Here is a 72,089-nt window from a genome sequence, read left to right as displayed (position 1 = left end):
GAGCGGTGGTGCCCACCTACTACCAGAAGATTAAGTTTCCGGTAGACGACAAGGTGGGAGAAGTCAAAGGTGACCAATTGGGCGCTCGGCGATGTTACATCGAGATGGTAAGATCAGAAGCAAGGACCGCTTGGAAAAACCCGCTCTTGGAGATTAACACCATCTTTGAGAAGCCCTCGGCAATGGTTTATGAAGAAAAGAAAGAAGTCTAGATTCGTCCAAATCGATCGGATGAGACCACCTTCATTGTCGTCGATCTGGAGAGCGAGAAAAAGGTGGAGTTGTCCTCCTGCCTCAGGCAGAATCATGACGTGTTCGCCTGGTCGACCCACGAGCTCCCCGGAATCTCGCCGAGCGTTGCCCAACACGAGCTTCATATCCGACCGGATGCCTGGCCTGTAAAGTAGAGGAAAAGGGACTTCAACGCAGAGCAGAACCGGATCATCCGGGTAGAAATGGAGAAATTACTATAGGTCGGCCACATCTGAGAAGTCTAGTTCCCAAGTTGCCTCGCTAATATCGTACTGGTCTCGAAGTCGGGCAACAAATGACAAGTATGTATTGACTTCCACGACTTAAATAAGACGTACCCAAAAGACTTCTATCTGCTGCCCCGGATAGACTAGATGGTGGACTCTACGGTGGGCTGCGAGTTGATTTACATGCTTGATGCATATCAACGTTACCACCAAGTGCCGCTCGCTAAAGAAGATCAAGAGGAGGTTAGCTTTATCATGGCCGATGAAACATTCTGCTACAACATCATGTCGTTCGGACTGAAGAATGTCGGCGCCACCTACTAGAGACTTGTGAACAAGGTGTTTCGAAAATAGATCGACCGCAACTTGGAGGTATACATCAACAACATATTAATAAAGTCAGTCCGAGTTGTTGATCTGTGTGCAGATATCGAAGAACTATGCCGAACTTTGAGGACATACGGGATGAAGCTGAACCCGAGCAAGTATTTGTTCGGTGCTAAGAGTGGACGCTTCCTCGGATATATCATCACCGAATGAGGTATCGAGACGAATCCGAGCAAGGTAAAGACATTACAAGACATGCCCCCCCCGCCCGCCCCGTAGCTTGAAGGAGACCTAATGAATGACCGGACGGATCACAACATTGTCCAGATTTATATCCAAGTCATCTAATCGGAGTCTACCGTTCTTCAAGGTGTTGCGTCAAGTGACAAGATTCTAGTGGGATACGGAGTGCGATCGGACGTTAGAAGAACTCAAGGAGTATCTTAACTCCTTACCCGTGTTAGCTAAGTCGAGCGCCGGGAACCACTTTGGATCTATTTATCGTCTACCGACTATGCGGTCGGCTCAGCATTAGTCAAGCAGAATGACCATGAACAACAACCCATGTACTTTTTAAGTCATATATTGAAAGACGCCGAATCCTGCTACACTGGTCTCAAAAAATTAGCCTACGCTTTGATACTTGCCGCTCGGAGACTCTGTTAGAGTAGGTGCCCTGCAAAGTCAACTATTGGCTAGGGCTTTATAAACTCTTGTAAATAAACAACCTTTATTTTAATATAATTCAATTCAATTTTGCATTACTTTATCTTTATACCCATGCTATATGCATAGATAAAGTCCTTGAATATACTATAGTGAGATGTGGTGGTACATATGATGGTCATCATGAAATACATCAATATTCACTATATATTCTAAATTTGTTCCTAGTCAATTGGGCCGCCTAATGAACAGGGATAAAAGGCTACTTGAGCTAGAGACTAGTATCTGTGATGTAGTGTATTGTGTTTCATTGGTAAGGACATAGAGAAGTTCAAACATACAGATGGGTGATCATATGATGAGTTCATCGAACATCCCTCACACAGACTTTCCAAGTGGTTATCATTTATCGATTGGATAAGTCTTTGATTGTGGTTGTACACTAGTAGTCCTTATGACCCGAGACAACACTGAGACTCTATATGCTAGGGCTGCACTTTGACTCATTTACCAACTCTATTAGGGTCATCAGGTTATGAGATTGGGTGTAGTAATGAAACATATAGGAGTCAGTGTATTGTAGTCGGGGATTCATGCACACCTACAGGTGTGGATATCCTATATAATATATTGTTTTATAGTGAATGAAGTCTCTGATCAGAGCTGTAAGATGTACTTTAGGAAAGGAGTTTCCTAATTACACATGCGATATCACTATAAGATATATCATATGGTTGTCGAATCAATATACAATCCTCGATGTACCAATGATTGTAGATTCGACCGGGATATATGAGATGAATGGACTAGACTGTAAGTTAACCATAATCGACTGGTTCTTGTAAGCACTATTCAGTGATACCTAAGGAATCATGGGGTGGTGTTGCTAGATGCTCTTAACAGGTAGTTCTGACGTCTTATAATTAAGGAGTTAATCATAGGATGGGGCTATTAAGGGTATGCCCGAATAAAGGATAAGTATAGTCCTGAATCACAAAGAGTTGTGAACTCACGACTAACTGTATCCTTGAACCATTGAGGGTCACACAAGTATTAATTTTCCTATTTCCCGTTGAGAAAGTCAAATTCAAGGGGTTGAATTTGGCGAATAAAGTTTAATGTGATCAAACAGTGTATTGACAAATAAAATTTGATATGATCAAATGTTACATTGATTTCCAATTAATAAAAAATAAGGAGAGTGGAAGAGTTCCACATAAACTCTATAAATTAGATTTATATTATTGTAATAGCGAGCAAATACGTTTACCGTGTCAACGATATTGAATCGTTGATATAATTACAATGAACTCGCATTATTGGGTTCTAAAAAAGTTTTAAAATTCAATAGACCAAAATGAAAGAGATGTTAGACTTTGAAATTTTAAATCCAAGAAGAAATGCAATTATAATTAAATTGCATTATGAAAAATATAAAAAAAAAATGAAAATAGGGATTTCATTTCAACGTGTAAGGAAAATGAAAAAGAGAACATTTTTATTTTTATTTTTCCTTCACCTCTCCACGTTCTTCAATTTTTCCCTTTTCCTCCACTTTCCCACTCACCCATTACCTCCACTAATACACTCAGTACTCCATGCACGTTTTTGTTTGGCTTGCTATTTAAGATATTAAGGAAAAGAGAGTTAAGATTCTTCTTCTTGATGAAAAATTCGATAGCAACAATTTGGAGTGAAGTGAGAATAGGTTTTCTTCCATGGAGGTGCTGTAAGTGAAGCTTATGATTTGGTTCGTTCTTGATAGGGATGGCAATGGGTCGGGTTCGGGTCAGATTCTATATCCTCCGTACCCATACCCATCGGGTATAGGATATCCAATGGGTATACCCATACCCATTAAAGGACCGGATATATTCTATACGTGTAATTTTTCTTCTTTCTATCGAGCTATTATCATTAAACAAAAACATATTAAAATTAACATCCTATTAAAATATATATATATAATTAAAAAAATAGATTAAACATCTATATAGGCCTACTAATATCAACAAAAAATAGTAAGTTGATTTTAGAAAAAGAAAATTTTCTTTAATATATGTATATATATTATTTAATCGGGTATTCGGGTCGGGTATCGGGTATTGATAGTCCCTCCATACCCTCCTCCATTCGGGTCGGATGTCGGATCCTCCATCGGGTTCGGGTGGAATTGCCATCCCTAGTTCTTGAAGAAAAGAACTACGACTTCATTTTTGGAGAAAGAAATTTTGGCAGCCACATTTATAGCCACTTTCAAAAGAAGAAGATAGAGATCTTTTTCACTCTCTTCCATCGAAAAGTTTGATCTCCTTGTTTGTTACTTCTCTTCGAGAAGCATTGCCGGTGCCCACCTTCTTGCAGAATTTCGGAAGGCATAGCTCCTTGTTGAGAGCTATTAGACAACCCCTTGTGAAAAGGTAATTGGACAACCCCTTTTTCATCATTGAGGAAGTCATTTTGATCGTCTCGACGAAAAAAGACACTTGATCTCTAGTGTGATCAAGTGTTGGAAAGAGGACTCCGATTGTGGACCTGATTAGACGAAGGAAGTACGAGCTCGTGACAACAACGATGAACTATTTTGCTACAATTGGAATAGTTGGAGTCATACCCAAACACAGGTTGTTTGGAAGATATGTTTATGCTTGTACTATAATTCATATGTATGTTAATGCATGTTAATAGTTTTATTTATGTTAGGCTTAAATGATCTTATATGTTTATTTTAGATAGTTTAGCATGTATAAATAAAATGATTAAATTAGCATTATATGAATCAATTATATGATAGTGTGTCTTTGTTATGTTTTTAGGATCTTACTTATAAGGTTAGATTGTAATGCATGCTTAGATAAAGATCATGCTTATGTTTGTTTTAAAATCATACGAACACTCCTTTGATTTAATTGTTAAATCACAAATAAAATTTTAAATTTCCGTTGTACATAGGAGTGTAGAAACACGATCATCGAATTTTGAATTCGGTTCCAACAGACTTCGCTCGTACTTCCTCACTCATCTGATCATCGTCATGACCAACAATATCTTGGGAAGAGTCCTCCTCAACTTAAAGGCGTCTGAGTGACTAATCAAATAGACAACCAAACTAAGCGAGTTTGATATTCAGTATCAACCTCGAATGATGATCAAAGCTCAGACCTTGGCTGATTTCGTCATAGAGGTCCAGAACGTCGAGCCAGCAGCAACTTGGAAATATATGTCGATGGTCCGTCCACTCAACAAAGCAGCGAGATCGGCATTCTGCTCATTTCACCATGGAAAGATCGGATGCAACTTTCTGTTCAGCTGGATTATTGGGCCACCAACAACAAAGCCGAGTATGAAGCCTTGATAGTCAGCTTACAAGCAGCGCGACATGTCAGAGCAACAAAAGTCCTCATTAACTTGAACTCTCAGCTAACCCCCCAACAACTATCAGGGAAGTTCGAGATTAGTAGCTCCCGACTCAAGTTATATCCAGAAGTTTTCGAGAAACTGAAGGCAAATTTTTAAGAGGTCACTATACAGAAGATCCTCCGATCGGACAATCAAGCAGCAGATGAACTGGCTAAATTAGCTAGTTCATTATCACCAGTTGTGATTAGCCAGCTGATCGAACATGTCTCATTGGTGGCGCACATCGACCGGATGGAGGGAGTGGTCTTTTTGATCGACTAGAGAACACCGTTGATTGAGTTCCTCCGATCAGGTAGCGCGCCGACCGACCAGGATGTAGCGCGACTATTAAGAAAGAGGATCGGACGGTTCACATTGGTCTGAGATCAGCTGTATAAGAGAGCTTTCTCTAGACCCCTGCTCAAGTGCGTTGTATCAGAGGATTCAGAGTACATCCTGCAAGAAATACACCAAGGCTCCTGTGGAAACCATCTGGGCGGTCGTTCGCTGACTCGAAAGATTCTCTTGGCCGACTACTTTTGGCCAACTTCCAAAAGGATGTCACTCGGACAGTAGCCACCTGCCTGTCCTGTCAAAGGTATCACAACATCCCGTATCAACCAACTGAGAAGATGAAGACATCCACACTATTTTGCCTGTTCTGACCAATTGGGCATGGACATTGTAGGACCGTTTCCCATGGTGACCGGTCAGCGAAGGTTCCTGCTCGTCGCGGTGGACTACTTCTCAAAGTGGGTGGAGGCTGAGTCGCTATCAAGGATAAGTGAGCAAATGGTCATCAAATTCATCTGGCAAAACATCTTGTGTCAGTTCGGCATCTCCCACCGGCTCATCTCGGATAACGGGAGGCAAATCGCTGGTCGGAGGCTCAGGAAGTGGTACAAAGGCTATGACATCCAGCAGACCTTCACCTCAGTAGTCTACCCCTAGAGCAACGGCCAAACAGAAGTCACAAACCAGGAGATCCTAAGAGGCTTATGAGCTCGGCTCGACCACGCAAGAGGCTGCTGGGTCGACGAGCTCCCAAATGTCTTATGGGAACTTCGCACGACTCCAAAAGAAGCGACTGACGTAACACCATTCCAGCTGGTGTATAGAGGGGAAGCAATGGTCTCCATGGAAGTTGGAGTAGAATCCGACCGGGTGCAACTATAAGACGAGGGAAATACCGAGCGGAGGTTAATGGAACTCAACTTAGTGGATGAATCGCAGGATAAAGCCACTGTCTGGCTAATAGCATACCGACAATGGATGAGGTAGAACTATAATCGAAGGGTGATCCCGAGGTCTTTCCAGGTCAGAGATCTGGTGTGGAAGAAAATCAAGCTGGTCGGTGGCATCACCAAACTCGAGGCACTATGGCAAGGACCTTACAAGGTCGTACAAAAACTATGCTCAGGGGCCTACTACCTGGAGGGCGAAGACGGAAGGTGGCCCGAGCGGCCATGGAGGACGAATCATCTCCAACCCTGTAGGGGTCAAATGAGAGGTGCGTAAGTAAATATGGATGTATTTGTGCATACACCTTTTGGATACAGGACAGTCATGAATAAAAAATAATTTTTCCAAACTTTTGAGCTGATTGACCAAGTTAAAAGTCGAGCGGCAACTATAAACCCTTATCTCTATCAACGGTCGAACGACGATCTTAAACCCTTATCTCCATCAACGGTCGAGCGTCGACCTTAAATCCTAGTCTCCGTCAACGGTCGAGCAGCGACCTTAAACCCTTGTCTCCGTCAACGGTCGAACGACGACCTTAAACCTCAGTCTCCGTCAACGGTCGAGCCACGACCTTAAACCCTTGTCTTCGTCAACGGTCGAGCGGCGACCTTAAACCCCAATCTCTGTCAATAGTCAATGGCGACCTTAAACCCCAGTCTTAAGCCCCAGCCTCCATCAACAGTCGGTGTTAATGGCGACCTTAAACCCCAACCTCCATCAACAAAAATATCGAGCGGAGGTTAATCGAGCGGCGACCTTAAACCCTTGTCTCTGTCAACGGTCGAGTGACGACCTTAACCTTTGTCTCCATCAACGGTCGAGCGGCGACCTTAAGCCCCAGCCTCCATCAACAGTTGAGCAACAACCTTAAACCTTTGTCTCCATCAACAGTCGAGCGGTGACCATAAACTCCAGTCTCCGTCAACGGTCGGGCGGCGACTTTAAACCCTTGTCTCCGTCAACGGTTGAGCGACAACCTTAAACCTTTGTCTCCATTAACGATCGACCGACGACCTTAAACCCTAGTCTCCATCAATGGTCGAGCGACGACCTTAAGCCCTAGCCTTCGTCAATGGTCGAACGGCGACCTTAAACTCTTGTCTCCATCAACGGTCGAGCGGCGACCTTAAGCCCTTGTCTCCGTCAATGGTCGAGCAGCGACCTTAATCCATGTCTACGTCATTAAACGGTCGAGCAACGACCTTAAACCCGGAAAACAAATATCTCATTGTCGATCAGAAGAGCACGAGGCCACACTTTGGGGAATAAGCAACTCAGTTTTGATCGAGTATGTGTGACAACGTGTGAACTAAATGCAAGTCGAAAATAAAAAATATCGAGCGGCGAGAAGGGATATAAGGGTTCGTCGGACGAACAACATTCATTGATACTTCAAAAAATTACAGAAGCAAAAAACTCGCACGAACAGGCTCACTTCAAATAATCCAAAACATCGTCAGACAACGACTCAATTAGCTTGTCCTGACTAATGACCTTGCTTGTCAGAGTGGAGGGGAGGTAGCCACCTTCCTTCAATTGAGCGAGTGTCCCGTCGATAGCAAGGTCGAACAGACGGAGTGCCCGATCGGTGACTTTGTCGTTAAAAGCATCTGAGCGGATGTAGGCCTACTTCATGAGATCGAACCTGCTCGACTCAGCTCCCTGATAAGTCTCTAAGGCCGCTCGAGAGACCTTCAGCTCTTCCTTCAACTTGGCCAGCTCTTCATCTTTGGCATCGAGCTGGGTCTTCACTGCGGTCTACTCAGCCGATCGTCCATCCCACTCGGCCTTCAATGTGGCCTCAACCTCCTTTAGGTTTTGGGACAACACTCGGGACTTCTTATTTTTGATCTCCAAGTCCTCGATAGCCCGGAGCTTCCTAGTGTTGGCCAAATTGAGCTTGGACTCAAAGGAGCTCACCTGTTTATCAAGCCAAGCCAATTGAACAGTCTGCTCGGTGCCTTTGCTCTTCTTGGCCTCCAGCTGCTCAGAGCTCTTACTCAAATCAACCCTTAATTGAGCCATCTCAATGCTCATATGCTCTAGCTGCGCCTAAGAAGTCGTTGCCTGGCCGCTCGGGGCGTGCAACTGTTTGACTTCTTGCTCCAAAAAGGAAAGCCTTTGGCACATAGCCAAACTTTCTACCCAATATTGTGAGGAAGTAAAAAAAATTTAGGCCCTAGCGGTGACAAATAGTAACATGTAAAATACTTACCCCAGTGGACATCTGGGTATGACTATCGGCGAGCGCCCCTGGAGGCATGACCGCTGCACGGGCTCGGGCGTTAGTTCATATCTGAGCGAGCGGCCCTTGGATAATTATCTAGTGCTCTGGGGCTCGGGATTCAACACTGACATTATCGGGCCACTCGTCCGTAGGCAGATGGATGATCGCCGTTATATGGAGCTGGCCACTCAGAGCAGACGGGGCTGAGGTTGCTATGCCAGTCAATTGAGATGTTGATGTCGACCAGATGCGAGATTTCTGAGTCTTCGGTGGTGGAGGCGGTATTAAAGTGACCGACGACGTACAGATGGTTCCTTGGGGCAGGCCAGACAAAGATGACATCCGATCGGATGAAAGCAAAGCATGTTGGACGATCGTTGATCGCTTGGACGCAGGTGTAGAGGTTTCGCCCTGCTCGGATGGAAGACATGGGTTGGTCCTAGTTGGAGTCTGTGTAACGGTGGTGGTGGATCGGGTGGCGATCTCCGCACGACGCCTCTTTTGGCTTATCAATGGCTCCTCGAAAGAAGCCAACTCTGAGGCCTCGTCAATCAGAATCATCAGAAGTCGTTCAAGCGGAGGATTCGTTGAGCCAACTGCTTCACCACCAACTGTATGACTAGCTACTTCTTCGCTCCCTTGAGCTAGGGCTCCTATGCTCTATCCGAACGGATCCTCATGAGAGCCGACCGATTGCAAGCCGCAGCTCTCCAACTCAGTCGCGACCGCAGCATTGATTTCTATGTCCGCAAGTTTGGACTTACCGGCCAGACGTGCACACAACATGACTCGAGCTGCAACAAGATACCTAGGCTGGACGGAAGCCTTATGTGGATCAGGCTCAGGTCGAACACGTAGAGGACATCCTCCAGTAACAACTTGTGTATATGGTATTTCTGACTAAACAAGCTAAAAGCTATATGAAGGTAGTCCGAACGGCTCTTGTATTTCTTGAGCTCGGGAGGGTTCAACACCTCTAATTGTCACTTGGTCAGGAAGTCCGACCGTTCGGGAAAGTGAACAAAGAAATAGTAGTCCTTCCAATGCTTGTTGGAGGACGACATCTTGTCAAAGAAGACTAGGCCCACTTGGGTTTGGAAGAGAAAAGTCCCCGGGTCGAACAATTTGGGATAATATAAATAGTGGAAGAGCCAAGGAGTAAGGGGAATGTCGTGCAGGCAGAACAAAACGACGACCCCGCATAGTAGCCGAAAGGAGTTTGACACTAGTTGATGGAGAGAAATATAAAAATATTTACAAACGGCGGAGAAGAAAGGGTGGATCGAGAATCGTAGACTGACGGTAAATTGGTCCCTAAAGAAGCATACAAAGCCCGGAGGCAACTCGTTCAAGCGGTCAAAAGTCGAAGGAAGATCAATTTGATAATCGGAGGGGATTTCAAAGGCAACTCTCAAACTCTTAGCATCACCTCCATCGAACCTAGATTTGATGGACGTGTACCAGAGCCTAGGGACGGAGATAGGAGGTTGAGAGGAGTTTACCATTGAAAATAAACGTCGACAAGAAATAACAAAGAAGTTCGATTGAAAGGACGCTAAGAACAACGAACAGAGTCGGTTGAAGGGTACATAAAGCTTATTAGAGAGATCGCTACGACCGCTGGAAAAGAAGAAGAACACAGTGTCACCGGAAAGTTCAAAGATGAAGACACAGATTGAGGGAGACGAAAACACAGAGTGAGGAAGATGACGACACATGTGAGGTTTATAAACCTCGTGGCCGATCGACCACAGTCGTTCGATCTAAAGCCATGGAAACCTAGAAGCAGATCCTATCGTTGATTTTGAAAAGGTGCACACCTCGTTACAAGAGAATATCTGCCTGTCACGTCGAGCGTGCAACGACAATGAAGGACATGTGTCCTTCGGTCACCAGGTAGCATTTAATGAGCTTAATTAAAAAAGGTATGGCCACATGCTCGACCATAATTATCAAGATTGCACGGTCTTCAAGAAATTTAGATGACGTCAATCACGATCGAGCTCGCCGAGGACGCGTAGGGAAAATGAAAAACATGTTCCACGTGTTGTTGCGCACGTCTCGATCAGCGCAAAGAACGAGTCACATGGCTGAACCTGGCAACAGTAGAATGAAAGCTAAAGTGGCGTTGGCTTGTAGGCCGATCAGTGATTAAAGACCAAGCACAGGGCGATCGATATATGGGCCGAAAGGACCTTAAAATCGCTGAAGACACATCTTCTTGTCCAGTCAGTCGGACTTACAGCCTCCTTCGACTAGACTTGAAGGGAAGACTTGTGATGCGACGATAAGGAGGAGCCTACCTGGCACGAGTCAATTGCGACGGTATAGGTCAAAGTCAAGGCGGTCAACGTCAGGGCTTAAGTAAGGTTCGGCTGCACCCGAGCGAGAAGCGATTCATCGGTCGATCGAAGGGATCATTATCCGGTTGGTCATCTGAGTAAACTAGTGACTGGTTAACCCGGTTGACAGGAGAGCAAACTGAGCGGGCCAAGAGCCCAAGCCAAGCGGGCCACCCATCCAGCTTAAAGTATGACGTTGGCATTGTACACATAATGAACTGATAAAATAATAAAAGAGAAAAAAATAGATAATTAATAAGAGAAAGAGAAAATAATATAGAATACTCCGTCTATCATTAAATGAGAAGAAGTCAAGATACAGATACCTTCCGTTGGTAATTAATATCATCATTAAACATGAGAAGATGGAGGGTCACTGAAAAAAGTATAAAAGAGTATGTCAGGTATGAAGAAAGGTAAGATGAATCTCGGCCCCTAGTACTTTCACTCTCTTCTTTTTCTATTTCTAACTTGAGCGTCGGAGGGCCAACGCCAGAGACCCCTTCCCTGGTTTTGGTTTTGTTTTGCAGAGAGGAACGAGATCTTCATCCAGTTAGTGAAACTGTCATCTCCTCGGCTTTCCAACTTCACGCCTTCGGATAGAAACAGTCACTTCACTTACTTTTTTTTTATGGTTAGTATTATACTAACTAATTTTAGAATGATCAATTTGCCCATAAAATATTTTAAAAGTTTTTACTTCTTGAACTTAGTTTCATTGTGTCTAAGAAAACCCTTTTAACTTTGTTATTAATAAATATACATTGTATATATTTGATTTTCACTGGACTTGTGATTAGCTATAGTTAGTGCTTGTATGTCATTGTACTACCTCATTTGTCCAAATTTCAATTGGCAAAAATGTCACAGCAACTACATCATACATAGTAGATGATACAATATAAAATACAATTATTCTAATTTAATCAAAATTATTATCAATGGGAATTATTATATTAAAATATGTTTCATCAACTTAATCAAAATTACGTGAACATTTATTTTAACTTCGTAAAAAATTATTTCAAAACTATTGTAGTGACTATGCCATAATAATTTTAAAGTAACTTTAATTAGGTTTAAATAATTTTAATTAAATTAATAAAGAATATTTTAATATAAAAGTATCAATCGTATAGTATTTTTGTTCAGATTGAAGTAAAAAATTAAGACAATTTATTTTAACACATTATAAAGTTACATTGTAATGGTAAGTACATAAGTGGTTGAGTCATAGTTTTGATAGTTTTAATGTGAGTTGAACATAGATTAAGTTAAAATTTTGTGGATTTAACTTATGTGTTTAAGTGTACGGAGATTTAAAAAAACATACAAGCATTTGAGATGGTAGAAAACACAAGCGGTCATGAAGAATTGCACGAGAAGGAGGTGACGAACTTAATGCATCCGAGAAACGAGAAACTGCTAAAAAAATACTCCGATGGAGCGAGAATGACATACAATGCATTCGAGAGACGATGAGTCAGAAGAAAAACTAATCGAGGAGAATGACAGAATTGAGTTATGTTAGAGTTAAGAAGATGAAAGGGCACCCCTTCCCTTTCATCTTCTAGCTCATTCAATTCCTCCATTAATAAGAGGAAGAGTCATCTTCCTTTAATATATATGTGTCCAAGCCAAAGAAGACAAGGGGGCTTGTTACGTGCAAGGTTTATGTAAAGTCAAAGAGAACGGATTCGTCCCATATATAAAAGGTCTCTGTGCAAGGTTTGTCTGTGTGAACAAGATTGTAAGAGGGGTAAAGAACATTTAAAATTGGTTTGTCCATTCGCAGAAGAGGGATTTGGTTTGTGAACCATGAAGAGCTTTCCGATTCGTTCGTGATCGTTCTTTCGATGACAAGTGAATATCAAGATCTACTACGGGAGATCACTGTGAATTTTACAGATTTCGTATTTCTATATTTTTCATACTTTAGAACTATCAACAAATTGGGATGAGCTCAATTCTGGGATGCAGTCACTTAGACAATTGGAGAAGAAAATGATCAACTCCACAAGTTGACCTTTCTAAGCACCTAGACTCCAGATGTCGTGGCTACATCAGCAGAGTCATTGCCGAAACAGATTAGGACGACATCCACGTTAGTAGACTCTAGGCACTCGGAATGTCCGAAGTCTTCCAAAACCGTTAGCGGACCGTTGCCAGATTGGAACAAGTTCGACGAGTCTAGGCACCCGAGAGGTGCCATATCAATAAATAATCAGATCGAAGACGAAGGTTATAAAAAAAAGGACTAGGGCTTAAAGTTAAAGTAATACACACCTGAATTCACTATTTAAGTTCTTTATTTTTTTTGTTATGATCTGTGCTTGTGCTTACTTACTATAAAAGGCTTCTCTGCATCTGACTTTGTGTTAAAAAAAAATATATTCTAGTAGAGCTTTTCATAATTTTGGATGAACAATATGAGGATTGTAACTAAATAAACTTCGTGTGCTCTTCCCATTTTATATGATTACTTTTTCAATTATTATGTGTGTCCTTACTAGTTAGATAAATAAATTAACTTTAATCGTAAGTACGGTATTCATCTATCCTCTTTAATGATCCAAATTGCTCCTGCTATACCACTATAATAGTGTTAAATAAGGATATTTTTAGAATGAGAAATATATTGAAGCATTGTTTAAGTTTTTTTAATGTCCTTTATATGAAAACGATAATAAAATGTAATTTTAAATTTTTGCCTAATTTAGTTGTCTAATGAAGAAAATCAAGTACAAGTATATTCGTGTTATAGATTGCATACAAGAATCAAAGAAAAATTAACAGTCTTCAAGGGAATTGAAAGAATATCTTTGAGATCAACTTTTAAGTGTGCATAAATTATACTCTAAATTTATCTGATAAGTGAATCAGAAAAAAAAAAAATTTCTAAGATTAGTTGAGCAAAACCCTGATACCTAGATTATAAAAGGAAAAAAAATAGTCACCATGTCACCATTAAAAGCACAAAAGCAAAGTTCTTAACTCAGGGAATTGAAAGAACATTCTTCCAAACCTTTCTCCATTAATCTATAAATCTTTTCACCCCACTAATTGACCATTTACTCTCCTTTTCCTATGGCTTTGTGACAGAGCCCTTAAAATCAGGGAAGGCAATTGAATATACTGCCATGCTTCAACTTTGCATGGTGGTGGAGACAAAGCAACCTTAATTATGTTGTATAATATTTTACTACTGGAAAAGAAAGGATTAAAGATGAACATGAGTGCCTAATTAGATTCATAGACAGTGCTGAACAATGTTGCTAACTTTAAGCAAAGTTCACAGGAAAGAACAGACAGTGGCAGTGTGCCTAGAAGAAGGCCTGGGCCAAAAAGTTGATAGATCAATATTCATTTGGTCTCAAGCTTGAAAATTAAATTAGGACACTTCATTTTAAAAATACATCAAAAAGATAAAAATTGTGAAGGGGTAGAAATGAGGATATTAAAATAGATATACAAATATAAGAGGATGGATAGAATAAGAATGAAAATATTAGAGAGAAAGTCGAGGTTGTATTTAGGAAAAAGTTTGATAGACACATTTAAGATAGTATAAACATATATTTACACGACTAATAAATATTTGAATTAGACGATGTTAAATTATGATAAATATTCAAATCAAATAGAAAAGCGTAAGAACAAAAAAGATTTAGTTAACAATAATAAAATAAAATAAAATTTATTTAAGTATAGATGATGATATAAAGGGGCTATAACTCAATAACATAGAAAGATCCATGTAATCAACCCCATCTAATTAAATAAAATTTGATTATTATAGTAATTTTGATTAAAATTAAACAATTCTAATTCTAACAATTTTTTATTTAAAATTATTTCAATAATATTTAGATAGTTTTTAATTAAATTTCACTAAAAAATATGAATTTAGTGATGAAAACAATCATCGCAAATTCGTAACAAAACTAGCTATAAAAAAGAAAAAGAAAAAAAAAAGAAAGAAATCGTCACTAATTAATAATGAAATTAAAAAAAATGTATTAAAAAATTAGCAAAAAATCACATAATTCATTGTAAATTAGTGATGAATAAAAACATTTAGTGGTAAAATTTACAACGAAATAAATATTCATGGAAAATTTGCCATGCATTTGGAAATTCGTCATAAAAGTTACAACGAATTTAAAATTTATCGCAAAATTTCCTACAAAACTTAAATTCATCGTAAAATTTACAATGAAATAAACTTTCATGGTAATTTTTTCCATGAATTTAGAAATTTATTGTAAAATTTACAATGAATTCAAAATTTATCATTTTCAAAAAAACCCCAGTGGCGAACAAGCCCAATGTCAGCAAGCACCTCCCCTCCAAGGATGGTGATCCTGTCCGATAGTCGAGGCAACGGAAGTTGGGGGTATAGCACTCCGGCTGATCGTGTATTGACTCCGCATGGCCCTTCAATCACGACTACGTCAGTGCCGAGCCAGGGAAGGGGTCCCCGACGTTGGCCCTCCAACACTCAAGTTAGTCAACGTCGATATGTGGAAGCAAAGCAAAGTAACGAACAGTAGCAACAACAGTGGATTCTCGCATACCTCCACTGAAGCTTGGACCTCCCTTTTATATAGGGCTCCTGTAGCGCGCGTGCACGCTTCCCAACGCGTGCACGCTCCTTCACGATTTCCATGAAAAGATGTGTCAGAAAACTGTCTCTGACACGATACCTTAACGAGCCAAGCATATCTCTGACATGACGATAGAAGCGTCCGCTGTACGATCTTCTGTTTGATCATGCCGCCCGTCAGTGGCACTAACTCTCAAAAGGATATCGAAGGATATCCTACCGTACCTGTGGCTTGGCCGAGCGGAATGGCCGTTTGACTGCGAGTCCTTTGTAGCGTCGCCCATTGCTGGGTCGAGCGAGATAGCCGCTCGACTAGAGCGTCGTCCGGATGATGAATCCATTACTTGGCCGAGTGGGATAGTTGCTCATCTGTAGTGCCGTTGTATGGCTACTCGGCCATATCTCTACTCCGTTGTTCTGATATTGATGTGAGGCTGAGCGGGGTAGTCGCTCGGCCTGCTTCTGCAGACACTTGGCGTTCATTCCTATGTTGAGTGTCGGGTGCTAGTAACTAAGCCAGTGATGCCGTCAGGTCAGGCCTCTTCGTATCTCGGTCGTTGGAACCACTTGCCCGATCGGCGAGCTATAGTGGAGAGTTGATCGCCTTGATTCTGACCTTCATTGACCTCTACTGTGGCAGTATGGTGGGATTCCTCTTTATCACCGCATCAGATGATGTTGCCACCGGAGATGAGAAAAGGAATGCCAAGAAGAAGGGCTCAGGGACCTACAAGATATGGATACTCAAGGTACTCAAGCAGGCACACCAGGATATCGGCATCTTCAGCAAGGCCATGTCGATGATAAACTCCTTCATCAACGCCATAATCGAGAAACTTGTACAGGAGGCCTCCTACCTTGCTTGCTACAACAAGAAGTCCACCATCACATCACACGAGATCCAGACCTCTATTCGCCTCGTTCTCCCCAAGGAGCTCGCCAAGCATGGGGTCTTGGAGGCCACCAAAGCCATGATCAAATTTACCAGCTGCTAAACCAAAGCCTTTCGATGCATGGATCCTTGATGGAGCTCAAATTTTAGGATTTTTGTTGGGCAAAGGATGTTTACATATCTTCATAATGATATGATATTATCCTACCTTAATAATTCTCTCTTTAAACGAAAGATCATAATTACTCTCATGGTCTGGGTCTCCCGACAGCATCTAGTCATCCTGACTTTCTCTGGGCCGGGCCTCTCCGTAAGCATCCGCATCCAGTCACATTGACCTACTCCGGGTCTCCTTGCGAGCATCCGGTCATCCTGACCTACTCGCCTCCCAGTAAATATTCGATCACCCTGACCAGTTTCAGGTCTCTCCGTGAGTATCTGGTTACCCAGACCTGTTTCTGGCTTTCCCACGAGCATTTGGTCACTTATGACCTGTTTCAGGCTTCTCCGTGAGCATCCGGTCACCTTGACCTGTTCTAGGTCTCCCCTGTGAATATTTGATTACTTTGACCTATTTCAGATCTCCCCATGAGCATTTGCTCACTCTGACTTACTCCGAGCTCTCCACAAGCGTCTGATCAGCTTGATCTGTTTCGAGCTTACCCTCAACTTCATTCAAGGTCACCACACATGGCCAATACTATTTATTGTGCAAAAGGATGTTTATATATCTCCATAATAATATGATATTGTCCACTTTTGACCTACATCCTCATGACTTTACTTTTAAACTCTCTCTAAAAAATTTCATGTCAATAAATATCCTACGTTCTTTTAAACTTATGATCTTATTAAATCTTTCTAATATGAAATTTTAATCGAACCAACAGTTTTTAGTTTTTAGTGATGTTGCACTTATTATTTGTTTTCCCTTTTTTGATGGTAGATTAATGCGTATGTAACATACTACCTCGACATCAGTAACCATGGTTGACTGTCCTTTCGATTTGCTGTTTTGGTAGATTAATATATCATCAACTGATGTAAAGGATGCAACTGATTTTGAATCAACTGTATTAGGTTTTTCAAAAACGTGTTGTTGATATCCATATTTTAGATAGGAATTTTTGATATCATATAAAATTATCATTAATCAATATTTGTGACTATTTTGAATCCATTTGATAGATGATCATATTGTTGAATGTGAGCAACAGAGTTTTTAATAACACTGAGGTCACATTTGGTAGGGTGTAATCTACCTTGTAATATAATTAGGATTACATTACAAGGATGATTATTTTATTTGTTTTAACTTTAAATCTGTAATGTAATGTAATCTCGATTATAAAAGGTAGTGAAGTTTTGTAATCTGAATTACAAAGTAAATACTATGTAATCCGATTACATTACGAGGTCACTGTTTAACCACAATTTGAATGCTGAATATACCCATAGTAAGTCGACCGCTCGTCGGCCGCCGCCCGCCGCCGCCGGTCACCGGTCGTCGGTCGTCGCCGTTGCCACCGGTCATCGGTCGCCGGCCGTCGCCGCCGTCGTCGATCACCGGTCGCCGACCGCCGTCGCTGTTGTCGGTCGTCGGTCGCTGCCGCATTCGATCGCTGGCCGCCACCGCAGCCGGCCGCCGGCCGCCGTCGCCGCCAGTCGTCGGTCGATGCCGTCGCCACCGCCAATCGCCGGCCATCGCCGACCGCCGTTGTCGTCGCCGACCGCCGTTGTCGTCGTCGGTCATCGGTCGTCGATCGTCGGTCATCGCCGGCCGACCGTCATCGGTCACCGGACACAAACTCTGACAGAGGTGCGGCGACCCATCGGTAGAAGTCGCAGGATATTTTTGTCATTTTATAATAGTATGAATTACATTCCTTATAAAAAATAGTGGATACCAAACAAAAGAATGTAATCACCTTTGTAATCAAAGATTACATACATTATATTACCAAACGTAGTAATGTAATCAAGATTACATTACATTACATTACAAATTTGATTACATTACAAGCTCGATTACATTACACCCAACCAAACGTAGCCTAATACTCAGCTCTTCTAAGCTTGCAACAATATGATACATTGTGGCAGAAGGCGAATACGTTTGTCCCCAGCGTCCCCGTCAATCTGTCCCAAGGTCAACACAGAGGAGGTAAATCACGGACGGCTACTAGCCTTTGGAATAGTGACTAGCACAAAAGGGAGGTATTTACCTCGGCTTTACTGAGATTGAAATACCAGACCTCATTATGACAACACCTCATGCATAGACAACAATATGATACATGATCATATTGTTGAATGTGAGCGACAAATTTTTCTAAAATATTTGTCAAAAATTTCATGGTAAATGAGGACTTTTTTTTAGTGCTTAAATAGTTTTAATTAATATTAAAATTATTTTAGCTATAATTATTTAGTAATTTGAAAGAATATGTTTAGTAAAAGCTACTGTAATAATAAAAATATTTTTAAAATAAAGATATTTTGAAAGAATAGGTTTAGCAAAAGTAACTGTAATAATAAAGCTACTGCAAAATTTGAGTAATAAAGATATTTTTAAAATAAAAATGTAGACCTTTTTAATATAGTTTTTAAAATGGGATTATCTTCTTAATTATAATGAAAATAATGGATGATTTTTTAAACTTTATTTTACTATATTTTGAGTGCTAATAAAAACAAGTATATAACATCATAATTAAAGGGAAGAGTAGATGGATGAGCAAGTGGCTCCAAATGCAAGGATATAGACGGCTCAAAGTGACATAAAATTGATTGGTGTCATCATTTGTGGATCTTGACCTATGGTAACATGAAAATTGTACAAGCGCCCGGACTAGAATGCGATGGTAGGATACGAGACAGACATTTTAGGCCACAAAAGTTTAATTCTCACATAGAGCATGTTATACTTAGTGAGTTCAAAATTTGTGATAATTGTTGTTAATCTATACTTTTCAATTTACATTGATGGTTGATAAGAAATTTCCATCAGATTGGGTCAATTATCTCCTGAATTAATTATTGAATATGTGTGAATGATGAAGAGATAGAAGATGATAGAACTTTCATTGTGAATGAAATTTTAGTTTCACATTAGGAGTTTCATGGTATATTGATTGGTTTATATTGATTCATATGCATTAAGGATATAAACAAATGCATGGAGAGAAGCTCTCTCTTATTGATCGACCATTAACATTGTTGTTGATCTGAGCTCCTATTATAAGGAGACTGCGATCACAAGCCTTCATTCCCTTCTCCTCTGTCATGCAACTCCTGCTCGGGAGAATGTCTGTGATAGCAATCGGGTGTCACTCAGTTCGCTATCACCAGTGCTTGGTGGGAATTGGGAAACAGACGACCCTAGTGAGCCTCGAAGCACAGCCGGAGGTGGGCGAATCTGTTTCAAGGAAACTGCGATTCTCGCAAGCCTCGGTCCTTTTTCTCGCTCGGGAGGTTGTTCGCTCGCTCGGGCTCCTCTGCTCCTTTAGTCGCTCGGCTTGTCTACTTCTCCTGATCGGTCCCTTGCCTGGTCAGCCTCTTCATTCGCCCACTCGACAACTTTGCCCGGCCGACTCAGCTTGACCGACCGTCACTTCTCGCTCGGATTGCATTTCTACTTCGCCCGATCGACCTCTTTGACTGCTCGGCCTGTCTACTCAGCCTGTTTTCTTGCCCAACCAACCTCTCGCTCGACCTGTCTGCTTCACCCTACCGACCTCTTGTTCGGCCTGTTTGCTCGGCCTGTCTTCTTGCCAGACCGACCTCTGCTCTCTCTCTCTGTCTGACCGAACTTGCTCGACCTTACTGCCTGGTTGGCCAATCTACTGCTTGCCCACCCGACCATTAAGTCCGCTCGGACTTTGCCGCTCGGACTCGAAGCTCGGTCTACACTCAGCAATTAGTAGAAATCAGCCCCTGCTGGCAGCCTGAGATTATCCGCTCAGATCATTTCGACTGTAAGTTGAATTTAATTCAGTGTAGTTTAAATTCAGCTAATACCCCATAAATCTTCGACAGCAGATTGTTTCTTCCAACATTAATTGGATAATAATATCTGGATACCTGGATTATTAAAAAAATATATTCAAATCATTGAGCGGGTAAATGGGATGAATTAGGGTAATAATAAGTTAATACCTCTTTCATTTGAATCTATGTTCGTTTAAATAAATCAATACTTATTTAGGGTACGAGAAACTCATAACTATCTAGTTTCAGGCCTAAAAAAATACCGTTTAGGCCCTTTTCTGAGTCCATGAATATATTCTTTATTATTTTTAGTAATTTTCATGATATTTTTAGTATTTATAGGTTAGGAAATGTTTATATAAGCATCTTGTTTTGATAATTTATTTCTGTTATAATTTTTTTTTCTAATAGGATTTTTTTCCTTTTTTATCAATAGCAATTGAGGTATATATTATTGGTGTGGTTAACACTAACGGTCTAATTCAGGTTTTGATGAATGACAAAGTAGATTAAGTTACTTTCATTGTGATCTAACACTTTAACTAAGTATGCAGGAGAAGCCTAGACTGGTCGACGGACTGACCGGATGTCTGGCACGAAGTCCAGCTAGGTCAACGAGTTGACCTGATAGTTGGCATGAAGCCCAAACTGGTCGACGGGCTGACCGGATGTTTAGCACGAAGTCCAGCTAGGTCGACGGGCTGACCTGATAGCTGGCACGAAGTCCAGACGGGTAGACATGCTGACCGGACGTCTGGCAGGTAAGTTAAGGTAAGTCACTCGAGGGGAGTGACTTGGTGAGGATACGTTCCCGGTTAGGGAACTTAGGCACTGATCCAACTTAGAACTATTTCGAAACTCTAAGTTGAGATCTTGATTAGATTCTGGTCTCGGTGAGACGAAATCTAATTACTATTCTTCTATTATATTATGCTAATTTCTGTTTTGCAGGGTAATTTAACTATTATTTTACCTCAGGCTAACTCTTTCTTGCAAAAGAAGGACTTTCTGGAGAAAGGTAGTCAGGGCGCTCGGAAGGGATCCGGGTGCCCGGAGTTGGTCCGGGCGTCCATAACTGGTTCGGACGCCTGGAAGGTAAATTCTATCCCCGACAACTTGAAGCGCGCTGATTGGTCCAACGACGTCACAGTCCAAGTGCCCGGAAGGAATCCGGGCGCCCGGAGCCTCCTATATAAGGAGGGTGAGTCCTGAAGAAAAGAACAACAATGACATCTGCTTTACTGCGGTGTGCTCCTGCAATGCTGCGAAGCTTCTCCGACAACGTGTTGATTTTTCTTTCCTTTATTGTTGTCGGTATTTTCTTTTTAAAAGTTATTGTACTTTCATTTGTAATATTTTTGTGAATTATTAGTGATTGTCTAACGAAAGCACTCGACGAGTGTGAGCCTTGGAGTAGGAGTCGACCAAGGCTCCGAACCAAGTAAATTGATTCTTGTTAGCATTGTTTTCTTTCTTTTCCGCTACGTACTCGCTACAAAATTTTCAATTGATATTCACCCCGCCCCCCTTTCTATCAACTTTCACGATCCAACGTATATATTAGATTTCTTTCAGTTTTAAGCCTTAGGGTTTAGAGCATATATAAGCACATGTTTAACTATTTGAGGATTAATATGCGATTATTAACATTTTTTTTTTTTACAAACAATAGTTCTCTTTGTTTTCTTAAGTCTTATTCTTGTGTTGTCCTCAATTCCTCTTTCTCATTAGTCTGCAGGATAATTACTATCCTATCCGATATTAAATAATTTTTTTAACTCAACTAATATATTAAATCTATTATATTATTACAAAAGATCATTTTCAGACTCGAATCATGATCATAAAGTTATAAGACAACAATTTGACCATTGTACAATAGCTCCTCTTCTTCTAAAGATCTAAAATTAATTTAAGGAGAGAATAAGCTACTAAAAATTTAAGGAATAAAGCTTTTCAATTACTTCAATGAATTTAGACGGTCATTGATGATGAGAAATCAATCTTCCACCATAAGCCTCTTCTAAAAGCTTATAGACAAAGCTTCCAACAAACACTTTAAAATGATCTTCAATCTATCAAAAAAATTCATTAGAATGTTAAAAATAGTCACTGAAATTCAATAGTTCTTGAGTTGCCGAGTCGATTACTAGAAGATCAATCGATTGTCAGGTTGGTCATGATTCAATGTTCGACAGATAGCTAAGGCTAAATAAATCTCATGATTTACTCCTTCCAAAGAATAAGGAATTGTCTTGAAACAACTGCTAAGGTAACAACTTCACTTTTTAACACCAAAGACTAAACCCTAACTAGAAATTTAGAATTCTATGAAAATCGTTATTTTCCCATCTTTGAGTTCTACAAGCATAATTTTATTTCAAATCTTGCTTCAATTACTTTATCACAAAGTGCATGTCACATGAAGAGCTAAGCATGTGCTCTTCCTCATAATTTAATCATCCAAGATCTACTTTGCCCTGAGAGAATTCAGAAAGTAGAATAAATTTTCAAGAAGAGGAGGTTCTAAGCTCCTAAGTAGTAGAAAGTGTTCCTGGGATCAAATAGGTTAGCCCCGCGCCTCCGATTCAAGGTTTATTGGCTGAATTAGCCCGAGTTGTCCAATTTTAAAGCACTGAACATGCATTTCACCCAAGTTAACTCCTATCGGTCATTCTTATAATGTAAATGAAAACATTCATGAATAAATTTAGTATTTAAATTAATAAAAATTTATTTATATTCATTCAATGCACATAAGATTAATTAAATGAACAACTAGTTAAACTAAACAAATAAATTTGAACACATATGAATTTAATTCGTTAATAATATTCATGAATAATATTCATGAACAATATCTGTATACAAATTTTACGAATTATATTTATCAATAAATTTCTTATCAATATTCTCGATAAATAAATAAATTCTTAAAACTAACAAATAAATTTGTACTATCAAATTTAATAATCAATCAAAAAATTTAAAATATAAAAATTTCAAATAAATTTGAATTAAAAGCTTGATAACATCTAGATAAATCAATCTCAAGCTACGCTTAAACCAAACTCAAGCTCAAAAAAAAAAAATCAAACAAAGCTTGAATAATTATTTTAATGATTTAATTCATTTTAAACTCGATTATCTTATCAAATAAATTTAAACATTATAAAATTTAACTACGGGTAATATACTGTCTTAGTCATTCTCCCTCATAATGCTTTGCATATTGATTAGAGAAACATTAAACCCCTTGTTTTGCCAACTAATCTGTCCCCAAAACTTGTCTTTCTCTAACATGTGAGGGCATTTACACTTCTTCTGTGACTATGGGGCACTAAACTAATCAACATCCTGACACTTTCAAGTTAAAATAATCTGGAGTCTTAAGTTATTGAGTTTTCTTTGCTGTGAACTAGAGCAAAAGACACCTTTATGAGCTGGCTCATGTTAGAACAAAGACACTGCTAAGAAGTTTGAATTTGGAATTAAAAAGACATTCCTAATTATTAGCATATTTTATTTATTGAAAATATCTTTATTTTATAGTAAAATGGTAGAACCATCACCTTGGCGGCCTCTCTAAAATAGCCTCTCACTTCCTGAATTTATCTAGCAAAAGATAGTACATGCAAAGAGGGGTGAAACAAAAAATTAAGATATTTTATATCCGTTAGAAATTTCATTTTATCTGTGATAATACTCCATATGAACCATCTACATTAGTCCGTAGGGACTAAAATTATTCTTATTCAAACATTATTATTTATTGCAGCAGCTATAATATGTAAAATTAAATTAACTTAGTCAAAAAAAAAAATATTGAAATTTAAACAAAATTATTTCAAAATGGTTAAAATCAGTGTCATTCTGTTGCATCTATTAATCGACTACTACAACATTGTAATAATCATTTAAATGGCTTCTACATTGTTGTAGAAGATTGCTATAATATTATTATATGTTTTTGACCGCGCTGAAAAGATATTAAATTAAATAATTTTGATAAATTATTAATTATGTAGCAACTAAGCTACTATTTTGATTTTTGCCCTTCCATCTTCAGGGATGAAAACAAGTTTTAAAAAGTCAATCAGAAAAGTTTTTTTTTAATAATTCAAGTATTCAAATTTGCAGAAGAGAGACAATTTTCGTTTTTATTAAAATCATTTATCTATTAATCCAAAATACAAAATAAAAGACCCTTTAAGCTCAAGGGATGAGTACTGTCTTGCCTAAGTCATTGTCCCTTACCCTCCATGAACAAAGCCATGGCCTATCTGTCTCCCTCCCTCTCCCTCACATTCAAGTACATCACCATCAATTAGTGCTCTTGGTACGGACGGTTAAGTAATACATGATAATATTGTCATGAGATTAGGATTAAATCCAAACCAGTTGCTATATGTCTATTTTTTTGGCTATTTAATTATTTATGATTAGTAAATATTCTTAATTTATCACTTCCATATCAGTATAGAAATGGACTGACAGAAATACTAAGGGCAAATGAATCATCTTTTACCATCAAATATATCAATATCAGTTACCTAAGTGGTCAGTGAAAAATTTTCATGGGGTCGAACCAATTACCCATAGGAGTAATTGAACCAAAGTCTTGATACATTATGCCAGCTAAAAAAAGTACATCACCATTCGCACATAATCTGAGAAGGACCGTAAAAGGTGTTTAAGTTTAGTGTAATCATCGTTGTTACAAAAGTACATCACCATCAGGCAACCAATAAATCTACGTCGATTCCTAATAGGTACAGAATACTTCGCTAGTTGCCTCAATCCTTCTTTGCATGCGTGTTATCAATAGACGAAGTCACTCGTAATGTACCTCCCTTACTAGCAGTGGGGGCCACTCTGAAGGGGCCACCAAGGTGACAGTTTTACTTTTTTATCATCAAAGTACATCATCATCAATTTCCACGAGTGTAGTCGAGTTGGTATTCGAGGGTAGAATTATATTATACGAGCAAAGTCTGAATATCTTATGGTTCTTTTCCTTAGGGAATTAGTTCCTCTCACTGGGAGATCGTTTGATATCATGATTTATTTTTCCCCTTCCACAAGGTTTTAGGAAGAGCAATGGAGAGGTGTACGAGGGGAACATAATTATCTTTTTTACATCACCCCCCCCCCCCTCGCGATGATTTACCTTTGTATCTAGGGTTTGATTTTCATACAAGACAACATTATACCTATAGTGCTCGAACTATTAGGACGGTTAGACTACTATGTTAGGAGCCGCTCATATTATGGAATTTATCCCATGGGCACTGGCACAGCTCACACGGGTGATCTAATCAGATTGTGGGTCACTAGTATAGACGTCGACCCTGACATCACCCGAGCTAGTCTTCTATTTTTCTAATTTTTTCCCTTTTCTCCTTAAGAAAATAAGCTTTCCATCGTGGTTGGCCCCAAGCTAGCCAACAAGGTGGCTCCGCCCATGGGTGAACTAGGAAAATGACATAGAAATTTGTAAGCTAGACATCTTCATTTGGATCCAGATCTCTTGCTTTCATGCTATAAACAAAAACATGGGATTCCCCTCCCCTCTCCAATCCCAACACACTCCTCCTTCATCTTCTTCCCCTCTCCAATCCCAACAACATGCCCTTGCCTTCGAACCTCTACACCACCTCCTGCTCTTCCACCTCTTTAATTCTTCTTCTCCTTGCCGCAACCTCCTTCTTCCACTGCTGCCTCTGCGTCGACGAGCAGGGCCAGGCGCTGCTCGCGTGGAAGCAGAGGCTCACCTCCTCCACCGACCTGCTCTCGTCCTGGAACCCTTCCGACCCCAATCCATGCAGCTGGGTCGGAGTCACCTGCAACTCGCAAATGGAGGTCGTCAGTCTCGTCTTCAGGTCCGTCGATCTCCGCGGCCCCTTGCCTTCCAATTTCCACCTTCTCACATCGCTCAGCGCGCTGGTTCTCTCCGCCGCCAACCTCACCGGCACGATTCCGACGCAGTTCGGGGACTACCTCGAGCTCGCCGTCCTCGACCTCAGCGGGAACCAGCTCACCGGCGAGATCCCGGCCGAGTTGTGCAGGCTGAGCAAGCTCCGGTCGCTCGCGCTGGACTCGAACTCGCTTCGAGGTGCCATTCCCGTCGGCGTCGGGAACCTCTCCGGGCTCCAGTACTTGACTCTCTACGATAACTTCTTGAGCGGGGAGATCCCTGCGAGCATCGGGGAGTTGCTGAAGCTGGAGGTTTTCCGGGCCGGCGGGAACAAGGACCTCAAAGGCCCGCTCCCGCCGGAGATCGGAAACTGCAGCAATTTGGTCATGTTGGGTCTGGCTGAAACCGGCATATCAGGGAAGATTCCTTCCACAATTGGGCTGCTGAAGAAGCTGCAGACGATCGCTATCTATACTTCCTTTCTCGCCGGATCGATGCCGGAAGAGATTGGCAACTGCACTGAGCTGACCGATCTGTATCTGTACCAGAATTCGCTGTCAGGTCCGATTCCTCCACAGCTCGGCAACCTCCCCGGCCTTCGGAGCTTGCTCTTGTGGCAGAACAATTTGGCGGGCTCAATCCCGTCGGAGCTCGGCCGGTGCACACGGTTAGCCCTCGTCGACCTGTCCATGAACTTTCTCACCGGAGATATTCCTCGGAGCGTCGGGAAGTTGATCAATCTCCAGCAGCTTCAGCTGAGTACCAATCAGCTCACCGGAGCGGTACCCAAGGAGATCTCCAACTGTGCCGCGCTCGCCGACCTCCAGCTCGACGACAACGAACTCTCCGGTGAGATCGAAGTCGACTTCTCGAGAATGGAGAACCTCACTCTGTTTTATGCTTGGCAGAACAGGTTGACGGGGAGCATTCCGGCGAGTTTAGCTCAATGCCGGAGTTTGCAAGCTGTCGATCTGTCTCGCAACAACTTGACAGGGCCGATTCCGAAGGAGCTGTTTGGGTTGCAGAACCTCACCAAGTTGCTTCTCCTTTCCAATGAATTGTCCGGAATAGTGCCGCCGGAAATCGGCAACTGCACAAACCTTTTGCGGCTCCGGTTGAACGGAAACAGGCTCGCCGGCTCAATTCCACCGGAGATTTCACATTTGAAGAGCCTTAGATTTCTTGACATGAGCAACAATATGTTCGGAGGTCCGATCCCAACGGCGATATCTGGTTGTGATTCCCTCGAGTTCCTCGACCTCCACTCTAATGCTCTCGCCGGAGGCCTACCGGAGTCCCTTCCGAAGACCCTACAAGTTATAGACGTCTCCGACAACCGGCTCACTGGAGCATTGAGCCCCAGTGTTGGGTTGTTACCGGAGCTGACGAAGCTCAATGTGGGCAGGAATCAACTCTCTGGTTTGATCCCGTCGGAGCTTGGTTCGTGCAGCAAGCTACAGCTTCTCGACCTCGGCGATAACTCATTCTCCGGCGGGATCCCAGACGAGCTCGGCGAGCTTTCGGCGCTTGCTATCGCTCTTAACGTTAGTTGCAACCGTCTCTCCGGCGAGATTCCGACTCAATTCTCTGCGCTCGGAAAGCTTGGCTGCCTAGACATATCCCACAACGCTCTCTCCGGCGGCCTCGCCACTCTCGCCGCGCTCCAGAATCTCGTCACCCTGAACGCCTCCTATAACGATTTCTCCGGCGAGTTGCCCGACACGCCTTTCTTCCGAAAACTCCCGCTCTCCGACCTCGAAGGCAACCGCGGACTGTCCATCGCCGACGGCCTAACGGCGGAGGCCCGGCAGCGGGGCGGAGCCTCGATCTCTGCTCTGAAACTCGCCATGTCGGTCCTCCTCGGCGTAATCGCTGTGTCGCTGCTGACAGCCGTCTATGTGCTCGTGCGCGCGCGCATCCCGCCCGACAGAGACGCCGCCGACGCGCTGGAGATAACTCTCTACCAAAAGCTCGACTTCTCGGCGGAGGAAGTGGTCCGCGGCCTCACCTCAGCGAACGTGATCGGAACGGGGAGCTCCGGCGTGGTCTACAAGGTCGGAATCCCCAACGGCAACTCGCTAGCTGTCAAGAAGATGTGGTCGTCGTCGGAGATCGGAGCGTTCCGCAACGAGATCGCCGCCCTGAGCACGATAAGGCACCGGAACATCGTGCGCCTGCTCGGATGGGGGGCGAACCAGAGCACCAAGCTCTTATTCTACGACTATTTACCCAACGGAAGCCTGAGCGGATTGCTTCACAGGAGCGGGAAGGCGGCGGTGGAGTGGGACTCGAGGTATGAGATCGCGCTCGGCCTGGCACATGCCATCGCCTACCTCCACCACGATTGCGCGCCGCCAATTTTGCACGGCGACGTCAAGGCCATGAACGTGCTTTTGGGATCGAGATTCGAACCGTATCTGGCGGACTTCGGCTTGGCCAGAGTTCTGAATGGAAGACGCAAGTCGGACTCCATGGCTTCTCCTCAGATCGCCGGCTCCTACGGATACATCGCTCCAGGTGAATGACTGCTCTGTTTTTCCGCCGGAGATTTCGATCAATTTCAGCTTCTGCTGTTTCAATTTGGTTCTTCTTGATCAGAGTACGCTTCCATGCACCGGATAACAGAGAAGAGCGACGTCTACAGCTACGGCGTGGTGTTGCTGGAGGTTTTAACGGGAATGCATCCGCTGGAGGCGGCGCTGCCCGGCGGAACGCATCTGGTTCAGTGGGTGCGCGACCACCTCAGCCGCAAGGGCGACCCGGCCGACATGCTCGACTCGAGGCTGCGCGGCCGGCCGGACTACCAGAGTCAGGAAATGCAGCAGGCACTCGCGATCGCTGCCATGTGCGTCAGTCCGCGGGCCGACGACCGGCCGACGATGAAAGACGTGGTCGCAATGCTGACGGAAATCCGGCACCCGGCCACCGATGAGCCCAAGGAACCATCGGCACGCGTCGCCGGAGCTGCTTCTCCGGTGCATAACTCGGATCTGCAAGCTTCTTCGAATTGCTATTTTGGAATGTCAGATTACTCTTGCTGAATGATCGTCGATATATCTTGTAATTGTACAAATCCTGCTCGATTCCTAGAACATGTTAAGTAGGATTCTAAATTCCATGCATGGTTTTGTCTTTTTCTTTCCCGTAGAAGAATCAGAAATTAAACCTAATACAGAACAAAGAACGAAGATGGGACGAAGAAAAACAAAAAGAACTCAATAATTGTGAAGATAAGATATTCAGAATTTAGAGATAATCACCTGGCTAAAACTCTGTAGAAGGAGAAGTGGCAACATCAGAATGGTCACTCTCGCCGGCCTATCATCCATGGCATTTTCCCTTTGGCCGATGATATTGGATATATTACTCGAAAGGATGGTATCCGAGTTATTTCAAAAGCATTCTGTAACGAAAAACGAAGCCACCCGGAAGAAAGACCTCGATGATCGAACCGTGAAGAAGAATATTAGAAAAGAGGAGAGACTTGAAAATACTGTTTTATTTTTCTTGCACACTAAACACTTACACCATCGACCCTTTAAATACACTACAAGAGATAAAGATAACATTATACTAATTCCACTAAACCATGTAAGTAGGAATGACTCGTACCACTAATCATGTAAATAGGAATGACTTGTACCACTAACCATGTAAATAGGGATGACTCATACTACTAACTTAATCTTAAGAAATAAAGAAATCTTATCACCACGTCACTTTAATTTGTAACACTCCCCCTTAAAGTGATGTCTTCCGAATCAGCCCAAGTTTAGAACGTAGGTCTTCAAACGGACCCTTTGAAAGGGGCTTTGTAAAAATGTCAGCGATGTTATCTTCACTTCGAACAGCAACCATGTCGATAATCCCGCTAAGCACTTTTTCACGGATGAAGTGATGCTCAAGTTCAATATGTTTCGTCCTTGCGTGGAAGACGGGATTTGATGTAAGCTTGATCGCACTTAAGTTATCTCCATGAATAGGAACCGATCCATCAATGGGTTCTTGGAGATCTTCAAAAAGTCTACGAAGCCAAACACATTCTTGAGCGGCATGGGCTGAAGCTTTATACTCGGCTTCGGTGGTGGACAGTGACACCGAACTTTGTTTTTTGCTGCACCATGAAATACTTGTTTTTCCGCATAAAAAAACGAATCCGGATGTTGATCTTCGATCATCTAAATCTCCACCAAAATCAGCATCCACAAATCCTTCCAAAGAGAATTTTTCACCCTTCTTGTAAAATAAGCCCATGTCAAGAGTGGAATTAATGTACTTCAATATATTCTTTGCCTCCTCGAGGTGTGGCTTCCTCGGTGCTTGCATATATCGGCTAACAACGCCAACAGAGAAGGCAATATCCGGTCTTGTTATTGTCAAATAAATCAGGCTTCCCACAAGGACACGATAGAGATGGAGATCCGATAGTTGTGTTCCTTCATCACGACGAAGCTTTGTACCTACATCGAGTGGCGTTGACCGCTTCTTCCCATTTATCATTCCGAATTTCTCAACGAGCTTCTTGGCGTAGCTGGATTGAGACACAAAAATCCCATCATCCAAATTTTCAATTTGTATTCCGAGAAAGTTACTCACCTCGCCTAGCTTCTTCATGTCAAAACGCAAGGATAGTTCTTCTTGAAGTCGAGCAACTTCTGAATGATTGCTGCCCGTTAATATAATATCGTCGACGTATAGTAGAATAACCACAAAAAATCCTTGGCTTTTCTTGACGAACAGACTTGAATCCGAGTCGGATACCACATAACCACAAAATTGTAAAAATTCTGCAATTTTTCCGAACCAGGCTCGCGGGGCTTGCTTTAATCCATAAAGTGCCTTCTTCAGCTTGCATGCAAAATCCGGATGACTTTCGGATTCAAATCCGATTGGCTGCTCCATATATATATGTCTATCAAGCTCTCCATATAAGAATGCATTTTTGACATCTAGTTGCCATAGTTTCCACCCGAAATTAGCTGCTAAGGCAAGAATGGTGCGTACCGAAGTCATTTTCGCTACTGGACTGAAGGTTTCCTCGTAATCTTCTCCATATTTTTGTGAGAATCCCCGAGCGACCAGCCTTGCTTTGAACAGATCTATGCTCCCGTCAGCCTTCCTTTTAATGCGAAAGACCCATTTACATGAAACCGGCTGCACTCCGGGAGGCTTCAGAACTAAGTCCCATGTTTCATTTTTCAGCAATGCATCCATTTCTTCCTTCATGGCAACCTTCCACTCCTTTGGCTTCTTCATATGAAGAGGGTTCTTCGTCATCGATTTGATTAGCAAGAAAGCATGAAAAAGTAGTGACGAAATTTTCATCTCTATAACGAGGAGGTCGATCAACATTTCTTCTTGGCCGTTGATTGTTTTGAACATTCTCGCCTTGGTCCACACTCCCCCTTTCTTCTTGAGTTTCTAGAGAAGAATTTTCTGGAAAGCGAGACAGCGGCAAGGTAATCATGTCATTCTCTTCTCTAGGTGGCTCTTCAAGGTGATAGGAGGAAATCTCGTCGAAGATGACGTTGCGAGACACAACACATTTATTTGTTGTAGGATCCAAACATCTCCAACCCTTTCTTCGTTCATCGTAGCCGACGAAAACGCATTTAACTGCTTTTGCATCCAACTTACTCCTTTGAGAGTCCTGCAAATGAACATAGCAAAGAGATCCAAATACTCGAAAATGCTTCACGTTTGGTTTAACACCATACAACAATTCATATGGTGCCTTGTTATTTGTCGAACTAAGGGGCGCCCGATTGATCACATGGGCTGCACAATTCATTCCCTCCGCCCACAGCTCCTTGGGCAATTTCTTCGCGTGCAACCAACTCTTACAAGTCTCCACAAGATGTCTGATTTTTCTCTCCGCAACTCCGTTTTGCTGTGGTGTATCCGGACATGACAACTCCCTTTTAATACCATTGTCTCGGCAGAAGGAGAGAAACTCATTTGAACAAAACTCGCCTCCATTGTCTGTCCGCAACGTCTTAATTTTTCTGCCTAATTCCCCTTCGACGATTTTCTTGAAGTCGAGAAAAATAGAGAATGTCTCTGACTTATGCTTCACAAAATAAACCCACGTGAACCGAGAATAATCATCTACGAACAACAACATATAATTACCTTCAGAGTAGGATGTAGTTTTTGTTGGACCCATCAAGTCACTATGGATCCGTTCTAAAGGAGTCGTGCATCGAGAGGTTGAGTTCTCAAAAGGAAGTCGATGTGACTTTCCGAATTGGCACCCTTCACAAACTCCTTCATTGTCAATCTTCATGGAATCAGACAACCCTTCCACCAACTTCTTTTGGATAATGGCCCTCATTTTTGTCATATTTATATGACCAAGTCTCGCATGCCATAAGGAAGACGTATCATTGCTCCTCATCTTCTCGATATAAGAATTTGACGCCGACAAGACAAATAAATCTTTCACCCTCGTACCTGTATGAACAACATCGGCCTTGATTTCCTTAATGTTCCGAAGAAACTTCACATCTCGCGGCCCGAAGAGCACGAAATTTCCAGCATCCACCGCGTTTGCGACGGAGAAGAGGTTCTTTTGTATCCCTGGTACATGATACACACTATTGAGAGTGATTGATTCCCCATGGTCATTATCGACGACAACCGTGCCTTCCTTTCGAATTTTATAAACAATATTATCTGCGGTCAAGATCCCACTCCTGTCGTCGTGTGTCCAAGAACGCTAGAGGATGGACTCATCTCCGGTAATGTGGTGACCGCATCCGGAATCCACGATCCACTCTTTGTTGGTAGAAATTTTCTCATTTAAATTTCCTTCAGTCATCAAGCAAGGCACCCACTGTGAGTCTTCGATGATTGAGTCTGCGAGAAAACAATGACTCCAATCTTCTTCCTTTTGTTCTTCTCGTTTCTCCGCAACATCCGCATAATTCCCTGACTTCAACTTAACTCGACAATTCCTCTTGATATGGCCGAGTTTGCCGCAACGATAACACTTGAAACTTTTCTTCGGTAACTTCGAAGATTCTCTTTCCGATTTACTTTCATCTTTCATCGAGTCACCTTTCTTTGTGAACAAGGCATTGCTTGATTCTTCCTTGATACGCGTTCCGGCCATTTGTCTAGCCAACAACTCTTGCGAGGAGAGAAGATTCTCAAACTCTTCAAGCGACGGTTGTTGAGCCCACCCTTGAATTGAGGTGACAAATGGAGTGTACTCCGGCCGAAGTCCACGAATGATATACCGCTTCAACCGAGCATTCGAGATCTTTTCTTCAGGATTTAGAAGAGAGATTTCCGAACACAAGTTCTTCACTTTTAGAAAAAATTCTGAACATGACATTCCATCTTGCTTTGCAACCGCCAACTCATTCTCGAGTAATTGTAGTCGAGCTTCATTCTTCTTGTTGAACAAACGATCAAGCGTATCCCAAATCTCTCGAGACGACGCACATCCCATTCTATGCTCGAAAATCTCATGTGAAATAGACCTCTTTAAAACAAACTCTGCCTTCGCATTACGTTGCTTCCAATTCTTGAGCGCTTCCGCATTAGCGGGGGCGTCCTCCGGAGCAACAACACCATTGATGACGACGACATCCCATAGATATTCACCAACAAGATACGATTCCATACAGGTTTTCCAAATCCGATAGTTGGACTGAATCAAGAGCATCATACCAAGTCCCGCAATACAACCACCACCTTCCATATTAAAAAAAAACGATACCTTCTTCACGAATGCAACTTGGCTCTGATACCATGTAACGAAAAACGAAGCCACCCGGAAGGAAGACCTCGATGATCGAACCGTGAAGAAGAATATTAGAAGAGAGGAGAGACTTGAAAATACTGTTTTATTTTTCTTGCACACTAAACACTTACACCATCGACCCTTTAAATACACTACAAGAGATAAAGATAACATTATACTAATTCCACTAAACCATGTAAGTAGGAATGACTCGTACCACTAACCATGTAAATAGGAATGACTTGTACCACTAACCATGTAAATAGGGATGACTCATACTACTAACTTAATCTTAAGAAATAAAGAAATCTTATCACCACGTCACTTTAATTTGTAACACATTCAATCTCAGTGACCGGTTTATCAGCTTTCATCGAGCACCAGAATCAACTTTCAACCAACAACAAGAACCAACTTCTACGGTGCACCAAAACCAATTTCCATAGGACACAAGAACCAGCTTCCACCATGCACAAGAACCAGCTTCCACCGAGTACTGACTCTGAAGCTGCTAGTTAGGCACACATGACATCTTTTGTGTGGGTGGAGTAGTGGATATCAGATTTGTTCTCCTAGATGTATTTCCTTCAATGCGTGGCGATCAATGAATGAAAAGGTAAATAATGGTTGTAAGACCTTGTCTTCTCGATGTCTTCCTCCCAATATATGACAATGAATGAATGGAGAAGCGGACAGTCGATGTTAGATTTGATCTCTTAGATGTCTTCCTCCCAATACGTGACGATCAATGAATGGGGAAGCAACTAACGGTTGTCAGAAGCACTACCTTCGCTGACTCATACGAGGAAAAGTGGGGAAATGTGAGGCATCTGATGTCGAGATACTTTTATGATAACTATATAAACACTTGAGGGGTTAAGTAAGAGGTACCATGGTTTTCTTATTCTTGCAAATGAAGACAACTCTTCTCCACTAAACTCTCTTCTTCTTCTCCTTTCTACTTCTGCTTCTTCCTCTTTTGTTGATATAACTGACTTGAGCGTTGGAGGAGTTATGCCGATAGAGCTTACCTAAGTCCTAACCCGTGTTATCTCTGAGGTTATTGGATATCATGAGTTTGGAAGTTGATCCAGCTTTCTAGAGAGGAGGAGCCCGAGCTAGCAAGCAAAAAAAAAATATATAATCAAATTGACACCATTTCTGGAAAAATGTAACAAAAAGTTATTTTGACTTGTTCAGGAAAAGTGGTAATGGAGCAGCATCCAAAGTATTCCGCTTGGTCATCCCAGCCCTCGTTGCCAAAAATCAAAGAGGGCAGTGAAGATCCAATGTTTTGAGAAAAGATATCTCGTTTGGAGGTAATGATCCTAAAAGAAGCTCTATGACAAGAGGGAGCTCCTCGTATACTAGAGGAGAAGGAATCTATTCAGGTGGATGGACTAGAGATAATTACCCCTATTGCTTATAGCTCTAGGGGCAATACTTCTCGATATTAACCAGATAAACAACCGATCAATGATATACCTATTATATTTTCGCCAATAATGCATTGTTTGGATACTAGTGGAGGAACTGGTAAGACCTTCTTCCTCTTTAATGGTGGTTGTTTGGCAAATCTCTTTTTCTAAAGATATATCGAAGGGAGATCCACCTCGACATTTTCTGCCTCCACATAACCCAGAGTATAATGGACCATTAGATCTCGAGACCATTTGTTTGTTTTGAGAATATCACTTTACCGGCTGTTACAAACAGACACATGTATGATGTAGCAGTCAAAGTCAAGGTGAGATGGCGGTCTAAGCCAAGGGGGTCGCAGTTAGGGGGTCACTCACAACAAGGCTTGATTCCTCGCCCAGCGCTAAGGCCCTTAGTATAAAGACGACCGACCAAAAGGCCAATCAGACTAAAGGAACCTAGTGCTTTCCTCTTGTAGTAAGACGCATAGTATATACTCGACCAGTCATCATCCATCCGGGTTCAAGAGAGTCCCAATCGACCACAAGGCTTGCTAAGTATAATATTTGAACAGGACCCGGGACCTAGCGTCTTGCTCTCGGTGCCTAGTATACATTGGGCTAATTTGGCAACTAATCAAACATAGGGGCCTTCACTATTCATTCTCCCGTCCTCCTATATGTGGGCGGTCAAATAAACAACTGACTAGAGTTGTAATACTCACTATCCTTATCTTCGTCAAGTAAACATACAAGGGAAATCTCAGAATAAACCTGACCGAATTTCCAGAGCTCAAATATCACTTCAAGGACAAGCCTCCCAATACAAGGACAATTGACTGAAAGTACCGATTAAGCCTCTTAGGGACTTAGTTCTCCATTCTTCAAAATCAAGTATCCCTGCATATGGTCGGTTAGCCTTAAGAACCGTTCGAACCTAGGGAACTTCTCTTCTCATTACTTCATAATCAAATGTTTAGCATTACACAACATATATCCGAGCAATCTCACGGGTCGAACGTTCTACCATATTCAGTACTCTATTTTTATATAGACACCCGGTCTGCTAAATGTCCAGCTGGGATATCTTTGGGGGACCATATTATCAGAGAATCGTAACAGTATGTCAGAGAATAGCAACCGATTGTCAGAGAATATTCTTCTATTATTACATGGACATTCAATGGAACCTTCCCCGAAGGTGACTCTACATTTTCCATTAACCGACACTTTATGACAACATATTCCTTCAACCTTCCCATTAATGATGTCAGTTACAAAAAGGGTGCACACGGGTAACGGAAGATTCCTCGGACGATGACTATATGCCTCCCAAAATACATATTCCCTTACTCAACAATTTCTGGCACCCGACATTCTCTGTCATCTCATGATTGCCGAGATTATTAAAGATGATATATAAAGGGGAGTCCTCTCCGATGGCAAGGTACACTTTAAGACTCTTGGAGAGGCTTTAATATACTTTAAAATATTCTTACTACGCACACGCTTTGCTATATATCTACTGTTTAATTGCTCGCACGAGCATTACACTAACTTAAGCATTGGAGTGTTGGTGCAATCATGCCCTGGAAGTTTCAATGTGTTGACAATTATTTAAGTTTAGGTTAATACGGTGGAACTAACATGCATTGTGAGTTTGCAGGAGGAGTTTCTTGCAGGTCAGAAGACCAGATGCAAGAGAAGTCCAAGAAGGTCGAGGACTGGATTCTTGGCAAAAAGAGTTCTTGCAGGTCAGAAGACCAGATGCAAGGCAAGAGAAGTCCAAGAAGGTCGGGGACCGGATTCTTGGCAAGAGAAGCTCCTGCAAGTCACAAGATTATGTGTGTGATAGGCTCACTGTCAGAGATCGACTGGTAAATTGATTCAGACATGGCTGCGCGGCAAATTGCCTCTGAATCGATCAGCCGATCGATTGTAGGTAAGGCAATCGATTGGCTGATCGGTTGGTAAGGTTCTGCGCAGCACAGAATGCGTCTGGATCGATCAGCCGATCGATTCAAGGTACTGAATCGATCGGTCGATCGATCCGTGAACATTCTGTGCGAAGCATAGAATCGTTCTGAATCGATCAGCCGATCGATTCAAGGGATTGAATCGATCAGCCGATCGATTCAAGGTATTGAATCGATCGGTCGATCGATTCAAGAAGCTGCGATTTCATGAGTAAGTGACTGAATCGACTCAAACGCTACCCCAATCGATCCAAGTCAAATAAAAGAATCTGCACCGTTGATCTTGACGCGATGGCTTCCAACGGATACTTGTGAATCGATTGAGATATAATCCCAATTGATCCACGGTGACGGCGGCGTGAGAAACGGCTAGTTTTCTCAACGTTTAAAACACGGGAAGAAACTGGAAAATGAAGAACAACGAAAATCATACTGTCCCATTGCTCTCCAAGTCTTTTGAAAGCTCTCAAGTGATCAAGATTCAAAGGAAAGGGTTCAAGCTCCTCTCCACTACTTACTGAAATCTCACTGCAAAGAAGAAGCCGGTTAAAGCTTGTAATCCCTCTCTTCTTCTTCTTTGTAGTGTTTGTAATATTTACTTTGAAGAGAAGGGAGAGTTGTATTCCTGTTAAGGTTTCTCCACCTTCGGTGTGATTCCGAGAAGGAGGGTTTTTGATAGTGAAAGAGTGTGAGTGGTGTGGATCCTTGGACTAGTCACCTCCTTGAGGAGGTGGATACCAAGTAAATACCGGTGTTAGCATTGCCTTCAGATTTCCGCTGTGCAAAACAAAGTTGGTCATCAAAAAGAAGTGAGCCATTCACCCCCCCCTCTAGCTCAACCGATCCTAACAAGTGGTATCAGAGCATTGGTTTGCTTTTGAGGATTCATCATCAAGAAAGCACAAGTTAAAGAGCTACAAGATGTCAATGAAGGAGGGACACAGTACTTCACGACCACCATTCTATGAAGGCAACAATTTTGCTTATTGGAAGAGCCGCATGGAACACTATCTCATGACCAAAATTGATATGTGGTTCTCAATCACGGAGGGATTCATGGCGCCAACTGAAAATGGAAAAATGCTTGAGTCATCAAGGTGGACTGTTGAACAAAAAATGAAGGCTCAAGCAAATGCAAAGGCGATTGTGACTCTTCAATGTGGATTAAGCTCGGAACAACTCAACAAAGTTGGACCCTTTAAGAGTGCCAAAGAATTGTGGGATAAGCTTATTGAACTAAATGAAGGCACCAAGGATTCAAGAATTGCAAAGAGGGATTTGTTGATAAATCAACTTCAAAACTTCACCATGAAGGATGGAGAAACGGTAAGCTCACTACATGGGAGATTCAAGGAACTCCTAAATGGTCTTCATTCAGTTGGAGAGAGTGTGGAGAACCGAGATCTCATAAGGTATGCTTTAAAATCTTTCCCAAGAAACTCTTTATGGTCATCCATGGTGGATGCTTATAAGGTTTCAAGGGATTTGTCAATAGTGAAATTGGATGAATTATTTTGTGAACTTGAATTGCATGAGCAAGCTAACACAAGCCATAAGGAGAAAGGTATAGCCTTGGTTGTAGGTGAAAAGAGCAAAAAGAAGCACAAGGAAAAGAAAAAGGAGAAGAAGGAGTCATCTTCAGAATCCGAACAAGATAGTGATAGTGATAGTGATGAAGAGCTATCATCAAGTGAAATGGCAAACTTCGTTCGAAGAATGATGAGACATTCAAGGAAATTTGACAAGAAGGATGTTAAGAAAATCTTTAATGATGAGAAAAGAAAAGGTAAATCTCTTGTGGATTCTAAGAATAAGACTGATGTAATTTGCTATGAATGTAAGAAAAAGGGGCATTACAAAACGAAGTGTCCAAAATTGAAGAAGCAAGAGGAAAAGATCAAGAAAAAGAAGAAGGCGTTGAAAGCCACATGGGATGACTCATCATCAAGCTCATCGGAAGAAGATGAAAGGAAGAGCTCAAAGCACATGGCTCTCATGGCCTTAAGTCATGTAGAAGATAGTGAAGATGAAGATAGTCATGAAGAAGATGTGGAGTCTTCAAGTGAGTCATCATCTAGTGATGATGAGGTAATTTCTCCCAAGCTTGATAAGATGTATGCCACCATTGCATGCTTAACCAATGCACTAGCTAAATCAAAAGGGAAGGTTAAAAGATTGCAAAATGAATTGAAATCACTCAAAAATGAAATTGTGCCATGTGAAACTTGCATGCTTCATGAAAATGACAAAAATGATGTTGATGATCTTGAAAAAGAAAATGTATCATTGAAATCACAAGTTGATGATCTTAGATGTGCTATAGTAAAATTTACTTCAAGCTCAAAATACTTAGACATGATTCTAGGAGCTAAAAGAAGCGTGTACAACAAAGCGGGACTAGGTTTTAAATCACAAGATAAGGAAGTTAAATTCATGTCCCTAATTAGTAGAAACCATGCTTCAAGGGTTAAGGTTGTTCAAGCTTGGGTACCCAAGCAATTTGTTATTGATGCTACCGAACCCAAAGTGTGGGTACCAAAACATTTGGTTCTGTTGGTTGCTACTCGGAAAACCTAGAGGTTCCACTGTACAAAAATTTTGTACAAAGGTCTGAACCTTTTCCTAGCTACCATGTATTCTTTTAAATTAAATTTTGGATCGCCTGCGGAACTTAACACGTTTGATCCAAAACTTAATCTATTTGTTCTTTTAGGTTTTGACTTGGATCTCCTGCGGAACTTAACACGTTCGACCCAAATCACCTTAAGTTATTAATTCCATTAAATATTAATTTCCATAATTGGTTCCCAGTACTGACGTAGCGAGGCACACGGCCTTCTTGGATATGGGAGCAACCACCACCGACTAGACAAAACCTTTTATAGAAATCTAATATTTAATTTCCTAAAATAACTTTAGGTTAACCAAAAAGAACAATCAAATCACAAGCAAAAGAAAAAACAAAAAACACAACATCGAAAAACATATTCGAAATACTAGAACGTAAGCCTCTTGTATTTGGTATTATTTCCATAAATAACTAGTATGATGCGGAAAGAAAAATTACTAGTTATACCTTGTAGAAAAATCTCTTGATCTTCTACCGTATTCCTCTTCTAACCTCAGACGTTGTGTGGGCAACAATCTTCCGAGATGAGAAACCACCAACCACCTTCTTCTCCTCCTAGCTAGGTTCGGCCACAAAGAAAGAAGCTTCACCAAGGAAGAAAATCAAAACACCAACCAAGCTCCAAGAGATGCTAGCTTCCTCTCCTTCTTCTTCTTCTTCTCCAAGTAGTATCCGGCCACCACAAGAGCTCCAAGGGAATAGAGGGGTTCGGCCACCACAAGAGGAAGAGAGGGAAAGGATGGCCGGCCACACCAAGGAACAAAAGAGGGAGAGAAAATAATAGAGGTTGTATCTCATGAAGGCACCCTCACCCCTTCTTTTATATTCCTTGGCCTAAGCAAATTAGGAAATTTAATTACAATAAAATTTCCTTAATTTCCTTGACATGATTTAATTGAGAAAAATAAAATAAAATTTCCCCAATTAAATTCAAGTGGTCGGCCACATCATGAGAAACAAATTGGACAAGTTTCAATCAACAATTAAAACTTCCTAATTTGTTTCCAGAAATTTTAAAATTAAAATTTCTCTTCAAAAATCTCTTCATGATTGATAAAAGGAAATTTCCATAATTTTAATTTTACAACATGTGAATAATTTTTAAAGAGAAAATAAAATATCTCACCAATCTAAAAATAAGGAAAGAGATCTCTTTCTTTAATCTTTTGTAGATCTTTTATATGAGAGATATTTTAATTTTAATTCTCTTTAATAAATTATATCTTCCACATAATAAAAATTAAAATTAAAATCCTTTTTTAATTTAATTTGGCCGGCCCCTCTAGCTTGGGTTCAAGCTAGGGTCGGCCACCCCAATTTATACCTAGGCCGGCCCTAGCTTGGTTCCCAAGCTAGCTTGGCCGGCCCCCTATTGGTGGGTATAGAAGGTGGGTATAGGTGGATATAGTACTCTATAAATAAGAGGCTACGATAGGGACCGAGAGGAGGAATTGGTTTTGGTCTCCCGATAAAATTAAGCATCCCATGTTCGCCCCGAACACACAACTTAATTTTATCAATAATAATTCATTCCACTAGAGAACTATTATTGAACTACCGCACCAATCCCAAATTACATTTTTGGGCTCCTTCTTATTATGAGCGTGTTAGTCTCCCTGTATTTAAGATATCGAATGTCCACTAATTAAGTGAGTTACTGACAACTCATTTAATTAATATCTAAATCCAAGATTAGTACCACTCAACCTTATTGTCATGTCGGACTAAGTCCACCTGCAGGGTTTAACATGACAATCCTTATGAGCTCCTCTTGAGGACATTATCAACCTAGTATCTCTAGGACACAGTTTCCTTCTATAATCAACAACACACACTATAAGTGATACCATTTCCCAACTTATCGGGTTTATTGATTCATCGAACTAAATCTCACCCATTGATAAATTAAAGAAATAAATATCAAATATATGTGCTTGTTATTATATTAGGATTAAGAGCACACACTTCCATAATAACTGAGGTCTTTGTTCCTTTATAAAGTTAGTATAAAAGAAACGACCTCAAATGGTCCTACTCAATACACTCTGAGTGCACTAGTGTAATTATATAGTCAAGATAAACTAATACCTAATTACACTACGACATTCTAATGGTTTGTTCCTTTTCATTTTGGTCGTGAGCTACTGTTTATAATTTATAAGGTACTGATAACATTATCTTCTGCATGTGATACCGCATACTATGTTATCTACAATATAAATTAATTGAACAACTACAACTAAATGTAGACAATTTGACCAAATGTGATTCTTTATTCATAATGAATGTTTACAAAGCTTAGGCTTTCAGTATACACTCCAACAATCTCCCACTTATACTAATGACTAAGCTGTCATATCTTCTACCATACATCTGATTCTCATTCCCTCCACATGCCGATCAAAAGCTTTCGCCGGAAGGGCCTTAGTGAAAGGATCTGCCAGGTTATCCGCTGATGCAATCTTGGCGATGACAACTTCTCCTCGCTTCACGATATCTCGTATCAGGTGGTACTTGCGCTCTATATGTTTACTTGCCTTATGAGCTCGTGGTTCCTTCGAGTTTGCAACTGCACCGCTATTATCACAATAAATTGTGATAATTTTGGGCAAACCAGGAATCACATCTAAGTCCATTAGAAAGTTCCTGAGCCATACTGCTTCTTTAGCTGCCTCAGAGGCTGCTACATACTTAGCTTCCATGGTTGAGTCCGATACGCATTTCTGCTTAACACTCCTCCATGAAATGGCTCCACCTCCTAAAGTAAACACATAGCCTGATGTAGACTTACTGTTATCCCTATCTGATTGGAAATCTGAATCCGTGTAACCCACAGGGAGCAAATCATCTGCTTGATAAACTAGCATATAATCTCTAGTCCTTCTCAGGTATTTTAATATATGCTTTACCGCAGTCCAATGTCCTTGTCCAGGGTTACTCTGATATCTGCTAACCATGCCCACGGCAAAACAGATATCAGGTCTCGTATATAGCATTGCATACATTAGGCTTCCTACAGCCGAGGCATAAGGAACTGCTTTCATGTCCTCTATCTCTTTTGATGTCTTCGGAGACATCTCTTTAGATAGAGTTATTCCATGCCTAAAAGGTAAGAAACCTTTCTTGGAATCCTGCATGCTAAAACGAGCAAGGATTGTATCTATATATGAAGCTTGGGACAGACACAACATTCTTTTCTTTCGATCCCTTATAACTTTGATCCCGAGAATGTGTGCACAATCTCCTAAGTCCTTCATATCAAATTATTTGGACAACCATACCCTTACGTCTGATAATACCTTGACATTATTGCCAATTAACAAAATATCATCTACGTATAGTACAAGAAATACCACCACGTTTCCGTTACACTTCTTGTGTACACAAGACTCATCCGGACACTGAATAAATCCATATGACTGGATTACATCATTAAACCGGATGTTCCAAGACCTTGAAACTTGCTTCAGTCCATAAATGGACCGATTGAGCTTGCACACTAGATGCTCTTTGCCTTTTTCAATGAACCCTTCTGGTTGCTTCATATAGATGTTCTCTTCAAGACTTCCATTAAGGAAAGCTGTCTTGACATCCATTTGCCAAATCTCATAATCCATATGAGCAGCAATGGATAAGAGTATCCGGATAGACTTAAGCATGGCTACCGGTGAAAAGGTTTCCTCATAATCGATTCCCTCTTTCTGAGTGTACCCTTTCGCAACAAGCCTAGCTTTGAAAGTTTCTACCTTCCCGTCTGTCCCTCTTTTCCTTTTGTAGATCCACTTGCATCCAACGGCTTTTACACCATCAGGTGGTTCTACAAGTTCCCAGACCTTATTAGAGTACATAGACTCTATTTCAGAATTCATTGCCTTTTGCCAAGATGCTGCATCTATATCTTGGAGTGCTTCGTCATATGTTCGTGGATCAGGTTCATGTTTACCCGGGATCAAGTCCGAAGACTCTCCCAAAAACATAAATCTTTCAGGCTGCCTTACAACCCTCCCACTACGACGAGGCACCGTCTGTGGTTGTGTATCATGTGTGACACGTGTTGCAGTCTCTTGTGGTACTTCATCTAGTACTGTTGGTACTGAAGTTGACGTGTCCTCTTTAAGTTCTTCTAAAATAACTTTGCTACTGGGCTTGTGATCCATTATATAGTCTTCTTCTAAAAACTGGGCATTGGTGCTAACAATGACCTTCTGGTCTTTAGGACTATAAAATAAACCACCTTTCGTTCCTTTGGGATATCCTACAAACACGCGAACTTCTGTACGGGATTCTAACTTATCAACATCTGGTTTCAGCACATGTGCTGGACTACCCCAAATCTGAATATGTCTTAGACTGGGTTTTCGCCCATTCCACAATTCTATGGGAGTAGAAGAAACTGATTTAGAAGGTACTAAGTTCAGAACGTATACTGCTGTTTCCAGAGCATATCCCCAAAACGAATTTGTTGTCGGTATAATTTGTTTTAGTTCTTTCAATTGTAATATCTTATTGTACATTTTACGAGCTTATAGTTGTTGCCCACGGAAAGCGATCAAGGATCGCGGGCCTTCGAGTAGGAGTCGCCTTAGGCTCCGAACGAAGTAAAATCTCTCGTGTCTCTCTGTGTGTTTGTTTACTTTCCGCTGTGTTACTTCTCCGATAGTTTTTACGATTCCGATACGAACGAAATAGCCGCGAGCGCTATTCACCCCCCTCTAGCGCATCTCGATCCAACAATTGGTATCAGAGCGGGGTCGCTTTGAACTGGTGCAACCACCATTCAAGCATTTTTCGTGGCTTTGTCGTTTGTATAGGGTAAAAATATTTTCGTTTTTTCCCTCCAAAATTATTTTCGAAAAATTCATTTTCATCCTTTCACGGTTTATTAGTATTGATAAAATATTGAATTTGGCAAAATTTGAAATAATATTTTTTAATAATATTTTATTATTTTTTCTCGAAACTGGTGAACTTCTATTTCTATCCTTCCATACCGCACTGCTAATCCAGGATCAAGTCCTGGTACATTTTTTTTGCTATTTTTTTTGTGTGCAAGGTTCTTTTAAATGGCATTCCAAGAAGGATTCTGTACCGTCCGACCGCCGCTCTTTTCTGGCAAGGACTTTGGATACTGGAAGAACCGGATGGAATACCACCTCAAGACGCAAGTCGAGATGTGGATCATCATCCAGACCGGACTCGAACTTCCACGTGACAACACCGGAGAACTTATCTCATGCATCAACTGGGATTCTAGCACAATGAAAAAAGTTGAAGCCGATGCCAAAGCAACCTGCATGCTACAATGTGGCCTAACCAATGAAGAACTGAACCGCATCGGCCCCTTCGCAAGTGCAAAAGAGTTGTGGCAAAAGTTGATGGAACTACACGAGGGTACTTCCGACGCTCAAGTAAGTAAGCATAATTTAATAAATGATTTATTTGAATTAGATGAGCAGAATAATACTACTTCGGCCGAGGAAGGTATTACGATGGTTGCAGGTACAAGTAAGACAGAGGAAAAAATATGGTCCGAGTCTTCAGATGAATCCGGGTCCGACAAAGAAGAACCGACGAGCTTCCTCGCTCTACCAGTACTAGCAACCGTGGCGGAAACTGAGTCCGAGTATGAGTCAGAAACCGAGAGCGAATCCAAAACTGATTCTGATCGAAGCCACGAATCCGCATTCGTTTCCGAAGGACCAAAATCCACTGTAAGTTCACTACTCGCAGAATTTCAATTAGATAATTTGCATGAATTATTACCTTAGTAAAAAAGTTAGCTAAATCCAACGTCCGGGTTAAGTCGCTCCAAAAGGAGGTAACAACCCTTAAGGAAGCGACTGACTCGAGCTCTTTAACTGAGTCAGTTCAAATTGGAAGTTCAACTCAAGTCCAACAACTTGAGGAAGAAAATTCCAATTTGAAAGCTCAAATTAAAGAACTCAAGGACACGTTGGAACGGTTTACCATGGGTTTCAAGAATCTGGATCTGATTCTTGGAAAACAACGAGCCGTTTACAATAAAACTGGACTTGGATTTAAAACTAAAATAAAATACATATCATATTTATCGCTAGTTAATAGAAATAATAGAAAATTTGTCCAAGCATGGGTGCCAAAATCCAACTTGGTTAATCAAGTTGGAATTGGTCACTATTGGGTCCCCAAGGTTCAAGTCTATTACCTTGATAGACCATATCGAGGCTATGATCCAGGGGGAGCTAATAGAAAAACAATATTAAGAACATAATTCAAATTAATATTCAATTAAAAATTTGAAATTAAATTCAAAATTCAAAATTCAATTAAAAATTTGAAATTAAATTCAATTCGAAATTAATTCAAAAGTAAAAGTAAATTTCAACTTAAGTTAAATAAATGGAGGATCCAGACTCGCTGGCACCCCCAACTAAACTACCCGACAGGGTAACTGAATCTAATCTACCCGAAATGGGTAAAACAAGAGTACATTACCCGACAGGGTAATTAAGGTTAGATCAAAACGGGCAAGGTTTAAGTTGACCCACAGTATTGGTGAAGTTTTTGGATGATAGTACGTTAGGGAAGCTTGGGCATCGCATGTCTAGGAAGATATGGCTTCGACCTGGTGCATTTGGCCAAGTGGAACTGACCGAAGCTACCCTTAAATGGATCCTAACTAGTTAGACCAAGGTTTAGTATTAAGCTCAATGGGTAGGACTATTTGGAAAACCTCGAAGGCATGGTTACTTTAATGAGTTCCTTGTGACTCACCATAGCCTAGAAGTTTATCCAAAGAATGCTTACTTGTTGAACCCAAAGCTAAACCTGAATCTAACACAAAGTTAAACCAAACCCTTAAATTGAACTTCAATTCATCTCACAACAATTATAGAGTTCCCTGGTTGACAATTTTAGATCGGGTGAGATGACTAGGAAATTAAATTATTAAAATTGATTTAACTTAAATCAAGTTAATTACAATTAAATTATTTTAACTTGAATTATTTTCAAATATAATTATTTTAAAACTCAGTTTCTAAATCATTCTAAATTGTCTAAAATTAATTTTCAAATTTAATTAACTTTAAAATTAATTTTAAAATTATTTTAAAAATCTTTTCAAAACTTAATTTCAAAATTATTTTAAAAATCTTTTCAAAACTTAATTTCAAAATTATTTTAAAAATCTTTTCAAAAAGTTAATTTCAAAATCATTTTAAAATCTTTTCAAAATTAATTTCAAAATTGTTTGAAAAATCTTTTCAAAATTAATTTCAAAATTATTTAAAAATATTTTTAAAAAATTAATTTCAAAATCTTTTCAAAATTAATTTCAAAATTATTTAAAAATCTTTTCAAAGCTTAATTTCAAAATCATTTTAAAATCTTTTCAAAATTAATTTCAAAATCATTTTAAAATCTTTTCAAAATTAATTTCAAAATTATTTAAAAATCTCTTCAAAAGTTAATTTCAAAATTATTTAAAAATCTTTTCAAAATTAATTTCAAAATCATTTTAAAATCTTTTCAAAATTAATTTCAAAATTGTTTGAAAAATCTTTTCAAAATTAATTTCAAAATCCTTTGAAAAATACTTGAAAAACTTATTTCAAAATCCTTTGAAAAATATTTGAAAAACTTATTTCAAAATCCTTTGAAAAATATTTGAAAAACTTATTTCAAAATCCTAAATCCTTTGAAAAACTTATTTCAAAATCCTTTGAAAAATACTTGAAAAACTTATTTCAAAATCCTTTGAAAAATATTTGAAAAACTTATTTCAAAATCCTTTGAAAAATATTTGAATAACATATTTCAAAATCCTTTGAAAAACTTATTTCAAAATCCTTTGAAAAATACTTGAAAAACTTATTTCAAAATCCTTTGAAAAATATTTGAAAAACTTATTTCAAAATCCTTTGAAAAATATTTGAAAAACTTTTTTCAAAAGCCTTTGAAAAATACTTAAAAAACTTATTTCACTTGAAAAACTTATTTCAAAATCCTTTGAAAAATACTTGAAAAACTTATTTCACTTGAAAAACTTATTTCAAAATCCTTTGAAAAATATTTTGAAAATTAATCCTTTGAAAAATACTTGAAAAACTAACTTGAAAATCTTGCTCCCCTAAATTTACTAGACTTACAAGAATATGGAATTAGCCCTGAAGGAAATGGAGATTTGAAGTTTGAGCATGCTCATACTTTAGGGCTCTGATACCTGAACAAAACAATCTGGATAACTTAAAATCTATTTAACCTCATGCTTGGAATTAAAGACCAACTAAAATAAATAACCTAAATTAAACATTTAGTCACTCCCTCTTTATCAAAATTAAAAAAAAAAAATCTAGCTAAGTTTTTCTAACTTTAGTTAGGTATGTCTTTCTAAAAACAACCAAGTCTCAAAAGTGGCTAAAGGCATCATTCGAAATCATCCATATATTAGCCTTCTTCTACCTTCTCTCAAAAAGATTGTTTTCTTAAAATCTTAAAACTTGCTTTCAACTGATTTTTTATATATGGCAAAGGGGGAGAGTAGAAGAAAATTCAAAGAATTAAAGAATTCAAAGAATTAAAGAATTCAAAGAATTAAAGAAAATTGAAAGAAATTCAAATTTTAAAAAGTGAGCTTTTATTAAGGGGGAGTCTTTATATTAAGGGGGAGCTCTGCACTTAATTTAGCTCTGCACTTAACTTGTATTTTCATGCTTATCTTTTAATGACATTATTTTCTTAACTTTGAAATTTTGTTGCCATAATCAAAAAGGGGGAGATTGTTGGTGCAGGAAGCATCCGACGATCGAACCTAAGTTTTGATAATGGCAAAGGGATTCAAAGTTAAGATTCTCTGTCATCTAACATGTTGAATGAGTATTTCAGGAAAGTCCTAACTGCGGTTAGGCAGGTGAAAACCCTAGGGGGTGGTAACCCTAGGTCCTAGGGGGTGGTAACCCTAGGTGGAGAAAAGTCCTAGCTGCGGTTAGGCAAAGGGAAAACCCTAGGGGGTGGTAACCCTAGGTCATAGGGGGTGGTAACCCTATGCGGAAAGTCTTGGCAGGTCGATGACTTTAGGCAAAAGTCCTAGGGGGTGGTAACCCTAGGTGAAAAGTCCTGGTGTCGCGAACCAGGTGAAAGACTGGACTAGCCGGGGAAGCGGATGTCCAGCAGAAAGTCCGGAAGCATCGAGTGCTGAGCAAAAGTCCAGTTGATCTGGAGGATCGACTGGAAACAGGTAAATCTCCTGAGTGGAGTAGGTGAGGACGCGTTCCCCGTAGAGGGAACAGTAGGCGTCGGGTTGACCTAGGGTTTCCGGTTGGAAATCCGAAATCAGACCCGGACAGTCCGGAGACTGTCATAAACATTCTTTTATTATTCATACTGTTATTTTGTGCTAATTTTGTGTTGCAGGATATTGTTTGGGACTAATAAGTCTTGCAGGTACAAAATAAGGTAGTTTTTCCTCGGATGAACAATGTCCGAGGCGCCTCCATGGAGCTTGGAGGCGCCTCGGGTGCAAAGGATGAGCTGGCTGCGAAGCACCATTGGAGGCGCCTTGAAGAAGGCGCCTTGGAAGGCACCTTGAGTGAGGTTTAAGGCGCCTTCAATGGATGAAATTCGACCAGGTCAGTTTTGATCTACGCGGAAGATCAGGCAGCATGGAGGCACCTTGAACAGCCTTCAAGGCGCCTTGAACACCCTTTATAAGGGGGTTTCGACCAGCACTTCAAACCAACGAACTCCAAGCAATCCTTACGCTACAAACTGCTCTAGAAACGCCCAGAAGTGCTGTTACAAGTCCCCGACAACCCGGAGCTTCAGATTCTGCTACTTTATTGTTGTCGGTATAATTTGTTTTAGTTCTTTCAATTGTAATATCTTATTGTACATTTTACGAGCTTATAGTTGTTGCCCACAGAAAGCGATCAAGGATCGCGGGCCTTCGAGTAGGAGTCGCCTTAGGCTCCGAACGAAGTAAAATCTCTCGTGTCTCTCTGTGTGTTTGTTTACTTTCCGCTGCGTTACTTCTCCGATAGTTTTTACGATTCCGATACGAACGAAATAGCCGCGAGTGCTATTCACCCCCCCCCCTCTAGCGCATCTCGATCCAACAAGTTGGTCAAGTAGAAAACAACATTGTGTAGCTCTCTCCACAACCGAAGCAGAATATATTGCCATGGGAGAGTGTGTATCACAATTATTGTGGATGACTCATACTCTAGAAGACTATCAACTTACCTATAACAATGTTCAAGTTCTTTGTGATAATGTGAGTACAATCAACTTAACCAAAAATCCCGTTCATCATTCAAGAACGAAACACATAGAGGTTAAACATCATTTTATTCGTGATCATGTAACTCGAGGTGATACCATTTTAAATTATGTTGGATCAAAATTAAATTTAGCCGATATCTTCACCAAACCTCTTCCCGAAGTTGAATTTAGTTTTCTTAGAAGAGAATTGGGAATGTGTTGTATTGATTAAATCAAATCCTCCATGGTCACTTTATAGGTAAAGCTTTTAGGTTCTTCACCTTAACTTTTGCCTCTCACAAACACATAGGGTTGGCCTCTTTGGGTGATTTAGATGGGGGTGAGAGGTTAGGAACATTTATCTTGGTCATAATGCTTGTTATGATGCATTAAGTTGGTCAAGAAAATGATTTTCATATGAAACATTCATTTGTCCAATCATAGGGAAAGCAAGTGTACAACTCATGTGCACGTTGCCCTACGATTATGATTGGAAATTTTAAATTTACCATATAAAAACTCACTTCTGAAACATTGGTTGAAGTGTGTTATTGGGTAGAGATTATTGTGAAACAGGTAGATACAACCTTCCTCATATCTTTGAAGTTTTCAATAATTTTTGGTTTTGTCTAAGTTTTCACTAAGACGAGTTTATTTTTATTAAACTTTATTTTTCATTGATAATATAGGACATATATAGTGTCTATGCAAAATTTTGTGATTTTTGGAGTAATGTACAATTTTCTGTTTTTGTTCGAATCTGGGTTTTGAAAGGTCTTCAGAAGTGCAGAAATATCAGGCTTCTCAATCGATTGGTCAATCGATTGGAAGGCTCACACTCGGTCACAGAAGGCATCTGAATCGATCCATGGATCGATTCAGAGCACCTCGATCGATCAATGGATCGATTGAGACGCCCTTTCGGTTTTCCACAGAAGGCATCTGAATCGATCAATGGATCGATTCAGAATACCTCGATCGATCAATGGATCGATTGAGACGCCCTTTTGGTTTTCCACAGAAGGCGTCTGAATCGATCTATGGATCGATTCACCCGTTTGTTTCGATTTTCACATAATCATTGTGAATCGATCGACCGATCGATTCACTTACTCTCAATCGATCGGTCGATCGATCGAGACCTTAAAACCCATCTTAAACCTTTAGATCCGAATCGATCCCCTCATTCTATTTCTTCCTTTTTCTCTCTCTCGACGTGGTCTTGCCCTAGGCGACTTCCCAGGCGACGTTTTTCGTCTGTCTCGATCGTCACTCCGGCGTGCTTCTCCGGCGAAGGGGAGCTACTCCACTTCTCTTCCAGTTCTCTCTCGATGCACTGGGCAGCTCCTTTCCTCGTCTCCGCGTCCTCATACAAAATGCGGACTCAAAACCCTAACCCTAGGTAAAATTCTTTGCTCCACTCCTTGTTGTTCTTTTTGCTCCTATTTTTGACCTAATCTATATGTTTCTTGTGTGTCTTTGTGCATTGCATTATCCCTCGTGCATTACACTACTTGCATTACCCTTGAATCCTTGCTTATCCTTCCCGTTCACTGTCAAACCGTGTGCATCTCTTGTATTTGTTTTCTATCCCACAGAAAGAAACAAAAAGTTCATGAATCGGGCGAAGGATCGTCTGTACCTTCCTCACGTCCTCAACCTCCCACTGATCCTAGGTTTCCAAATGCTGCAATGCAACAAACTTTCACCAAAAACACCTTCAAACTTATTCCCCCTAGATCAGTGAATTTACAATATTATAGATCTTCTTGTTTTGATACCTATAATAGGTTCAAGCATTATAAACTTGACTCTTTGTTGACTTGTGAGAGGGACATCAATATAGGTCTTGTCTCCGAATTCTATAATAATTTACACACTTCAGATGGTGTAAATTATCGCACTCGTGTTGCAAAACGGAGCCTGGACTTCTCTTATGAGATTCTTCAATCTTATCTCGAATGTCTACCTTCAAACAATGATTTTGTCTTTTATCCAAATCTTCCCGATGAGCTGCCTCCACCTTTTGAGCATATTAGCATTGCATCCATGCATCAGTTCTTCTTTGGTCGTCCTCGTCCGGATGGGCCAGATGCTCATATCACTAAGTTTTCTTCTCTTGAGTTATCGGCTGAAAATGGCGCTTTGTTTAAAGTGATCATCAACTGTCTTTTCCCCATTGTCTCTCGTTCCCTAGCCACTCTACGACCGCCTCATATGTTTGCTCTCTATGCCATTCGTCATTCCCTTGACATCAACATCACTCTGAACATCTTTCATTGCATCATTCATTTTACCCAGCCCGTGCAGCAGACGATACATATGCCTTTCGGGCATCTTATCACAGATTGGCTGGCGTCCCAGAAGGTAGATGTCTCCCGGGGACGGCTGGAGCACATGACAGTGGCTTATTCTCAGATTTCTTCCCGCTCTTTCAAGAAGTCGGGTCTGATTGGTGGTCCAGCTGGAGTTCGATGGATCGATGGCCGTGCTTTTGGGGAGGGACCCCGGGCTCGCCACAGGGGGGATGCACAGGCCTTGGCTCCTGCGGAGGATGAGGCTGAGGAGGAGTTCCACGGGCCAGCTTCTTCGACTTTTGAGGAGACGGTTTTCACTCGCCTTGAGGAGCTGACCCTGGAGGTAGCCAGCCTGCGTACCACATTGGATACCGTGGTCCAGCAGCAGACTTCGATGCAGGCGACTATGACTTCGATGCAGCGGACTCTGGATACACTAGTGGACTTAGTGGGCTCGTGGGTGACGGTTCACCAGTCTCAGTCTGGTCCATCCCCCGCCCCTGTTCCCCCTGCTAAGGATGCCCCTGATCCTGACTCTGCGGCGGTTCCTGCTCCGGCTACTATGTCCGCTCCAGCTGCTGATCCTGATCCCCCTCCTCCTGGTGACGAGCTTATCGAGTTTTATGTTCCTATGTGATATGTTTTTATTTGTTGTATGGATGGTTATTCTGGAGTCCTTTTTGTGAACTCTCTTTCATTTTGAATGTATGATATACTTTTATGCTAAACTCTCCTTTTGATTCTACATTTTAGTGTTGTTATGTTCTGTTGATATATGTGTATTTTAGGGGGAGCATTCCTTGGATTTATCGTATTTGCTTTGTGAACTTATTGAGGGGGAGTTATTTGCTTTTGATTTTTGACAAAGGGGGAGATCTATGTTGAAGTTCATGCTTATTGTTTATGCTTATCTCAGAAAATTAAAATCAAGCTTACTGTAATTATGCAATTATTATTTCAGCAAACTACAATCATTATTTATCATTGTACTGGAAACTAGCCTAAACTTAAATAGATTGTCAAACATCAAAAATGGGGAGATTGTTGGTGCAATCATGCCCTGGAAGTTTCAATGTGTTGACAATTATTTAAGTTTAGGTTAATACGGTGGAACTAACATGCATTGTGAGTTTGCAGGAGGAGTTTCTTGCAGGTCAGAAGACTAGATGCAAGAGAAGTCCAAGAAGGTCGAGGACTGGATTCTTGGCAAAAAGAGTTCTTGCAGGTCAGAAGACCAGATGCAAGGCAAGAGAAGTCCAAGAAGGTCGGGGACCGGATTCTTGGCAAGAGAAGCTCCTGCAAGTCACAAGATTATGTGTGTGATAGGCTCACTATCAGATATCGACTGGTAAATTGATTCAGACATGGCTGCGCGGCAAATTGCCTCTGAATCGATCAGCCGATCGATTGTAGGTAAGGCAATCGATTGGTTGATCGATTGGTAAGGTTCTGCGCAGCACAGAATGCGTCTGGATCGATCGACCGATCGATTCAAGGTATTGAATCGATCGGTCGATCGATCCGTGAACATTCTGTGCGAAGCACAGAATCGTTCTGAATCGATCAGCCGATCGATTCAAGGGATTGAATCGATCAGCCGATCGATTCAAGGTATTGAATCGATCGGCCGATCGATTCAAGAAGCTGCGATTTCATGAATAAGTGGCTGAATCGATTCAAACGCTGCCCCAATCGATTCAAGTCAAATAAAAGAATCTGCACCGTTGATCTTGACGCGATGGCTTCCAACGGATACTTGTGAATCAATTGGGATATAATCCCAATCGATCCACGGCGATGGCGGCGTGAGAAATGGCTAGTTTTCTCAACGTTTAAAACACGGGAAGAAACTGGAAAATGAAGAACAACGAAAATCATACTGTTCCATTGCTCTCCAAGTCTTTTGAAAGCTCTCAAGTGATCAAGATTCAAAGGAAAGGGTTCAAGCTCCTCTCCACTACTTACTGAAGTCTCACTGCAAAGAAGAAGCCGGTTAAAGCTTGTAATCCCTCTCTTCTTTTTCTTTGTAGTGTTTGTAATATTTACTTTGAAGAGAAGGGAGAGTTGTATTCCTGTTAAGGTTTCTCCACCTTCGGTGTGATTCCGAGAAGGAGGGTTTTTGATAGTGAAAGAGTGTGAGTGGTGTGGATCCTTGCACTAGTCACCTCCTTGAGGAGGTGGATACCAAGTAAATACCGGTGTTAGCATTGCCTTCAGATTTCCGCTGTGCAAAACAAAGTTGGTCAGCAAAAAGAAGTGAGCCATTCCCCCCCCCCCCCCCCCCCCCCCTCTAGCTCAACCGATCCTAACATGGAGGGCCTTTGCCAAGGACTCCTTTCCTAGTTTTTAGCATTGACTTTTGTTTGCTCGTTTGAGTGTGCGCAGAGAGGATCTTCATTCCTGTTCACAACCCCTACTCCAATCTAAAGTTTTCGTTCAATCAACCTTACAACCACCTGCCCAATACGCCATCTCTCCAGCTTTCAGACAGGATCACCACTATTCATCATCAATATACGGAGGGAGTGAAGTGTCGCATCTTCCTCACCACTCTGGTGGGACCAACTCAATAATTATTTAGCACATTACTAATGGGATGTGTCTTCTTTTGATATTTTGCTATATTATTTTTACGATATTTCTCTATTCTAAAAGGTATGTGCCTACTCCACTTAATTTATTCAATCTCAAGCAAAAGCCCTAGGAAATGTTGTGTGAGTACATTCAATGGTATACTTGTGCGACACAGGAAATTCCTTCTACAATACCTAAGATTTTGAAGAGTGCCTTTGCCCAATGACTTAGGGAGGGTGATTTCTTCTAGTCCTTGTCAAAAGAGTCGTCGATCAATTACGATACACTCTTGGCAAGAGCTAAAAAATACATCAATGTAAAAGAAGCACAATGAACCTGACAAGAACAACACGGGGTTTAGCCAATTGAGGCCAATGAGAGTTAACTCGAACACCGATCAACTCTCCAATCAATGCAACATGATCCAAAAAGGTATCAACCCTACAATCTCCCCTTGCAACATTCTAAAGAAAGGGTCATGCAGATTTGTGATGAATGCTGACTCCTAAGGTAGCTCATGGGTTCAGAACAATGTCCTTAGAGGCAACCTTCTCCGGCCTTTTATGATTTTCATCAAGAATATGGACATATTACTCTCAATTATCGAGGATTAGAGCAGGAGTTGGAAGAAATTATTGAAGTCTATTGTAAGATATTGAAAATTTTAAATAATAAGGTTATTTGAGAAATAGCCTTATGGGATTTTTTAGGAATTTTTAGAAACTTTTTGGAAATTTTCTAGAACTTGTACGACGGGTTTGAGGGGATGAATCAACGGGCTCGGAGAAAGACTGTTAGGACTACCCGTTTAAGTGGGACTTGATTGAGGTGTAACTTATGGGTTAATCAAATAACCCTAAGTTTAACTCAACCTTTAAATCCCTTAAACTAGTCATAACCGTGCGATCCCGATCCTTTCTTCCCCCTTTCTCTTGTTCTCTCTCTCGTGGACAACTCGACGCCGACGGGAATACTTCTGCGATCGTCTTCATTGCCTGAGGAGCACGTTGCCGGAGCTCGACGGAACCGGCAAAGTCCAGGCTATCTTCAACCGAGGGATCTCTGTTTCGGTGGTTCTTGCGTCGATCGTCGATGGCATGGTGGCTAGGGCACGATGGGGGACTGGATGCGCTTTGTCCCCAGTCGATCTTCGTTCCTCTTCCTCAAGCTGTTCACAAAGCGGCCCGTGCCTCCCTTCTCGCTGGAATTGGACCGTGCGACACCCTTTGGAGGTGATCGATAGAGGTAAGGCGTCATCAGGCATTTCGTAGATTCAAGGATTTCGTTCGATTGGGTTCTGTTCTGTGTTGATTCTTCTTGTTTGGATTAGGGGAAAGTGTTGGATCATTCTATTGCTATTTTCCCCTTAACAGATCTTGGTCCTCCTCTTCTTTGCGGTTGATTTAGGTCACGGATTGGAGATGTTGGGGATCAGTGAGGTGAGTGATGTTCCTTCTTTTGGATTTCATCAATTCACTGATTTCAGGTGATGTATAGCTGATTCTGAGTAGAATTTTTGAGGTATAGGTGTTCTTGGTAGTTGATTTCGAGTAGAATTCTGAGGTGAGCTGGTTTGGTCGACCGAACCTCAGGATCGGTCGACCGAACGTTGATGATTCTTATAAAAGTGAGCTCGAGGTTCGAGGCTGAGTAACGCAATCTGTCGAGTTCGAAGTTCATCAATGTGCTAGCTGTTGCTGCCCGTGCTACTGCTCTACAACTCGTCTACATGCAAGCAACTACTTCATTTAAGTGCCGACCGAGCTTCAACTTTTATATATTATCGGTATACTTTTAGTTTTGCATTTTACTTAAATTCATATAAGATAGTAGACAGTTACTATCTTATATTCTTGCATCTTGTATGCACTGCTTCTTTCCGAGGTTTTTAGAAAGAAGAGATTTAGTGAATTACCCATCGGTGCGATCAAGGGTCGTGGGCCTTGGAGTAGGAGTCGACCTAGGCTCCGAACCAAGTAACCGAACCTGTTCTCTACTTTTCTGCTGCACAACTTTGATTTAAATAAGTCAAAGAAAAGTTTTTAAAAGCGCGATATTCATCCCCCTCCCCTCTATCGCACTCTTTCGATCCTACAAGAGGCACATGGTGTTTCCGAGGGACGAGAAGCCAGAGCGGAAGATTGCTCGAAGACTGAAAAATGGGTTCAGGTGAGCCCTATTCCGGATGGTCGAAATCACCCAAGTAAGCGGAGCCGGAGCGGAAGACCCGGACCCAAGTGAGCAGAGCCGAAGCAAGAACCTAGACCAAACAGTTAACATAATGTTAACTTAGGTCCGGGCGCCCGGACCAAGAGTTTTATCCGGATCGCGTCAAACATGATCTGTTACAATGGGGATAAAGTTTTATACCCCTAGAGGCACCTGGAATCCTTCCAGGCGCCCTGACAAGGGCTATAAATATAGCCCTAGTCCAAATGGTTTAGTAAAACACTTGTAAATGCTTCTAGTTTGTTCTAATATTTGTTTGTGAGCCATCAACGATGTAAGAGGCTTCTCCGCCTGAAGGAGATTATTTACTGAGCTTTCAACTTCCTTGGATTAACAACCTCCTTAGTTGTAACTAAGTAATCTCTTCGCGCCTCTTCTTTTTCGATCTTTTATTTCAAGCTGGAGTGGAAGACTCGGACCCAAACGAGCGGAGCTGGAGCAAGAACCCAGACCAAACAGTTAACATAATGTTAACTTAGGTCCAGACACCCTGACTTGGTCCAGCGCCCGGACCAAGAGTTTTATCCGGATCACGTCAAACATGATCTGTTGCGATGGGGATAAAGTTTTATCCCTCTGGAAGCCCCTGGAACCCTTCCAGGCGCCCTGACCAGGGCTATAAATACAATCCTAGTCCAAATGGTTCAGTACAACACTTGTAAATGCTTTTAGTTTGTTCTACTCTTTGTTTGTGAGCCATCAACACTGTAAGACTCCGCCTGAAGGAGACTATTTACTGAGCTTTCAACTTCCTTGGCTTAACAACATCCCCGGTTCTAACCAAGTAATCTCTTCGTGCCTATTGTTTTTCAATCTTTTATTTTATTTTATGTAACTGTTAGTTTAATAAAGCTATAAAGTTCAAGGAATGTTCATTTTTCTTTACAAGGCTATTCACCCCCTTGTCGACCGCCAAGGGTCCTACACATTGGACTTTGTTGGTTGCTACTCGGAAAACCTATAGGTTCCACTGTACAAAAATTTTGTACAAAGGTCTGAACCTTTTCCTAGCTACCATATGTTCTTTTAAATTAAATTTTGGATCGCCTGGGGAACTTAACACGTTTGATCCAAAACTTAATCTATTTGTTCTTTTAGGTTTTGACTTGGATCTCCTGCGGAACTTAACACGTTCGACCCAAGTCTCCTTAAGTTATTAATTCCATTAAATATTAATTTCCATAATTGGTTCCCAGTACTGACGTGGCGAGGCACATGACCTTCTTGGATATGGGAGCAACCACCACCGACTAGACAAAACCTTTTATAGAAATCTAATATTTAATTTCCTAAAATAACTTTAGGTTAACCAAAGAGAACAATCAAATCACAAGGAAAAGAAAAAACAAAAGAACACAACATCGAAAAACATATTCGAAATTCTAGAACGTAAGCCTCTTGTATTTGGTATTATTTCCATAAATAACTAGTATGATGCGGAAAGAAAAATTACTAGTTATACCTTGTAGAAAAACCTCTTGATCTTCTACCGTATTCCTCTTCTAACCTCGGACGTTGTGTGGGCAACGATCTTCCGAGATGAGAAACCACCAACCACCTTCTTCTCCTCCTAGCTAGGTTCGGCCACAAAGAAAGAAGCTTCACCAAGGAAGAAAATCAAAACACCAACCAAGCTCCAAGAGATGCTAGCTTCCTCTCCTTCTTCTTCTTCTTCTCCAAGTTGTATCCGGCCACCACAAGAGCTCCAAGGGAATAGAGGGGTTCGGCCACCACAAGAGGAAGAGAGGGAAAGGATGGCCGGCCACACCAAGGAACAAAAGAGGGAGGGAAAATAATAGAGGTTGTGTCTCATGAAGGCACCCTCACCCCTTCTTTTATATTCCTTGGCCTAGGCAAATTAGGAAATTTAATTACAATAAAATTTTATTAATTTCTTTGACATGATTTAATTGAGAAAAATAAAATAAAATTTCCCCAATTGAATTCAAGTGGCCGGCCACATCATGAAGAACAAATTGGACAAGTTTCAATCAACAATTAAAACTTCCTAATTTGTTTCCGGAAATTTTAAAAATAAAATTTCTCTTCAAAAATCTCTTCATGGTTGATAAAAGGAAATTTCTATAATTTTAATTTTATCAACATGTGAATAATTTTAAAGAGAAAATAAAATATCTCACCAATCTACAAATAAGGAAAGAGATCTAATCTCTTTCTTTAATCTTTTGTAGATCTTTTATAAGAGAGATATTTTAATTTAAATCCTCTTTAATAAATTATTTCTTCCACATAATAAACATTAAAATAAAAATTCCTTTTTAATTTAATTTGGCCGGCCCCCACTAGCTTGGGTTCAAGCTAGGGCCGGCCACCCAATTTTATACCTAGGCCGGCCCTAGCTTGGTTCCCAAGCTAGCTTGGCCGGCCCCTTATTGGTGGGTATAGAAGGTGGGTATAGGTGGGTATAGTACTCTATAAATAAGAGGCTACGATAGGGACCGAGAGGAGGAATTGGTTTTGGTCTCCCGATAAAATTAAGCATCCCGTGTTCGCCCCGAACACACAACTTAATTTTATCAATAATAATTCATTCCACTAGAGAACTATTATTGAACTACCGCACCAATCCCAAATTATATTTTTTGGGCTCCTTCTTATTATGAGCGTGTTAGTCTCCCTGTGTTTAAGATATCGAATGTCCACTAATTAAGTGAGTTACTGACAACTCATTTAATTAATATCTAAGTCCAAGAGTAGTACCACTCAACCTTATCGTCATGTCGAACTAAGTCCACCTGCAGGGTTTAACATGACAATCCTTATGAGCTCCTCTTGGGGACATTATCAACCTAGTATCTCTAGGACACAGTTTCCTTCTATAATCAACAACACACACTATAAGTGATATCATTTCCCAACTTATCGGGCTTATTGATTCATCGAACTAAATCTCACCCATTGATAAATTAAAGAAATAAATATCAAATATATATGCTTGTTATTATTTTAGGATTAAGAGCACACACTTCCATAATAACTGAGGTTTTTGTTCCTTTATAAAGTCAGTATAAAAGAAACGACCTCAAATGGTCTTACTCAATACACTCTAAGTGTACTAGTGCAATTATACAGTCAAGATAAACTGATACCTAATTACACTACGACCTTCTAATGATTTGTTCCTTTCCATTTTGGTCGTGAGCTACTGTTTATAATTTATAAGGTACTGATAACATTATCTTCTGCATGTGACACCACATGCTATGTTATCTACAATATAAATTAACTGAACAACTACAAACAAATGTAGATAATTTGACCAAATGTGATTCTTTATTCAATACAAATGTTTACAAAAGCTTAGGCTTTCAGTATACACTCCAAAAATCTCCCACTTATACTAATGACTAAGCTGCCATATCTTCTACCATACATCTGATTCACATTCCTTCCACATGCTGATCGAAAGCTTTCGCCGGAAGGGCCTTAGTGAAAGGATCTGCCAGGTTATCTGCTGATGCAATCTTGGTGATGACAACTTGTCCTCGCTTCACGATATCTCGTATCAGGTGGTACTTGCGCTATATATGTTTACTTGCCTTATGAGCTCGTGGTTCCTTCGAGTTTGCAACTGCATCGCTATTATCACAATAAATTGTGATGATTTTGGGCAAACCAGGAATCACATCTAAGTCCATTAGAAAGTTCCTGAGCCATACTGCTTCTTTGCCTCGAGGTGCTACATACTCGACTTCCATGGTTGAGTCCGAAATTTGCTTAACACTCCTCCATGAAATGGCTCCACCTCCTAAAGTAAACACATAGCTGATGTAGACTACTGTCCCTATCCGATTGGAAATCGAATCCGTGTAACCACAGGGAGCGTGTGCTTGGTAAACTAGCATATAATCTCTAGTCCTTCTCGGTACTTTAATATATGCTTTACCGCAGTCCAATGTCCTTGTCCATGTCTGCTAACCATGCCCACGGCAAAGCAGATATCGGGACTCGTATATAGCATTGCATACATTAGGCTTCCTACGGTGAAGCATAAGGAACTGCTTTCATGTCCTCTATCTCTTTCGATGTCTTTGGAGACATCTCTTTAGATAGAGCTACTCCATTTCTAAAAGGTAAGAAACCTTTCTTGGAATTCTGCATGCTAAAACGAGCAAGGATTGTATCTATATATGAAGCTTGGGACAGACACAATATTCTTTTCTTACGATCCCTTATAACTTTGATCCCAAGAATGTGTGCACAATCTCCTAAGTCCTTCATATCAAATTGTTTGGACAACCATACCCTTACGTCTGATAATACTTTGACATTGTTGCTAATTAACAAAATATCATCTACGTATAGTACAAGAAATACCACCACGTTTCCGTTACACTTCTTATATACACAAGACTCATCCGGACTTTGAATAAATCCATATGACTAGATTACTTCATTAAACCGGATGTTCCAAGATCTTGAAGCTTGCTTTAGTTCATAAATGTACCGATTGAGCTTGCACACTAGATGCTCTTTGCCTTTTTCAATGAACCCTTCTGGTTGCTTCATATGGATGTTCTCTTCAAGACTTCCATTAAGGAAAGATGTCTTGACATCCATTTGCCAAATCTCATAATCCATATGAGCAGCAATGGATAAGAGTATCCGGATAGACTTAAGCATGGCTACCGGTGAAAAGGTCTCCTCATAATCGATTCCCTCTTTCTGAGTGTACCCTTTCGCAACAAGCCTAGCTTTGAAGGTTTCTACCTTCCATCCATCCCTCTTTTCCTTTTGTAGATCCACTTGCATCCAACGGCTTTTACACCATCGGTGGTTCTACAAGCTCGGACCTTATTAGAGTACATAGACTCTATTTGAATTTATTGCCTTTTGCCAAGATGTTGCATCTATATCTTGGAGTGCTTAGTCATATGTTCGTGGATCAGGTTCATGTTTACCGGGATCAAGTCCGAAGACTCTCCCAAAACATGAATCTCTCGGGTTGCCTTACAACCCTCCCACTCTGACGAGACATTGTCCGTGGTTGTGTATCATGTGTGACACGTGTTGCGGTCTCTTGTGGTACTTCATCTTGTACTATTGGTACTGAAGTAGACGTGTCCTCTCTAAGTTCTTCTAAAACAACTTTGCTCGGGCTTGTGATCCATTATATAGTCTTCTTCTAAAAGCGGGCATTGGTGCTAACAATGACCTTGATCTTAGGACTATAAAATAAACCACCTTTTGTTCCTTTGGGATATCCTACAAACACGCTGAACTTCATGCGAGATTCTAACTTATCAGATCTGGTTTCAGCACGTGCTGGACTACCCCAAATCCGAATATGTCTTAGACTTGGTTTCGCCCATTCCACAATTCTATGGGAGTAGATGAAACCGATTTAGAAGGTACTAAGTTCGGAACATACTCTGTTGTTTCCAGAGCATATCCCAAGCAATTTGGTAATTCTGAATAACTCATCATCGATCTAACCATCTCCATAAGAGTCCTATTCCTTCGTTCTGCTACACCATTCTGTTGGGGTGTTCCAGGTGCAGACAATTGGGATTGAATCCCAATCTCTGATAAGTAATTCCTAAACTCTCCTAAGAGGTATTCGCCACCACGATCAGATCGTAGTGTCTTGATACTTTTACCTAATCGTTTCTCTACATCAGCCTTGTATTCTTTGAACTTATCAAAGCACTCGGACTTGCGGCGCATTAGGTAAATGTATCCGTATCTTGAATAATCGTCTATGAAAGAGACAAAATATTCAAAACCTCCTCTTGCTTGGACAGACATAGGACCACACAAATCAGAGTGAACCAATTCTAACACTTCTTTGGCTCTATACCCCTTGGCCTTGAACGGCCTCTTGGTCATTTTTCCTTCTAAGCAGGATTCACAAGTTGGAAAATTTTCCAACTCTAATGAACTCAAAAGTCCATCGGCTATAAGCCTCTGAATCCTACTTAAGTTAATATGACCAAGCCTTAGATGCCAAAGATATGCTTGGTTCATTTCCGAAGGTTCTTTTCTCTTATTAGAATTAGAAGATGAGTAATAAATTTCCATGTTATGCTTTGTGGAAGAAATTAGATTTAAAGTATACAAATTGCCAACTAATGCACCAGAACAGATAATCACTTTATTTCTTTTAATAACTACATCGTTACTAAAGGAAACTGAATATCCATCTAAAAACAGTTTAGAAACTGAAATTAAATTCTTTCTAAAACTGGGTACATAAAGACAATTTCTTAAAATCAAATTTCTATTTCTACTAAAAGATAAGTAGACGTCTCCCACTGCAACAGCTGCCACTTTAGTAGCATTGCCCATGTAGACGGTAATCTCTCCTTCAGATAGTCGTTGGGTTTCCTGGAACCCCTGCAGGGAATTGCAGACATGATCAGTGGCTCCCGTATCTACACACCAGGTGCTGGTAGATAACACCGCTAAACATGTTTCAACAACTAGAGCATGAGATATACCTTTGTTTTGGTTCCTACGAGGACAGTCCGCCTTCTAATGTCCTGCCTGCTTGCAGATGAAGCGCTTGCCCTTGGGCTTCTTCACTCCAGCTTTAAATCCCGTACTCTGAGATTTATTCACTTTCTTTGCTGAGCCAGCTTGTTTCTTCTTCTTCTTTCCTTTCGGTTTAGAAGTAGAACCATTTTCAGCATACTGAATTTGAGAATTGTGACGAAATAATCCTTCTGCTGCTTGAAGTTCTGTCAGTAGTTCCCCTAATGAATAAATCCTCTTATTCATATTATAGTTCAGGCGGAACTACTCAAAACTTCTAGGTAACGTTTGGAGGATCATATCGATCTGGGTTTCCCCATCAATTTCTCCTCCAAGGATCTGTATCTCGTTCAGATAAGCCATCATCTTCATGATATGATCCCTCACAGGAGTACCCTCTTGCATGGTGGCTATCATTATCTTTCTCATGGCTTCTTGTCTAGAAGCCCTATCCTGATGACCAAAGAGTTTCTTGAGATTGTTCATAATATCATAGGCTGTTGGTAAATCTTGATGCTGATGTTGCAATACATTTGACATTGAAGTCAAAATGTAACACCGCGCCATCTCATCTGCTTTTACCCATTTCCTATGATATTCAATCTCCTCTTGGGTAGATTCACCAGTAGGTGCTTCAGGGCACTGCTCAGTCAGTACAAATTTATAGCTTTCAGCAGTAAGAACAATGTCTAGGTTTCTTTTCCAATATATGTAATTAGGTCCAGTAAGTCTATTTTGTTGAAGTATGATGGACAGTGGGTTGAAAGTCATCCTAAGAATCACAAATAACTTTTGGTCAGAACTCTAAATTTAGAATAATATTGATTCCTTAAACAATACTATTTTAAATTAACCAACACCTCATAACACCGTGAATTTTGTATGCCACGTTAGTGTGGACGTATACAAATTCAACATTTGTAAAAGGAGGGTTTTAACCCATTATTTTTATTATCTTGTCAACCTAACTTTTGACAAATAAAATTAATAGTTGGTATTATTTGGTCACACGAATAATAGCAGTGACTCCGATGGGGAGGATACTATTAAATGTGTCTAAGTGTATACCATTACTTGACACTAAGTCCATTAATAAGATTATATCCCTTCCGTTGGGGAAGATCACACGCTCTTAATTAACTTCCTATAGTCATCCAAAAATGGAAGTCTGTTCTAGTGATCCGCAAACAAGCTCATCCGTTATGGAGGAAGGCACTCAGAGCCAACGCGCAAGCTTGTTTGCATCACTTACAAACCAGTAATGGAGACCATGGAATTTACTTAAAAATCTCTCTCCCACTTAGTTATTTATAAATGAGGAATTTTAACTATGCTATCCTACTTAACTTGTAAACTAACATGCACACATAGCACAATATAAAAGCGATAAATAGAAAATCTAATTTTCAACTATTATGGCTTTTATCTCTAGTTGTCCTCCGTGTGTTGTCATCCCAAGCTGCTGCCATATTTGGCCACCGCTACCGGGTCTAGCTGTCGCATCCATCTTGCTCCTAGTTCCGCTGCGCCTCTGGTCCTTAGAAGGTTCCACGCTTTGCAAGATTCGATCCGCGACATAAATAGAATTTTACATTTTTGATCCTATATTCCATAAAAGGAATGTACATGTATCTAGATCAAAAATAAAATCCTAATAAAACTAAATACAGCTCCTGCTGTATTTTAATACAATCATGCACACACATATAAATGTCCTTGACATGTCCAAGGGTCCAATTACACACATAATAACTAAAAGCCATAATAGTTGGATCCTGCATCCACAAAGTTAGCACATCCTACTATTAACCTGCCTAAATTATGTATGACATGTGTATAATTAACCTAATACCAAATACGCAGAGGCAAAACCCTAGCTCTGATACCAATTGTTGGTTTCTACTCAGAAAACCTATAGGTTCCACTGTACAAAAATTTTGTGCAAAGGTCTGAACCTTTTCCTAGCTACCATGTGTTCTTTTAAATTAAATTTTGGATCGCCTGCGAAACATAACACGTTTGATCCAAAACTTAATCTATTTGTTCTTTTAGGTTTTGACTTGGATCTCCTGCGGAACTTAACACGTTCGACCCAAGTCTCCTTAAGTTATTAATTCCATTAAATATTAATTTCCATAATTGGTTCCCAGTACTGATGTGGCGAGGCACATGACCTTCTTGGATATGGGAGCAACCACCACCGACTAGACAAAACCTTTTATAGAAATCTAATATTTAATTTCCTAAAATAACTTTAGGTTAACCAAAGAGAACAATCAAATCACAAGGAAAAGAAAAAACAAAAGAACACAACATCGAAAAACATATTCGAAATTCTAGAACGTAAGCCTCTTGTATTTGGTATTGTTGGTTGCTACTCGGAAAGCCTAGAGGTTCCACTGTACAAAAATTTTGTACAAAGGTCTGAACCTTTTCCTAGCTACCATGTGTTCTTTTAAATTAAATTTTGGATCGCCTGCGGAACTTAACACGTTTGATCCAAAACTTAATCTATTTGTTCTTTTAGGTTTTGACTTGGATCTCCTGCGGAACTTAACACGTTCGACCCAAATCACCTTAAGTTATTAATTCCATTAAATATTAATTTCCATAATTGGTTCCCAGTACTGACGTGGCGAGGCACATGGCCTTCTTGGATATGGGAGCAACCACCACCGACTAGACAAAACCTTTTATAGAAATCTAATATTTAATTTCCTAAAATAACTTTAGGTTAACCGAAAAGAACAATCAAATCACAAGGAAAAATAAAACAAAAGAACACAACTTCGAAAAACATATTCGAAATACTAGAATCGTAAGCCTCTTGTATTTGGTATTATTTCCATAAATAACTAGCATGATGCGGAAAGAAAAATTACTAGTTATACCTTTTAGAAAGACCTCTTGATCTTCTACCGTATTCCTCTTCTAACCTCGGACGTTGTGTGGGCAACGATCTTCCGAGATGAGAAACCACCAAGCACCTTCTTCTTCTCCTAGCTAGGTTCGGCCAATCACAAAGAAGCTTCACCAAGGACGAAGAACAAAACACCAACCAAACTCCAAGGGATACAAGCTTTCTCTCCTTCTTCTTCTTCTTCTCCAAGTAGTATCCGGCCACCACAAGAACTCCAAGCAAGAGATAAGTTTCGGCCACCACAAAAGAGGAAGAAAAGAAGAGGATGGCCGGCCACAATAATTTTCTTCAAGGATGAAGAATTTCGGCCACCACCAATGTTCCAAGGGATGCTAGAGACTAGACTTGCTTTCTCTCCTTCTTCTCCTTCCTTGATCCGGCCACAAACAAAAGCTCCACCAAGAAGATAGGTTTCGGCCAACAAGAGGAGAAGAGAGAAAGGGAAGGGCCGGCCACCACACCAAGGAAAAGAGGGAGGAAAAATAATAGAGGTTGTTCTCATGAAGGCACCCTCACCTCTTCTTTTATATTCCTTGGCCTAGGCAAATTAGGAAATTTAATTACAAAATTTCCTTAATTCTTTTGCCATGTAAAGAAAAATTATTTTAATTAAAACAATTTTTCTTCTTTTAAACACAATGGCCGGCCACTTTAAAAAACAAAACAAGGAGAGTTTTAATTAATTAAAACTTCCTAATTTGTCTCCAGAAATTTTATAAAAAATTTCTCCAATAATTTTTATCCCTTTTATGATTGGTTTATAAAAAGAAATTTCTATAATTTTAATTTTTCAACATGTGAATAATTTATAAAGAAGAGAAATAAAATATCCTTTCTAATCTACAAATAAGGAAAGAGATTTAATCTCTTTCTTTAATCTTTTGTAGAGATTTATAAAAGAGATATTTTAATTTTAATCTCTTCAATAAATTATATCTTTCACATAAGAAAATTTTAAAATTAAAATTCTTTAAATTAAATAGGGCCGACCACCTAAGCTAGGGCCGGCCACCCATGAACCAATGGTTTGGCCGGCCCTAGCTTGATCCTCAAGCTAGCTTGGCCGGCCCCTATAACATGGGTATGAAGGTGGGTATAGGTGGGTATAGTACTCTACAAATAAGAGGCTACAATAGGGACCGAGAGGAGGAATTGGTTTTGGTCTCCCGATAAAATTAAGCATCCTGTGTTCGCCCCGAACACACAACTTAATTTTATCAATAATAATTCATTCCACTAGAGAACTATTATTGAACTACCGCACCAATCCCAAATTACATTTTTGGGCTCCTTCTTATTATGAGCGTGTTAGTCTCCCTGTGTTTAAGATATCGAATGTCCACTAATTAAGTGAGTTACTGACAACTCATTTAATTAATATCTAAGTCCAAGAGTAGTACCACTCAACCTTATTATCATGTCGGACTAAGTCCACCTGCAGGGTTTAACATGACAATCTTTATGAGCTCTTCTTGAGGACATTATCAACCTAGTATCTATAGGACACAGTTTCCTTCTATAATCAACAACACACACTATAAGCGATATCATTTCCCAACTTATCGGGCTTATTGATTTATCGAACTAAATCTCACCCATTGATAAATTAAAGAAATAAATATCAAATATATGTACTTGTTATTATATTAGGATTAAGAGTACACACTTCCATAATAACCGAGGTCTTTGTTTCCTTATAAAGCCAGTATAAAAGAAACGACCTCAAATGGTCCTACTCAATACACTCTAAGTGTACTAGTGTAATTATATAGTTAAGATAAACTAATACCTAATTACACTACGACCTTCCAATGGTTTGTTCCTTTCCATTATGGTCGTGAGTTACTGTTTATAATTTATAAGGTACTGATAACATGATCCTCTGTGTGTGACACCACACACCATGTTATCTACAATATAAATTAATTGAACAACTACATTTATCATAAATGTAGACATTTGACCAATGTGATTCTTATTTCTAGATAAATGTTTATACCAAAAGCTAGGCTTTTAGTATACACTCTAACAGGTATTATTTCCATAAATAACTAGTGTGATGCGGAAAGAAAAATTACTAGTTATACCTTGTAGAAAAACCTCTTGATCTTCTACCGTATTCCTCTTCTAACCTCGGACGTTGTGTGGGCAACGATCTTCCGAGATGAGAAACCACCAACCACCTTCTTCTCCTCCTAGCTAGGTTCGGCCACAAAGAAAGAAGCTTCACCAAGGAAGAAAATCAAAACACCAACCAAGCTCCAAGAGATGCTAGCTTCCTCTCCTCCTTCTTCTTCTTCTCCAAGTTGTATCCGGCCACCACAAGAGCTCCAAGGGAATAGAGGGGTTCGGCCACCACAAGAGGAAGAGAGGGAAAGGATGGCCGGCCACACCAAGGAACAAAAGAGGGAGAGAAAATAATAGAGGTTGTGTCTCATGAAGGCACCCTCACCCCTTCTTTTATATTCCTTGGCCTAGGCAAATTAGGAAATTTAATTACAATAAAATTTCCTTAATTTCCTTGACATGATTTAATTGAGAAAAATAAATAAAATTTCCCCAATTGAATTCAAGTGGCCGACCACATCATGAAGAACAAATTGGACAAGTTTCAATCAACAATTAAAACTTCCTAATTTGTTTCCGGAAATTTTAAAAATAAAATTTCTCTTCAAAAATCTCTTCATGGTTGATAAAAGGAAATTTCTATAATTTTAATTTTATCAACATGTGAATAATTTTAAAGAGAAAATAAAATATCTCACCAATCTACAAATAAGGAAAGAGATCTAATCTCTTTCTTTAATCTTTTGTAGATCTTTTATAAGAGAGATATTTTAATTTAAATTCTCTTTAATAAATTATTTCTTCCACATAATAAACATTAAAATAAAAATTCCTTTTTAATTTAATTTGGCCGGCCCCCACTAGCTTGGGTTCAAGCTAGGGCCGGCCACCCAATTTTATACTTAGGTCGGCCCTAGCTTGGTTCCCAAGCTAGCTTGGCCGGCCCCTTATTGGTAGGTATAGAAGGTGGGTATAGGTGGGTATAGTACTCTATAAATAAGAGGCTACGATAGGGACCGAGAGGAGGAATTGGTTTTGGTCTCCCGATAAAATTAAGCATCCCGTGTTCGCCCCGAACACACAACTTAATTTTATCAATAATAATTCATTCCACTAGAGAACTATTATTGAACTACCGCACTAATCCCAAATTATATTTTTTGGGCTCCTTCTTATTATGAGCGTGTTAGTCTCCCTGTGTTTAAGATATCGAATGTCCACTAATTAAGTGAGTTACTGACAACTCATTTAATTAATATCTAAGTCCAAGAGTAGTACCACTCAACCTTATCGTCATGTCGGACTAAGTCCACCTGCAGGGTTTAACATGACAATCCTTATGAGCTCCTCTTGGGGACATTATCAACCTAGTATCTCTAGGACACAGTTTCCTTCTATAATCAACAACACACACTATAAGTGATATCATTTCCCAACTTATCGGGCTTATTGATTCATCGAACTAAATCTCACCCATTGATAAATTAAAGAAATAAATATCAAATATATATGCTTGTTATTATATTAGGATTAAGAGCACACACTTCCATAATAACTGAGGTTTTTGTTCCTTTATAAAGTCAGTATAAAAGAAACGACCTCAAATGGTCCTACTCAATACACTCTAAGTGTACTAGTGCAATTATACAGTCAAGATAAACTGATACCTAATTACACTATGACCTTCTAATGATTTGTTCCTTTCCATTTTGGTCGTGAGCTACTGTTTATAATTTATAAGGTACTGATAACATTATCTTCTGCATGTGACACCACATGCTATGTTATCTACAATATAAATTAACTGAACAACTACAAACAAATATAGATAATTTGACCAAATGTGATTCTTTATTCAAAACAAATGTTTACAAAAGCTTAGGCTTTTAGTATACACTCCAACAGACTTGATATGAAATCATATCAGCCCCAATGTGGGATTTCGGTTAAAATTCATTAATCGACCTAGAGAGCTCTGATTGTACTAATTTTAGTTCCTGTGGATTCGTGAGATTGCAAAGAGTCCAAATATGTCCTCCATTATTTATTTTGGCTTATCCGAAGGTGGAATTCTATATCAGACCCAACATATGTGAGATATCAACCAATTCTTTTAATAACATTTAATATCTTTAGAGAATCTGAAATACACAATGGATAACATATTTGAATTCTTTACAACCTCAGAAATTCACATGACCTGAAATAGATGCAATTGGAGCTCTCTAGGTTAATCGGTGGGTTTTGACGGGAACCCATTGATTGACCTAAAGAACTCCGATTGCACTCATTTCAGGTTTTATGAATTTTTTAGGTTGTAAGGAGTTCAAATGTGATATCCATTATTTATTTTGACTTTTCTGGATATGTTAAAACATGATTTAAAAAATTAGCTAAAATCTGACATTGGGCCTGATATAAAATTCCACCTCTAGAGAAGCTGAAATAATAATGAAGGACATATTTAGACTCCTTGCAACCTCGGGAATCTATATGACCTGAAATAAATGTAATCGGAGCTCTCTAGGTCGATTAATGGATTTCGATCGAAATCCTATGTTAGGCCAGATATAAAATCCCACCTCCAAAGAAGCCGGAATAAATAATGGACATATTTAGACTCCTTGTAATCTCAAGAATCCACAGAACCTAAAATGGGTATAATCGGAGCTCTCTAGATCAATTATTGGATTTCGATCGATTTCAGTCGAAATCCATTAATCGACGTAGAGAGCTCTGATTGCACCTATTTCAGTTTCTGTAAATTCCTAGGGTTGCAAGGATTTCAAATACGACATCCATTGTTTATTTTGACTTCTCCGAATGTGAGATTTTATATCTGGTCCAACGTTTGTGAGATATCAACTGATTTTTCAATAGCATTTTAATACCTCCAGAGAAGCTGAAATAAACAATGGATAGCATATTTGAATTACTTGAAATCCTAGAAATCCATAGGATCTAAAATGGGTGTAATCGGAGCTCTCTAGGTCAATCAGTGGATTTCGATCTATACCATTGATTGACCGAGAGAACTCCGATTGCACCCATTTTAAGTCCTGTGGATTTCTGAGGTGGTAAGTGTAAGTACCCCGTGGTAGTTTTGATGTGGTGAATCAAGTTAAGGTAGGTCCTATGTATTTGATCCTTGTGTCTAAGTGTGCAGGAGTTTAAGAACACAAAAAGTTGAGTGAAAGACGTAGCCAGTGAGAAGGATGACACGGGAAGGGAATCGACGGGCTCGGTGCATCCGAAGGACTAGGAGCTGCGGAAGAGTACACCAGGGGATGACAAGGACGCGCACAACGGTTCGAGGGATGAAAAGCTAGAGAGGAAGGTTGCTCGAGGAGAAGGTCGGAGTTGAGTTCGGGTGAGTTCAACTCCGGTTAGCCAGAGAATCACCTA

General features: G+C 40.3%; 2 protein-coding genes across 2 annotated transcripts; both read left to right on the top strand.

The window, feature by feature from the left end:
- Positions 1-15,932: 15,932 nt before the first annotated feature.
- Positions 15,933-16,286, top strand: LOC122033761 (histone H2B.3-like). Its single transcript, XM_042592925.1, has one exon. It carries the CDS (start codon positions 15,933-15,935, stop codon positions 16,284-16,286), a length of 354 nt encoding a protein of 117 aa, XP_042448859.1.
- A 9,431-nt stretch (positions 16,287-25,717) lies between these two features.
- Positions 25,718-29,223, top strand: LOC122035109 (LRR receptor-like serine/threonine-protein kinase RGI3). The gene is made up of 2 exons (XM_042594500.1): positions 25,718-28,607; positions 28,689-29,223. The coding sequence occupies exons 1-2, from the start codon at positions 25,802-25,804 to the stop codon at positions 29,129-29,131; spliced, it is 3,249 nt and encodes a 1,082-aa protein (XP_042450434.1). The 5' UTR covers positions 25,718-25,801; the 3' UTR covers positions 29,132-29,223.
- Positions 29,224-72,089: the final 42,866 nt, after the last annotated feature.

Source organism: Zingiber officinale, chromosome 11B (assembly GCF_018446385.1).
Source record: "Zingiber officinale cultivar Zhangliang chromosome 11B, Zo_v1.1, whole genome shotgun sequence".
NCBI lineage: Eukaryota > Viridiplantae > Streptophyta > Magnoliopsida > Zingiberales > Zingiberaceae > Zingiber > Zingiber officinale.
Note: the sequence above shows the minus strand (reverse complement) of the source record. Positions and strands in the feature narration are given on the sequence as shown.

Coding starts and splice junctions, on each gene's coding strand:
- LOC122033761 (XM_042592925.1), top strand. CDS start 15,933: ATGGTGGGATTCCTCTTTATCACCGCATCAGATGATGTTGCCACCGGA.
- LOC122035109 (XM_042594500.1), top strand. CDS start 25,802: ATGCCCTTGCCTTCGAACCTCTACACCACCTCCTGCTCTTCCACCTCT. Junction 28,608..28,688: donor CTACGGATACATCGCTCCAG/GTGAATGACTGC, acceptor CTTCTTGATCAG/AGTACGCTTCCATGCACCGG.